This window comes from Rutidosis leptorrhynchoides, chromosome 3, assembly GCF_046630445.1.
Source record: "Rutidosis leptorrhynchoides isolate AG116_Rl617_1_P2 chromosome 3, CSIRO_AGI_Rlap_v1, whole genome shotgun sequence".
NCBI lineage: Eukaryota > Viridiplantae > Streptophyta > Magnoliopsida > Asterales > Asteraceae > Rutidosis > Rutidosis leptorrhynchoides.
Window position 1 is genome coordinate 602223114 of NC_092335.1, and position 72089 is coordinate 602295202.

Below are 72089 nucleotides of genomic sequence, written 5' to 3' on the forward strand. Positions count from 1 at the left end.
AAAAATGATGAATAATTATTTTCACTCTTATTACAAATCAATCACATAACTATTTTGGGTCATTCCTCGACAAAACGAAAAATAAAACCAAAAAATGATAATTAGTTACTTTCTCAATAATTAACTATGTAATTAATATTAATCAATGGTGAAGAACCGGCGCAAAGCCAGGTCGTCCAACTAGTTTATAATGAAACCGATATATATTTTTAATAATAACATGTACTTAAAAACATGTGCTTAAAAAGAAGGATTCAATTCAACATTTGATGACAACACAAACATCTTATTCGGATCTTGAAACCCAGATCCGAATTGGTATCCAGATCATGAAATCAATTTATCTGCGAACCCACCCCAACCCACCCTCTCCATCACACCCTACATCCCCATTCCCCTATAAAACCCTCACTCACCCCCTTGTTTTCAATTCATATCATATCATATTCACGAAGCATATACAAATTTCCCCTTCAATCGTGAATTCATCATCATCTCTCTCTCTCTATAGTTCCCTCACTCCTACTTTTGATCTACTTGATTTGAATCAGCAAACACGAACACACATAATCAAAATCAAATCAATTTAAAAGGTGCGTAACCTAAATACTGATACACCTAATTTAATTCATTAATTTAGTGACTAATTAGACGATTTGTGATTCACCGTACCTACATCTATTCTCGCTAATTTGATTTGACTTTAGAGATCTATAGTTTTTGTATGTTATATTAGGGTTGAATTGGACTAATCGATGGACTATTTATGCATTTTCATTGTTGTTACTGGATTCACAATGTTTGTTACTATAATTAGTATATGCGCTGGATGGATGTGATTGGTGGATCTTCAGAATCGGATCTTATTAGAAACTGTGATTGTTTGAGAATTTAGGTTAATTTATATTTATAATTTTATGCCTGTGAATTGTTAACTTAGGGATTAGGTTTAGAGATTTGTATAGTATCATTGTTGTGGTGAGTAATGAGTTGTTTGTATTCTTACGTAACGATTTCAGTATCGTCGAGGGTTTCATTTAATTGTATTGCTTTTCTTGTAGGATCTATCTTCCATTTCTGTGACTGTTGTTTATTTTGGCTTTTATAGGGTGAACATCTTGTGTATTGATTACCTCTATTCACTTTAATTTGTTTGCAGGACGTATAGTAACTGTATTTATTGAATCGGGTGGTAGTTTTGTGATGATTTTTTTTTATGAAATTGGCCGTGTGATGTGCGTTTGTTCGCTTTAAAAGGATTGAAATTAGAGGTGGATCGTTCACGGGACAGGTTAATATTTATATTTATGTATATGAGTAATAATGAGCTATAAAGGAAAGCTGTTATTTGATCTTAATGACCCGGCTACCGAGGAGGATGAAGAGAATGATGACGTCTTCTCCTTTCAACCGCAAAGGGCAGTTCCGTCAACTACACATACTTCAGACTTATTTAAAACGTCAAATAGTCCTCGTAGAATAATTAACAACCATGCATTTTCTCATGCATCCTCTGTTTCGGGCTTTCAGCCTTTTATTAGATCAAAAGTAGCACCATCGTCTGAAATTGAAGACCAAAAGAGGCCAATTGATGATGGCTCTGTAATTGAAAAAGAAGAAGGTGAATGGTCTGATGCAGAGGGCTCTAGCTTACCGGATAAGTCAACATCCGCACTCGATGATAAGTCAAATGTTAGACCAATTGAGGTTTCAATGGATCAAAGGGATTCTGGTGTAGCTACAGTTGTTGGTACCTCGTCCAATGTGGATGATGTAAAGGATGAGAATTCTAACCATGGTTCTTTAGGACTTGATGGTGATTCAAATGATAGGAAAAGTAGTGATAGCCAAGAAGATTCAATGGTGGTTCCAAGACAAAGAGAAGTTAAAGGCGTTGAAGCAATTCATGCTTTAAAGATTGCAAATAACCATGGTAAACGTCCTAAACTTGACCAACAAAAGGAAGCAATGTTGGGGAAAAAGCGTAGCAGGCAAACCATGTTTCTTAATTTGGAGGATGTTAAGCAAGCGGGAACCGTCAAAACCTCAACCCCTAAAAGGCCGTTTCCACCACCCGTTACAACCCGAATTGTCAAAGATAAGCAGATTCAGACATCAATAACAAAGGATGAGAGCAGCAGTTTTGTGGAGTCTGGTGACATAAAATCTGAATCTAATAATGGTGATACGAATTTAGGTCGTCCAAAAAGGTCAATTAGTAGTACAGATCTTGCTACAGAGGATAAACTGGTTACCAATCAGAGGCAGAGTATATCAAAGCTGACGAAGAATGCACAAGTTCCTGGTAGAAAGACTGTATTAATCAGCCAGAATTCTATAGATCCTAAAGCAGGAGGTAAAAAACTTCCTTCAAAGAAGCCATTGCCTGTCGCTACTCAATATCAGGATACATCAGTGGAACGTCTTCTTCGTGAGGTGACTAATGACAAGTTCTGGCAGCATCCAGGTCTGAAACGTTCTATAATATGTACACTTAAGTCTGACTATATCAATTCTGAAACTTTATTATCGATTTATATCTTAATCGCTGTTACTTTTGTTGTTATTATTGCTTACTATACTTACTATACGTGGAAAAATGGTTTTGAGTTAAGCATTTCATTTTTGATTTTTAATATTTCTGATTTGCGTCTCAATAGAAATGTATGCGTATGGCATGCTCTTAAGACCGCTCCTTGTGCAGCTACAACGAAACTACCTTTGTCTTATGTGGCAATCCCAACACCCATGTCCCGGCTTTATGGGGGCGTGGTTTTGCAAGATTTTTGGGGCGTGGTAGGGGCAAACCACGGGAAGAACAACACTCACGCATGACACAACCAATTACATAATTTATTATTTATTATTTATTATTATTTAAATACATTATATTATTTTGCTCAACTACCAATCATATCTAACCACATCCTACAAACAATCTCCATAACACTACCCACAACACTACCATAAAGAACCCCCTTCCACAATACTGCCACGTCATCGTAATCCCCCCTACAACGCCACGACACTACAACATCTGTGTTTACCACAACGAATGGTCTAAGACCTTAACATAAAAGCTGCTTCAATATGTAATATGTGAAGCTTGTTTGTAGTCCGGGTTTCATTCTTGGTAGTTTTAGAGATGTCGTGCTTAGTATAAGAAAACAGATAATGTATTAATAATGAAGAAGGCTCTTTTTAGTAAAAAATGAAAGATTGAGATACTTATATTTTAACCAGGGGAACTTTGGACTTTAAAATCACCTCTTCGTTTATCCCATTATTGAATATTTTCCTTTTTTCTTCAATAATAGAATGATAGATGGCAATTAAATAAATTTTCTTGATAAACAGAGGCTTGTTTAGACGTATGAAGTTAAACTATTGGGACTTCATGCCTTCTTTGATATCGTTTTTATTAGTACTTCTAAGATTAATAAAAACCTCCATTCTTATGGAGTGAAGGAAACCTAAATATCGAACTAGGCTGTCATTTATCACAAAATTCCATCAAATACCAAGATATTTGTTTTTTTTGTTGTTGTGTGGTTTACATAAGATTGAGAAAAAGGGATCATATAATTATGTGTAGAGATTTACAAAATTAAGTCTAGTTGTCCTGTATATAGTAGTATATGTTAGTCTGCTTGTTTGAAGACTGACGACACTTGATATGAAATGATAGGTGAGTGTAATGAGGATAAAATGCTTATACAGTTGTAAATAGGCGCCATGGATGCATTGGTCATCAAGGGCTAAAATAACAAGGAAATTCTGATTTTGACATTGAGATCAGGGTCAGTGGTTTCAAGTTCCATACAGACATTTGTTCAGAAAAAGAAGAAAACAGTTGTGGTCCACTATAGTTAGGCACCATGGTTACGAAATTAATAGGGCTGTTGTTAGTTGCTCTTTTAGCTTCCATTAATTAGATATCATTGATCATGCACTTGTTTGCTGTTTATGTAGAATCTTATACTATCATTCAGTATACATGGTTTAGGGATAATACATATTTCCATTTGCTTGTAAATGTGGTAATGTCTTGTTTGCATTGCGGGAAAAAGTTAGGAATCCCTTATATTTTCTTTTTAATTAAACTGCAATTGGGTTAACTGTCACAAGTAGAGTATAGTTTGAAGTTCATGTTGAACTTTGTATTTTTTATATTTCATGTATATAATGACTACAAATTTGGACATTCAGAGGAGGCAGAGCTTCAATGTGTTCCAGGAAGCTTTGATTCTGTAGAGGAATATGTTAACGTATTTGAGCCCTTGCTTTTTGAGGAATGTCGTGCGCAGCTCTACAGTACCTGGGAAGAATTAATCGAAACACCTTCTAGAGACTTGCACCCAATGGTTCGTATAAAAAGCGTTGAGAGACGAGAACGAGGTATTGCATCTCATATTGTCTTTGATACATATCGAATTAGATTTGTCTCACTGACTAAAGCTAGTCTAAACATCATTTTTATTCTATATACAATGTGAAAATATATAATTTTATTTGATTTCGTGTGTGTTCACAGGTTGGTATGATGTGATACTTCAACCTGCAAATGAGTGCCGATGGAATTTTAAGGAGGGTGACGTAGCAGTTCTTTCCACCCCAAGACCTGGATCAGGTCTGGTTAAAATAAATTAAATGTTTGCTAATTCTACATCAAATAAATTAAATATAAATATAAATGTAAATTACTCTAATCGTATTCCGTTAAATATGCAGTCATATCGAAGAGAAACAACAGTTCAACGACAGGTGAGGAGGCTGAGGTCACTGGACGTGTGGCAGGTACGGTGCGGCGACACATACCGATAGACACCCGTGATCCGACAGGCGCAATTCTTCACTTTTATGTTGGGGATTCATATGATTCTAGCAGGTTTGCTGATTCGTATGAGATTTGTGGATCTTTTTTTTTTGTTCTATTCTTTGATCGTTTGTATGCTGATAAAAATTTATCATGTAATTACAGCAAGGCTGATGACGATCATATTTTAAGGAAATTGCATCCGAAAGGGATCTGGTTTTTAACTGTTATCGGTGCTCTTGCTACAACTCAAAGAGAGTATATTGCGTTGCATGCATTCCGTAGACTTAATTCCCAGGTGGGTCTCACAAATTAACTCTCAAATTTGAATTTACAAATATTATTCGTTCAAAGATAATTTATTTTTATATTCTATACAGATGCAAACTGCGATTCTTCAACCTAGCCCAGAGCTATTCCCCAAATATGAAGAACAGGCGCCTGCAATGCCTGATTGTTTTACACCAAACTTTGTTGATTATCTACACAAGACCTTCAATGGTCCACAATTGTCAGCAATTCACTGGGCTGCAACCCATACTGCAGCTGGCACAAGTAACGGGTTAACCAAGAAGCAAGAACCATGGCCTTTCACTCTGGTCCAAGGTCCACCTGGAACCGGAAAGACTCATACAGTTTGGGGAATGCTAAATGTTATCCATCTTGTCCAATATCAGCATTATTATACTGCTTTGCTTAAAAAACTTGCACCTGAAAGCTACAAGCAGGCAACCGAGAGCCTATCTTCTGATGTCCCAAACGGGTCCATTGATGAAGTTCTACAAAGCATGGATCAAAATTTATTTCGAACTCTTCATAAACTCTGCCCAAAACCGAGAATGCTCGTATGTGCACCTTCGAATGCTGCCACGGATGAGCTGCTTACACGTGTTCTTGACCGTGGGTTTATTGATGGTGAGATGAAAATTTACCGACCAGATGTGGCTCGGGTTGGGGTTGATTCACAGACAAGAGCCGCTCAGGCGGTGTCAGTTGAACGTAGAACCGAGCAACTTTTGGTGAAGAGCCGGGATGAAGTTTATGGGTGGATGCATCAGTTAAGAGGTCGTGAAGCTCAGTTGTCTCAACAAATAGCATCCCTTCAGAGAGAACTTAGTGTTGCAGCTTTTACAGGTCGGTCCCAAGGTTCAGTCGGGGTGGACCCGGATGTTCTTGTGGCTCGTGACCAGAGTCGAGACTCGTTATTACAAAACCTTGCGGCTGTGGTTGAGAACCGGGATAAAGTTCTAGTCGAAATGTCTCGTCTTCTTATTTTAGAAGGACGCTTTCGTGGTGGAAACTTTAATCTTGAAGAAGCCCGTGCCAGTTTAGAAGCTAGTTTCGCTAACGAGGCTGAGGTCGTTTTCACGACAGTTTCAAGTAGTGGTCGAAAGCTTTTCTCAAGGCTAACCCATGGGTTTGACATGGTGGTTATTGATGAAGCGGCTCAAGCGAGTGAAGTAGGGGTGCTACCTCCTCTGGCTCTCGGTGCAGCTCGTTGCGTTCTTGTAGGGGACCCACAACAGCTTCCTGCAACCGTTATAAGTAAAGCTGCCGGGACTTTGTTATACAGTCGAAGTCTTTTCGAACGATTTCAACAAGCAGGTTGCCCTACAATGTTGCTTTCGGTTCAGTACCGTATGCATCCTCAAATTAGAGAGTTTCCGTCCCGATATTTCTACCAAGGTCGCCTTACCGATAGTGAAAGTATTGCTAATTTACCAGATGAGCTATATTACAAGGACCCGATGTTAAAACCTTACATGTTTTATGATATTATTCATGGGCGTGAGTCTCATCGGGGCGGGTCAGTTTCTTATCAGAATATACACGAAGCGCAGTTTTGTCTTCGGTTATATCAACATCTTCAAAAAAGTGTGAAGTCTCTGGGTATTGCGAAAGTGTCAGTGGGTATAATTACCCCTTATAAACTGCAATTGAAATGTATTCAACGGGAGTTTGATGAAATTTTGAAATCTGAAGAAGGGAAGGATCTTTATATAAATACAGTTGATGCTTTCCAAGGGCAAGAACGTGATGTCATCATTATGTCATGTGTTCGTGCTTCGAATCATGGTGTGGGTTTTGTTGCTGATATTCGCCGAATGAATGTTGCTCTTACGCGTGCAAGACGGGCACTTTGGGTATTTATCCCGTCCTTTCTCCTTTCCAGTTAACTTTTTTAGGTGGCAAAATAGGTAGGCTAAATGGATCGAATGATACCCCAAGGCCCAAGGGGTAGCTTGATGGTTGAGACTTCCGAATCTCTAGTAGAGACCCAAGTCCAATCCTCATGGGCTACAACATTGGGCCTTGCCTTTCAATAAAAAGTAGTATGTCACTTTATAATATATAACGACCTATTTATATTAAGCTTTTAATACACAATTATTTAGATTAAGAAAATTTAGTAGGTTTTCTGCACTATAACACACTTTGAGAAACTTTTTACTCATTTGACCAAAGCTGATTCTATTTCAAAAAAGCTATTTTTTCTGAAATTTCCACTCAAGTTTTTTTCTTTTCTATTAGCTAAACTTTTGCTATTTAATAGGTTATGGGAAATGCGAGTACATTGGTTCAGTCTGATGATTGGGCTGCTCTAATTGCTGATGCAAAGACCAGAGAATGTTATATGGACATGGATTCAGTTCCTAAAGATTTTATGGGACCAAAGGTGCCGCCACCAGCCTATGGTCCACCGCAGGCTAGGTTTTCTAACATGAGGGGTCTCAAAAGACCCGGGTTAAGACACAGATCGTATGACTACATGGACTCTAGGTCTGGAACACCATCAGAAGACGATGAAAAATATAACAACTCATCATTTGGTCCAAGAAATGGAAATTATCGCCCTTTTAATAAGCCACCAATGGAGCTTGACAGTTTTGATCAATCAGGTGATCATTCTAGAGATGCATGGCAACAGGGTATTCAAAAGAGACCAAATTCTACCCCGGTTGCAGGAAAACGAGACCCATAATTCCATTTTTTGATGGTGGCTTCTCATAAATTTGACCATAACCCAACCCTGGGTACGTCTCAAATCTCAAATGAGCCTGAGATGCCGAAATGGGCTCCAAATGTTAACGGCTCGATCTTCATAATGTGCGTATGGCCATGCAATCAACCCTTACTTTCATGACCCGAGGATTAATGAAGGTGAGCCGTTTATCTATATTCCATGGTTATGTCAAACATTCATGGGCTCTTAGGTATTGCATCATTCGTTGAAAATCGACTTGTGATCGTATTAGTGGGGTTTTAAATGAGTTTAAAAATATGGGGTATACAAAGGATTAATTCATACAAAGATTGTGGATGGATTCATATAATTAATCTTGAACAACTTCGGCAGTGTGGCATAGTGGCAAGATTTTGTATAGAAAGGGTGGTGATGATGATATTTAAGGTTAAAGTTCCTTTACTAATTTGTAGACTTTGAGGGTGATGGTGGCCTTTGTGTACATGTTTTTACTTAGAAATTAATTAATATGGTATAATATTATTTATAAAGTTTCAAAATCATTAATCTTGTGGGTGTTTTGTAATTTGGAAATCATGGGGTGCAGAAGTTACTGGTTGCGGTAACTAGTTTTAACGGACGGAAATTTGCTCGTAGGCCATGACATTAAGTTTGTCGAGACTACCTAGAGGTGTACTCACATGAACTTCATATCGGCTTTTCACCACGATCGGGATCACGATTTATCAGCCTTAATTAGTTCGATCATTTTTTAGGCTAAAAATACGAATACTCTATAGAAGTGAAAGACGTTTTCAAGAAAACGTCAGCAACCGAAACTTATCAAAGTTCAAGAAATAGTAAGCCGAAAGATAGGTAGATGTGAACTATAAAGTAGCTCAATTGTATGTTAGTCTTGTATAAAAGTATTGCATAATGTGTACATATAATTAAATAATACTCGGTATCAAAGTTCAAGAATTAGTAAGCCGAAAGATAGGTAGATGTGTACTATAAAATAGCTCAATTGAATGCTAGTCTTGTATAAAAGTATTGCATAATGGGTACATTTCATTAAATATATTATTTAATTAATAATTGTAGCATGTTTTTCATCTACAAAACACGATCATAAATGGACACATTAATTGTTTGAGATAAAATTGGGTACATGCATCCATCATCTAAACTTGTATCATATCATGTTAGGTAACCTTTATTTTAAAAACATGTTTCCCTGATCTTGGAATTAGCATTAAATAAGTAAGTTAATAAATAAGAAAGTTAATGATAGATTTGAGGTTGTAAGCTCTGGCTTTTGTTTCAACATAAGCGTAAAAGTTTCTTGAGGCCAAACAAATAAGATTTTTTTATATATAAAATTAATTACATACCTTATGCAAAATGTTGCAGCTTTCAATTAAAATCATAAACACACAACAAACACTCGATCAAAAGGATAAGTATTCGAAAATGATCATCCTTAATTTTTACTTTGAACTTAAACGATCAAATAATCAATACTTTCGAGCTTAACTGTATATAACTATATACAATTATCAAAAGTTAAACTTATAATCAATAATGTAAATTTGTATGGTAGACTTGATACTTATAAGTGCAGATTGCCCCAACTCGATTATACAGCTAAGAAAATATTTTGAGTCAATTTTCATAAAATTAAAAGATAATTGCATGGTAGTAATAATAACGTATGAATTTAGTATCAATTGTTTGTACACGTGGAATTTGACCATGTCTACAAATCCTCCATCTAAATATGAATATGAACTTTAATAATATCATCAAAATGAATAATCATCACCCTGTTTTTCTTGTACCCATTGCCACATGGCTTTCCTATATTCACCATCAACAATAAAAATCAAAAATATTCTTTGATGGTTACATCTTATTGAGATCTCTGTATACTCTGTTCTTCAATCACTCATCACAATCCTAAAAGAATAAAAGGTGACTTTTTATATTATAAAATCCTATTTTTTATTTTCATTTTTTTGTATGGATTCTTTCATGACAATCACTTTAATTGCATCCATTAACAAAATTTTATTAATTTGTGATTTGATTGTTGTGTTGTTACAAATCTGTATTTCATTGATCCCATTGCATATATGTGATAGAATTATTGTTGGAAATACTTTTTTCAATAGAGGCATGCATGTAGTAAGTACGCTTTTGTAGAATTAGTTTATGTATTAAATAATCTTGGATCTAATTTAACATAGATTAGTAAATCTCCACTTTTAATTTTTTTTAAGAAAATATATCTCGTTGTCATAATTGTTGTTGAAATGGTCATGTTTCATTGCTAATAAAGGTGTGGGGTTACCTGATGTTTTAAAATTAATTGCTCATATTGAATATATATTAATTTTGATTAATTTCGAGAACGAATGATGCATTTAGTTGCTTTATACTCATTTGGGTCATCTGAAATTGATGGTTGATAAGTTGAACTGTGTTCTTGATCATAAGGGCACGGGGAACGGTGTCAGATTAAATTCAGTGTCCATGTGAGCGTTCTTCGGGAACACTAAAGGTGAAAAGTGGAGGAGTTAGTGGCGGTGTTTAGAGTAAAAATGGTCCACAAATATAATTTTCAATCAATAAGAAAACGGGACAAGAAAAAAATTAATAAAAACAATGAAAATTCAACGTTTGTTGAATAACTTCGACATAGAACGTTGAGCTGAACGCCGTGGAATGCCATACCGGAGTGGGGGAACGCCAGTTCCTGACGTTCCCATAGCTGAACTATGAAAAGAACGGGTGGAACGTAGATCACTCTTATTGCTCCAAGTGTCTATGATTGTAGTGAACCTATAATGTGTGTTTGGTTAGTTATAGGAACTTTCATTGATTGCATAATTGCTCTTGAATAGTGTTGACTTATGTTACTAACTTCTGTAAGAATTCACAATGGGCTTGAAGGTGAAAATAATTTTGTTTGACTTTGACTCAATGGTGGTGATAAATTTACAGGTACAGAACCTCATATAAAGCTATGAATCCACAACTGAAGAAAAGTAATTCGAATCTTTCGGTTGGTCCGCAAGATCAACTAAAGTTGGTAGGTTTTAATTGCTTTGAAATTCATGATTTCATTTACTTAAAAAGTTCGTATATTGTTACATATATGATTATGTTGGTCGCTTTAGATTAATGAGGTGCGTAAGGCAATTGAGAAACACAATGAGATAGAAAAGATCAAACAACGCCTGGGAAACGAGTATTCTACTTTTCTTTCGGATCAATCGATCTCGAGATATCTAAGGGCACGAAATTGGAATGTCAAAAAGGCAGAAAAAATGCTCGAAGAATCGTTAATATGGAGAATGAATTACAAACCTGCAGAGATTCGTTGGGTAAACTCCCGTTTCTTTTCTGTTTATTTCTTGTTCTTTTTGTTCCCTTTCGTGCTCGAGTATGCGAATCTGTTTTGCGAGCAGACTAATCTCGAGTCGACAACCTACTATGCAAGCTGTCCGGAGTCGTGCATGGTGAACCTCCGTAGCCATTAGGGGTTTTTTTGATGCTTTATAGTTTCAAACTCCTTTCTACTTATTGGGAAAGCCAGACTCGCCGCTCGGCGTTTTCTATTTATTTATGTCTATATGAGTTGATTCTAACGTTTAAGCTGTGTTTTTGTTACAATTTATTTAGCGTTTTAGCATTTATTTGACGTAGGAACATGTTGCGGCTGAGGCAGAAACGGGAAAAATATATCGTTCGAGTTTTATGGACAAACAAGGGAGGAGTATACTTGTTATGAGACCTAGATGCCAGGTTGCATTTCTGACTTTTTTACCTTTTGACTTTAAAAGTCAAACATATTATATATATTAAACTTTTGCTTGAAACACTCTTTGTTATATCTTACTGCAGAACTCAAAGTCGACACGAGCACAGATAAAATACTTGGTATATTGTATGGAAAACGCGATATTTAATTTGCCACCTGATCAAGAACAAATGGTTTGGTTGATCGATTTTAATGGATTTAGTATGTCGAATATATCCATCAAGTCAACAAAAGAAACGGCTCATATCTTGCAAGATCATTACCCCGAGAGGCTTGGTCAAGCAATTCTTTATAATCCGCCCAAATTATTTGAACCGTTTTGGAAGGTATATACTTCGCGCTTATATTATTTAAAGACAAAATTACAGTCCATGTGGTTTGTGTGAAATTGCATTCTAAGTCCCTGAACTTTTTTGGTTTAGCACTCCGAGTCCTCTTGGTTTGACTTTTTTGTACGGATCATCCCTCCGGCTAATGATTGTTAGAACTTTGTTAATTTAGGTAATGTGCCAGATGTCGTGCCAGACATGTGAGGAGAATTCTAGCGATCGCTAAGATAGAAAATGAAAATTTATCCTCATGTGAGTGGCATATGACCTAACCTAACATAACAGAGAATTCTAACAATTCTTAGCCGCAGGGACGAGCCATGCAAAAAATGAAACCAAGAGGACTCGGAGTGCAAAAAAAAGGTTCAAGGACTCGGAATGCAATTTTACACAAACTACACCACCGGTGTAATTTTGTTTTATTTATATGTCAAAGTCAAACATATACTATCTTTCTGAAAATTTTATGAATCATGAGTTTAAAGTTTGACTTGAAGATTGTGTTATTGTAGGTTGTGAAGCCATTTCTAGAACCGAAAACCGCAAACAAAGTGAAATTTGTATACGCAGACGATCCAAACACAAAAAACATCATGGAAAGCTTGTTCTACATAGACAAACTCGAGTCTGCGTTTGGCGGGAAAAATATAGCAAAGTTTGACGTCAGTTTTTATGCTCATAGAATGAAAGAAGATGACGCAAAAAGATTAGCTTTCCGTAAAGTAGAAAGCGGTTCCAGCTCAGCATCAGGCCGGACCTCTACTGTCTCGGAAGCTAATCTCACAAATACGGACTCAGATTCTGATGACGAAAAAACAAAATCGCCAGAGATTAATGAGGAACAAGTATTGGCTGAGGCTCAAAAAATCGCAGCAACTGATGGAAAAGGTGACCGGTTTGAGCCATAGTAATGTTACCCGATTTTGGCTAGTTTTCTTGTTTTTTATATTTAAGACTTATGTTTATATTCTAACCAGATATCGTTTAAGAGTATTTATTTCATAACTTTTTGCCAATATTGCAGTTTGTTTTTGAATATACAAATTTAAGATCCAGTTTAGTTTTTTTTTTTTGTGTGTGTGTATAATTGTTTTTATTTTAAATTAGCCCTCAGCAGGAGAAAAAGTTAAACACTATGTTAGACCTTAAAATAGAAAATGTTATGCAATAAGCCTGATATGCCTCATAGTTTAGTTTTGTACCAGTTAGTGTGTTAGGTGTTGTTTTCATAAGAAGTTGTGTTGGTGTTGGTTTGAATGTCTGTTTTTGTGGGTGCTCTTAGAGCACTGGGTGTGGTGACGCGTCAGTTCAGTGTTAGTTCAGTGTCTTGCTGATGACTGGACGCTGACTGGACTGACACTGAAAACTGACACTGGTGAAAAAACAGGGTAATTGGGAAGAATGTCAGTTCAGTGTCAGTTCAGTGTCTTGGAAAGAGAAAATATTGTATTTTATTATTTTTTAATTATTTTATAAAATTAATTTAATTATTAGAAAATACAATATTAACACAAAATAAACTTCATTAATAATAAAAAAAAGTTACATAATTAAAAATTAAACTACAAAATAAAAATACAATGCATAATAAAGACGTTATTTGTAACTCGAATAGCCCAAAGATGTTCGATCAATTTCACTCTTCCCCCTCATCCTCCGCCTCCTCTTCCTCCTCCTGAGCTCGAATAGCCCAAACATGTTCGACTAAATCGCCTCGTAAACGTTCATGCACCTCCCGATCGTGTAATTCCTTCGTCCTGGCTTTATAGTTCAGTTTTGGTGTTGTGTTTTGCATGATATCCGGAAGACAAAGGGTGTGTTTTTTACCTCTTAATTGAATTGGTTTAGCAGTAAATGCTGAATCAATGAGCATTCGGCAGGTTTGTTTCTGACAACTGAATGACATATGATGTTGAATGGTTCAACATTCAGTGGTGAACTATTCAGAGTTGATACACGCTCTTAACCATTAAACACCTAATTTTTTTGTAATATATATATTCCTTAAAGTATATAAGAACACTCATCAAACAACCTTATTGAAATTTTATTATGTAAAAGGTTAATAACGTAATTTTACATTAGTCATATTGTTCATTCATAATAATTATCAAACATGTTATTGTCATGTAGAACCAAGTTTGTTCGAAAGTTTTGAATCATTAAGATTATGAACAATTAAACGCTTAATCATTATGTTTTATCAAATGCAGTACTTGGTGATTTAGATAACCATTTCAATTGCCTTATCTCAATGGCCATAGCTTGTTTTATCCGTAATGGCTTTTATTGGCTATATATAATTAGTTTGATATCACCTTTTAAGATGGTTGGAAAGGCGGCAAAACATCTATAATGAAATAATTAAATGCTGAATGATTCAAAATCGGAATGGTTTAAACACCTTTCATGAGCCAGTAAACACTCTTGAAACAAATAATCAAGAGGAGGGTTTCCTATTTCACTATCACTGATAGTGTATCCAAATGTTATGTTCTTCTTGGATTAATTAATCACTCAACCTGGAGGCTCAAATAAAGAACAGAGCTTCAAAACCGAATATTGACTTTTATTGTTTAGTCAAATGCTTATATAAATGATAAAAGAAATTGATATGACATCACATGAAAATCTAAACTGTCATTAAATGAACTATTCCTATTTATAGATCTAGCACTAACAAATTAGCTAACTACTTGTAACTAATTCGTTATTTTGTCATAACTACTTTAGATGAGTTGAAACTGCACGTGCGTCGCATACCTAAAATGATTGTTAGATGACACTAAAATCACCAACAAAAATCTAGGATCAAGTTTTAGTGTTCTTCCTAGATTAACGAATCACTCAACCTGGAGGGCTCAATCAAAGAGCTGTTAAAATAAATGCAAATTTTGGTATTATAAAATAATATGGAATTAGTAGATGTATATATGTAAAATATTTAGATATTAATATGTATAAGAAAATATCTAGATATTAGAATATGAGAGAAAAATCTAGAAATTGAAATGTAAAAGAAAAATCTAGATATTTGTAGGTTGTAGAAATATCTAGATATTTATATATCCATGGAAATATCTAGTTTCTAGAATGTTCCATGAAGTAGTATAAATATGGGTGGTGATTTCATTTGTGTAAGTTGTGAAAAGAGTGAGTTGAGAAGTAGAGAAGAAGTAAGAAGTGAGAAGAGTGTGAGTAGAGAAGAAAAGCTTCTAAGTAAGTAATATTGTAATTGTATTTTGTATTAATAAAAGTGTTCTTTGTTAAGTTTCCCGGTTAAGCCTTAATTTGTGTTTAAGTTCTTAGTGCACTTGTGTTGTTCTTCTTATATGGTCGGCTCTGCCGCCTAAGTGATACATGGTCGGTTATACCGCCTAAATGATATATGGTCGACACTGTCGCCTAAGTACTATTGTGCACTAAGAATTCATAATATTAAAGGCTAATCAACGTCAAAGTGTTGGTGTAGTGAGTCTAGTATAGTCTAGATCCTCTATAGTGGGTGTGTTGGGCTTGTCGAAGCTTCCAACAAGAGCAGAGCTTCAAAACCAAATCTTGACTTTTATTAGTTAGTCAAATGCTTACATAAGTTAGAAAGGAAATTGATATTGCTCCAAATGAAAATCTGAACTATCATTACATGAGTTATTCAAAGATCTACCACTAACAAAGTAGCTAACTACTTGTAACTAATTTGTTATTCTGTTATAACTACTTTATATGAGTTGAAACCGCATATGAGTTGCACACCTACTTATTTAAGCTCATGACACCAAATCCATTTCTGAATTATACAACTCAACATGATCAAATATAGAATACAAAGGGTTGGCAAAGTCAGGCATAATAATTGGTTTTACCTGTCATCGGAGCTATGAGTCTTGCTATGGAGTTATGGGGTAAGGTGCGTAGATGGGTTTGATTTAGACTTACCGAGTTTTGGTTCGTGGGTTGATTGGTACTAATGGTTTGATGCAGCTCGGATTTCTGGAAGCTAAATCATGCCTATACGCAATCATCGGAGCTCTTCTGTGGATTATTTGGAGATTTCGTAACTACATTTTTCATGGCCCAAGAATGAAGAAAGAACCCTTTTTGATTCCTTTAATTTTTTTTTTATATTGGATTGTTAGTAGAAGTAAATGTAATCCTAGATGGGACTCGTGGCAAATCAAGCCGTTGTAATTGTTGGCGTTGGGCCTCCTCTCTAGTGTCTTGGTGTCTTGCTAGAGGGGTGAGGCTTTTTTGTTTAATGATATTCTGCGGTTCCCAAAAAAAAAAAAAAATTTGGTTTTACCCGTTCAGGATCGAATTAATCCAAATCGTATGTGTTAACCATCTCATGTGACACTTTCGTCAACTAGGATCCTAGTGTTAAATTTTGGAAGGTACATGCTTCACAGTTGACTTTTAAGGTCAAACTTGTATCTGTATTGGTTTGTTTGGAAGTAATTGTTAGGGACTAAAGCGAAATATCAAGTATAAACCGCTTATAAGTCGAGTCACCATCCAACTTTCATGGGCTGACCTACTGCTAGGTTATTAATAACATAACAAGGTTTGAAAAGTCGCTAGACGGAGATAAGTCTCTCGGTAGGGACTTTGAAATGACTATTCGGTAATTCAGCCGAGTTGGACGTTAACTAACATTTACTGTTAGTAATTTAGATATTTAACACACACACACACACACACACACACACACACACATATATATATATATATATATATATATATATATATATATATATATATATATATATATATATATATATATATATATATATATATATATATAGTGGTAGGATCAAGAGGGAAGTAACCAATCGGGGGAAGCGGGGGGAAGCAAAAACTTTTTTTTTTTTTTCGTTTTTTGAAAAAACTTTGTTCACGAACATTATAGATGGGATGAAAATATGAACATTTAGTAGAGACACTTTGTGATAAATGTTTTTATTTTGGCGGAAAAACGCTCGAAAAAGTAATATATAACAATTATCGTGTTTTTCGAGCGTATGTTGAGGTTTTAGCTATTGGGGTTTAGATATTAGGGTTTATAGGGTTTAGATATTAGGGTTTAGAAATTTAGGGTTTAGGGTTTAGATTTAGAGTTTAGATTTAGAATTTAGATTGAGTTTTTAACACGAACGGTTTAGAGTTTAGGATTTAGGGTTTAGGGTTTGGTGTTTTGGGTTTATGGAATAAATCCAAAACACCAAACCCTAAACCCTAAACCCTAAATCGGGCTAAATTTTACTTCACAAAACATGAAAAAAAAAAACGTTTATATTCTTTACGAACAATATTATCTTGAATGTTATTTTTGTCGATCGTTTTCCCGCCTAAATAATAACATTCATCACGAAGTGTCTCTTCTAAATGTTCATATTTTCGTGTGATCTTGATGCCGGAAAAAAAAAATTCAAAAAAATCGAAAAAAAAAAAAAAAATTTCTTCCCCCCGATTGGTTACTTCCCCATTGATCCTGCCCCTATATATATATATATATATATATATATATATATATATATATATATATATATATATATATATGAGAGATGATTCTAACACACCCTTTTTTGATCCTCACAAACCTATTTTAACCTTTTACTATTCTAATAATACTCCATTTTTTTAAATTGGTGTGTGAGGATCAAAAAAGTGTGTGTGAGAATCATCCCCCTATATATATATATATATATATATATATATATATATATATATATATATATATATATATATATATATATATATCAATTAAAAATATTTCGAACATAAAGATATTAAAATTTTGACCCTTGACTTTGACCGGCCAAGACCGGTTTTGACCTGACTTTTTAGTATTGACCGACTAATTGGAGGTTTTTGGACAAAACGAAACGGGCTAGTCACCAAACCTACTAGTCAGCCTAGACAGCCGCCGTTTACAACACTAACATACAACAACATAATATATGATATCTTTAAGATCAATAATACACAATGCAATCTTTGTGAAAACAAAAAGTTAATGTGCAGACCAAGTTACCAACTAAAAAATAGCTTCAACAGAATAATAATATCACTCTATAATCTTGTACATGAATGTAGCATACACCGAAAGCAGTACAGGATATGTTTTTCAACTGCTTTACATTATGTTCATATATATTTCAAAATACTTATCTAACAACATTCTATTTCCTACTTCTAGATTTACTAAAACACAGTGACTTTTTTAATATCAATGAAGCATCTCATCTAGCTTCTGCCTATACTTGGCCAAATTCTGCAACAAGTATTAAAAAACACATAAATTCACTAAAGAACTCGAAATTGCTCGGCGAGTACTCGGTGGGTACTCGATTTTTGCAACTCGGAGAGTACTCGGCGAGGAATCGGGATTACTCGTAAAATCAGTCGAAACTCGGTTAGAATCACTCAAAGTCAAACTGGGTCAACATCCGAGCCCGACCGAGTACTCCCCGAGTAGCGAGATTTGCAACCTTAGTATTCATATAGTTTCATTTAGATGAACACGAATCCATAAGTTTTTCAATATTTATAACTCAATACGTGAATTAACGCTCACCTTAGTATAAGCATAGACGCCAGCCTCGGTGGGGGCCGCAGGGCTTCCCCTTCTGATGTATTTTTCATCTTTGGCAATGTAAAGCATAGGTATCCCCGTTGATAGTTCCAAACTTATAACCTAATAATATAAAACATAAGGTTTTCAAAATAATTAAATATATTGTAAATAATTCATTACAATTTGAAATTACAGATGCTATAAGATTATATTCTCTAACCTCTTGAGAAGTGAGTTTGTCGAGATACATTATGATGGACCTTAACGAATTCCCATGTGCCGCAATCATTACATTCTTTCCTGCTTGAAGTTGAGGTTCAATCTGAAACACTTTTCAACGTTAGTTTAATAATAAGATTTTTTCTAATAATAATAATAATAATAATAATAATAATAATAATAATAATAATAAAAAGACTTTTTATGAGTGTCATTAACACCTTACAGAGTGTGGTACATAGCGGTTAATTATTACTTTAGGGTGATAGTTATTCAGATGTACAACACTTTTAAGGACGTTAACGACAACCTGTTGTCAGAAAAATCCTAATAACGAAAACTGAAGTATGAAATACATAGGCAATCTTACTTGCTCTTTAAAGTACGCAACAGCTCTTTCAGCGCACATTTCCAAACTTTCGCCGTTTGGTGGAGGTATATCGTAACTACGTCGCCACACGTGAACTTGTTCTTTTCCATATTTATCAGCAGTTTCCTGTTTATTTAGGCCCTGTAGTTCACCATACCTAAGACGAAAAATGAAAAAGTATTAGTAGAGAAAAAGGTTGAAACTTGGAACGAAAATGATCGAGGAATCTACTTTAAAAATATATAAACATACATTCTTTCATTAAGTTGCCAAGCTGTAACAACAGGTATACACTGCTTTTTTGTTTCTTCACTGAAAATTTGACTCCAAGCCGTTGCTTGTTCATTTTCATCATGCATCACAATAGGCACCTACAAAAAAAGTCAACAAATCATGGTCAACACAACTTTTTAAAACTACCCCATGGGATTTAATACTATTGTAAAAGTCGGCTGACACGCCGGTTTGGGGAGTATAGCCCGTCCGGAGTCGTCCAAAAACGCCTCAAAAGTTGGTCAAAGGCTAGAATGTCGGGCTGAGTCGGTCAAAGTCAAAGTTACGTCAAAAAGTTATACTTTTTAAAATTAGAGTGTGTCATATATTTATGTTTGATAAATTTATGTATGATATATAGATGTATAATTTATTTATTGCTAAAAGTCAACGTTGGTCAACGCCGGACGCATCCCTCCAACGTTGGTCAACTTGGATTTCGGATAGTTAATATCAGAAAACTAAACGGACCTTAGTGATATACGAGTACCTTTTTGCGACGATGTTGAGTCATGGCGAGCATTGCAGTCATCTGCGCACGAATCAAAGCGGACGTATATATCATGTCGATCGGTATATTGCTTATACGTTTACCAGCTTCAATGGCTTCCTCAACACCCTTTTTTGTTAATGGCACATCAACGCAGCCTGTGAATAAGTTCTTCTCGTTCCAAAGAGACTCGCCATGTCTAATCAATATCAAAGCGGCTTCACCTAAAATACGAACGATTTTACGTATTCTAGTAAAATGCTTTTAATAACGATTTCCTAACTTTTAGGTGCTGTTTGTTTTCTAATATTTTTGTCTGGCGGACCATGTGGTCTAAAGATCTATATGCTGAATTGTATGCTGAATAGTGAGGACTGTTTGTTTTTATGTCTGTAAATTAACTTAATCATATTTGCAACACTTAGAAGCATATTTCTAAGTCTGCAGACAAAATAAGACATTATTTTATCTTATGTATTCAGAAAAACAAACAATCTGCACTAAAAACGCCTGCTGGCGCGCTACATAAGATATAAGATCTGCAGACTGAAAAACAAACAACACCTTAGCGTTCGACATAAAAAAAAATTTGGATTATCAAGTAAATAGTTTCTATAGAAAAATTGATTACGGTGATCAATGTAAAGTAGCCCAACTTTAGGCAATAATCACACTTGCACCATTTTTCAAGTGTGTGAGTGTGACGAGAAAAGGAGCATAGACAATCGTAAACATGAAAAGATGCAAGAAGTCATACTTGGTTTTTTAGTCGGATCTTTGGTGGTGCCATTTGACGATGATGCTCGAATTGATCCACAACTTGTCTTTTTAGATGAATAACGTTCTCTTTTCAATTGTCCAATCTCAAGTTTAAAACCTCTTGTAATCAACCTCATAGAAACGTTTCCACATTCTTGTGGAAGTGTAGAATTACCAATATACCCATGAGAATGTAAAGTACCAACGGCTTGGTGAAACATAGTTGTAGCCATTCTGAAAATAACAACCAAGTATCAGCTTAAAGTACATATATTACGAATAACCCATACTGTGTAATCATAATGTTATAATCAATATCAAGATTTAAGTAAATAACAGAACAGAAATCGTCACCAATGCAATATATTTCATTTTACAAAGTTCCACTAAATGTGACACACTTTTTTTATTATTATTAATAACTAATAAAATTAACCCATATGTTTCAAATTAACCTCAGAACTAAACGGGTCTACAAATTGAGAACAAGGAAACCAATTAAAACTAGACACCAAAGAAATGGTCCCCTTATCAAGAGCAGCTGATGTTTGACTTTGAAAGTCAAACATATACTCCCTACTCTTCAACTTCCAAAACGGTTTTAATCATTTACATGTTATATTTTGTCAGAACTAGATTAAACATTATATCATCCAGTACACAGATTAAATATGTAGTTGAAATCTGCAACCACAATCATAACAACTTTACATACAGTATTTCTTACATTTGACCAAAAAGGTCAACCCCCATAACATTAGCCAGATCTGATAATCATAATTAACATTAACATACACATCATAATGAAAATGTTCCACCTTTACAAATTCTAGCAAATGGGTATTACAATTGGGGGCACAAAACTTCAAAAAACAAATCAAAGATCAAATTTTTACGAGAAAATAGAAAACAAATAAGTGCAGAAAATAAGGTAATTAAGAAATAAGAGATCTTACATTATTGATACTGCAAAGAGATTGAACGATTAGGCGATACAATCGATGGAGAAAATGTAATCAATATGCACACCAAAGTAATTTAGGGGAGGTATTTGTAGCGTGTGTGTTTGTATGTGTTTGAGTTAGGTATGATTTAATGAAAATGTAAATGGGATACTTTTATGAAATATAAATTCGCGAAAAAGGGGTTTTGGAATCGTTGGAAACAAAGAAAGAAAAGGGCGGAAGAAAATAGAGAGACAGCTAAAATCAGGTACCTGCCAACTTGTATTAGTTTTGTTTTAGGGGTTGGTACGTTGGTAGGTACGGGTTATTATAGGATTCTAACTAGAGGATGTTACAGTTGCACAAAATTTATTAAATTATTTTTTATTAAACCACTTGTTAAAAGATCCGTGAATTTACAGATTTATTTAGCAAGTGGTATGAACACGTGGTTACCTAATTTGAAAGAACTGAAACCCAAAGGTTTTTTCAAACAGGTGTTGGAATGTTCCGGTTGCTTTGAATGAGATCCAAGTTAAAAGTTTTGAGTGGATTGCGAAGAGATGCAAGAATAAATCAATCGACTGGCATAATTGGTTACATAATTCGCAAATTTTTCTATCATAGTTAGGTTCATGAGTAATGTTGAGTTGCTAGCTTAGCACCTTGACATGTTGTAAATCTATTGAGAACTTCCTGTGAGTGTACTGATGCCCATAATGGGCTAATGTAACTATTCGTGTTTATATTAATGAAATAAAACAAATTGCATTTAAAAAAAAAAAAAAAAAAAAAAGTGCTAAACCATCAAACCATATGCTTAACATTATTGGCACAACCCTCACAATGCTTAACATCCTTGATACAATATTCATAGATATTGTGACGACCCGAGAATTTCCGACCAAATTTAAACTAAATCTTTATATGATTTCGACACGATAAGCAAAGTCTGTAAATTTGAGTCTCAAAACTTGTGAACTATTTTTATGAATTCAATTTGACTTTCGACTACTCCCGACGATTCACGAACCTATAAACGTAAATAGAAATGTACATATAATTAACCATACATATAAATAATCATATATTGTAAAATAAATATAGTAGAGAACTAATAAGTGATTTAATTATTATGGAAGATAAATTAAAATAACTAAAATTTGTTACTAAATGATTTCGAACATAAATTGTCCGAACCGCCAATCATCCCGGAGTAATCGAAGAAGTCAACGAGCTTCGCGTCTGAGTAATGATTTTGGAAAATATGGTGCAAAATTTACCAGCTTCAACAACAACATCCGCATCTCACACCTCAATATCATAATCACTACTCGAGCATCAACGCCATACGCACCATAGATAACAAGGAGTACTAATAAAAATTAACGATGAAGTATTGATTCATAACTTCATTGGAGAACTATTAGTTGGCGATTATGTAATCTCTAAAGTCTTAGAGATTATTTATTCTAGCTCAAACCGAAAAGCAAATGAGATTAATATCATATTAACTCATTAAATCCATGATTACATCTGAAGAAAATATATGAAATGTCCCGTTCTTATTGATTAAAAACGTTCCATATTAATTGATTTCGTTGCGAGGTTTTGACCTCTATATGAGACGTTTTTCAAAGACTGCATTAATTTTTAAAACAAACCATAACCTTTATTTCATAAATAAAGGTTTAAAAAGCTTTACGTAGATTATCAAATAATGATAATCTAAAATATCATGTTTACACACGACCATTACATAATGGTTTACAATACAAATATGTTACATCGAAATCAGTTTTTTGAATGCAGCTTTTACATAATATCATACAAACATGGACTCCAAATCTTGTCCTTATTTTAGTATGCAACATCGGAAGATCTTAGTATTCACCTGAGAATAAACATGTTTTAAACGTCAACAAAAATGTTGGTGAGTTATAGGTTTAAACTATATATATCAAATCGTAACAATAGACCACAAGATTTCATATTTCAATACACATCCCATACATAGAGATAAAAATCATTCATATGGTGAACACCTGTTAACCGACATTAACAAGATGCATATATAAGAATATCCCCATCATTCCGGGACACCCTTCGGATATGATATAAATTTCGAAGTACTAAAGCATCCGGTACTTTGGATGGGGTTTGTTAGGCCCAATAGATCTATCTTTAGGATTCGTGTCAATTAGGGTGTCTGTTCCCTAATTCTTAGATTACCAGACTTAATAAAAAGGGGCATATTCGATTTTGATAATTCAACCATAGAATGTAGTTTCACGTACTTGTGTCTATTTTGTAAATCATTTATAAAACCTGCATATATTCTCATCCTAAAAATATTAGATTTTAAAAGTGGGACTATAACTCACTTTCACAGATTTTTACTTCGTCGGGAAGTAAGACTTGGCCACTGGTTGATTCACGAACCTATAACAATATATACATATATATCAAAGTATGTTCAAAATATATTTACAACACTTTTAATATATTTTGATGTTTTAAGTTTATTAAGTCAGCTGTCCTCGTTAGTAACCTACAACTAGTTGTCCACAGTTAGATGTACAGAAATAAATCGATAAATATTATCTTGAATCAATCCACGACCCAGTGTATACGTATCTCAGTATTGATCACAACTCAAACTATATATATTTTGGAATCAACCTCAACCCTGTATAGTGTAAAGACCCGTCCTTATTCACCTGGACGAAGTCATCAACATTTGGTCCCATTGCGATGATCGACTCCAAGTAATGTCCTTAAAATGAGCTAATGCACAGCGGAAGACTTAATTCGTACCTGAGAATAAACATGCTTAAAAGTGTCAACCAAAAGGTTGGTGAGTTCATAGGTTTATCATAACAATCATTTCTATACCTTAATAGACCACAAGATTTCATTTTCATAAACATTTTAATATAAATATTCTAAGTTGTTGAGCACTTGGCAACCATACTTAACATTTAATCAACGTCGTATATTCCCTTTATTATGAAATCTCCCTACACCGTACCAAGTGTAGTCACCAAAACGAAGTACTGTGCAACCGTTGAATACTGGTCGTCCAGTCCGGTTGGGGTTGTCAGGCCCGATAGATCTATCAACAGGATTCGCGTTTACAATACCCATGTAAATAGTAGTTACCAAGCTACAGAGAAGTATGCCAGTGGTACAACTCAACGTAGAATGCATTTTTAAGTACTTGTGTCTATTTCGTAAACATTTATAAAAGCAGCGCGTGTATTCTCAGTCCAAAAATATATATTGCAAAAGCAATTAAAAAGGGAGCAAATGAAACTCACCTAATGTATTTTGTAGTAAAAATACATATGACGATATTGAACAAGTATAGGGTTGGCCTCGGATTCACGAACCTATATCATGTATATATATATTAACACATGTAATTGAAATAGAACAAATTTATTTATATTTCTATTAGTGATGTCAATTTTATATTATTAACCTATATGTTTCCTTAATAAATTAAGTATATTCATTTTATATATAAAAATATTAATATTGTTATGTATTAAGTCTAGTTTTTATATATCTAATATTTATTTGATAAAATAACGTTATTAATATTAACTAGAAAGTTGTATTATCAATAATAGTAAATGTCATTAATAATAATAATAATAATAATAATAATAATAATAATAATAATAATAATAATAATAATAATAAAAATAATTTTAAAATCGTGTTAATACTAATAATAATAATATTACTTACAATACTTAATACAATAATAGCAATAATATTTTATTTAGATCATGTCTTATTATTAGTTATACCAATATATACAATTATAATCTTTACAATATTTTATCATAATACTAATAATAATACTTTATAATTATATTAATAATAGCATAATAATAATAATAATGAAAATAAGGAAGTAATAATAATTTAAAGTATAATAACTACCTCAAAATCTTGTTTTAAAAAGAAAATGGCATGAACCGGTTCGAACCCATGACCACTTGCAACTCACTAACACCCTTAACCATCTTTCTAGCTCGTCTTTTCTGTTTTAAACAGAGGTTTATATCTATTTAACCTATGTTCTTCAGCCCAATTATATTTACAGCCCAACTACACAAAGAGGGATTTGGCCCTATTATGTTAACTGGCCTAGAATAAAACGTCCACTAAATTAATAATCTGTTTTCAATATACTTTAATAAGCCGGTTGTTTTCCTCCCCAATTAAAAAGGGTTTTGTTTGCATACCCTACCACAAGCCAATTTATAAATTGGAAGAAAATATTATTGATGCACGATAGGTTCATCAATTATTCGAGTAACATATCTTTCCCTATCAACTTTTGCTTTACTCACAATCATCCCGTCCCCATCGTTTTTGCCACTATCAACTTCATCTTCGTAATCATACCATTTTCGTAACAGGAAAAAGAAAAATTTTTTTTGGTAATATCGATCATCATCATCATCTATATCATCCTGATTTTTATCACACCTTTAGCTTGAACATAAACTCACGTTCGAACTAAATTAGGCAGTGGATCAGAAATAGAAATAGCAGCGAAAATATTGGAGTTGCAGGGGGTGTTTTCTCGATGATTGATTTAGAAAAATGAGGGTGTTAATGATGTTTGAGTGGTGTAATAGAAACTACAGCAGAAACTGCTGTAGCTACGAAAGAACAAAAAAATAAGAAGCAGGAACAAATTCATAAGTTCTTGGATTCGTTGGATATACTTCACACCATTCATGCAACACGACAGTAAACTCTCGGTCTAGAATAAGTGGTAAATGATCATGGTGGTTTTAAAAGATGGTGGCGGGTTGTCGAAGGTGAGTTGTGGTTTTATGGTGGTCTTTCGGTGATGCAAGGTTGGTGTGAAGGTGATGGGAGGTGGTGAGGTGAAAGGTGTCTCCGGATGATGTGTACCGAAGGAGAAAGGTGTCCACAATTGAGATATAAATCTCTGTGCAGGTGTGAATGTGTGTACATAGAATTAGATAGGTATAATATATTATATGAGTGGTAAGGGAAAGGAACTAGTAGCAGGTAAAATAAAATTGAATAATGGTACATATTTTTAAAGTTGATTGCAACATGTAACAAACTAGTAGAAAAATAACGAAAAGAACAGCTCATGTGAGAAAATATATGTGTCTGTTTGTCAACATTTTTCATGGATAAACAGTAAATCAAAACTAATGATTTGGACGTATAATAGATCTTTTAGGTGTAATTATATATATATATATATATATATATATATATATATATATATATATATATATATATATATATATATATATATATATATATATATATATATATATATATATATATATATATATATATATATATTATATTTTTAGTCATAATGCAGTAAGTGAATGTGAAAAAGAAATTCAATCATCCAATCAAACACAGAAACTTAAATAGGATAGCCATCAGTTAGTATTTAGTTGACATAAGTTTTAGGGTATTATTTCGTGCTCCGTTGATAAATTAGGGGCGGATAAAAGTACTCAGAAAAATCCTAAAATTTTAAATTAACTATATTTATTTATTTTGGTCAGTATGGTATAAAATTCGGTCAATAATTATTAAATAAAAATTACATTAATTATTCACTCCCAACCCTAAGTAAAATATAAAAAGTTTTAAAATTCAACAAATTGTTCCTAAACATATTTTTAATGAGCCTACCATTTATAGAACTCATTTTCGGATCACCGTTTATTTTAAAATCATATAATTTTGAATTAAACTTCTCTAAATAATAATCGAAACGTCCAACGAGTATTACAATCCTTACATAATTATATTTAATATACTCTATACATATATTTATATTTATTTTTATATGTATACACATTGATTTACAAATTATGGTTCGTGAATCGTCTAGAATGATCGAAGGTCAATTGAATATATGAAATAGTTCAAAATTTTTGAGACTCAACCTAACAGACTTTGCTTATCATGTCTAAATCAAATAAAGATTAAGTTTAAATTTGGTCGAAAATTCCCGGGTCGTCACAGTACCTACCCGTTAAAGAAATTTCGTCCCGAAATTTGATTGGAATGGTCATGGCTGACAATAAATATGTTTTCATGACGAAAATAAGTTGATAATCAGAGTTTTATCATCATTGAGTAATATGGATAAAACAATTCGATTATTCGAAGCGTATGAGTGAAGCTATCACAAAAGATTGAGATAAGGTAATAGATATTCTTCTTTACTTTTTGACGTAGTCATGGTTGAATTCCAGAATTTAAGGGATTTAAGAATTCTTGGAAATTTATAAGATCTGATTCTTCGGGATTTATGGAAATTAGGATCTCTTTAATTTAATGCGATGATCTGTCCCGATTACTACGTCTGATATTTCCAGTATAAATTTACCTTTTCTGTTCCATTAGTTTTCACCACTTCTATACTCAATCCTAAATTCAAAAGATTGTGAAAATGCTTAACCCAGTTCTGATTCTTGTCCTTATCCTCACTATCGCAACAATCATTCTACTTTTTCAATTACCACCGGAGGAATCTGTTTTCTTCTACTTCGCCCTTGGGGTTATAATGTTTTTAATTCTCCCGTGTCTTTATGTTGCGATAAACATTGATATACACGGTTTGTAATTCCTGTTTTTGTGATCGGATTTATATTTTCCTTAATTCTTCGGAGCTCCATGCTCTGGTTTTCTCTTCCCGACTCCAAGTCAAGCGAATAATGGTCCAGAATTCGTAGATATAGAGTTTCGAATGATTATAATGTTCTAAGCAGGGTGGAACGTGATAGCACGATTTGATTTTCAAATTGATCAACATCACGGAAGATAGAACCATCAAGAATACATTTTCTTGATATGTTCAGAAGTTAAGTAGAATGAAAGAGTTATGTAACATGGCACATGATGACGTTAGGATCTGTGAATCATCACGTTCCATTAGAAACTCAGCATGACTTACTGTAATATAATAACGTTGGCCAAGCGCCATTATATTATACTAACTCATGCTTCAATTCCCAACACTTCTCCGCAATTCATTCATAATATATACTTAGATTTTACAGAAGTTTTCAATATAATGGAATACAGAAAACACGAAGAGGTAGATAATTTCGGACAAGAATATTTATGAAAATATCCTCAGAAATATCGAAGATATTTATGATGATATTTTGAAATTTCTAAGTTCGAAGGTTGATGAAGAAAAATTTTCCGCAAGATTTTAACATGACTTCGGAGCATGGTATTCTCTAAAGATTTCATCGGACCCAGAATTGCCTGTATTCTTTGAATATAGAGTTTGGTCCTTGTATTTGTTCTTGGTCTCTTTCAGGGTTAGCTCAATCAGTTTTTCAGTACCAAATTTTCTATCGAGCGTTCCCAACACTCCATTCTTTATCATCAAACTCTTGACCATTTAGACCACTTACAATTTTTACTGTTTCCTCTGCATTTAATACAGCCATATCTGAATCGTCGGTTATCAATCCGAGATGTTTTCAGGAGAATTGTGTTTTTAGATGATTAAACGCTGATGGTATTATGGTGGAATATAAAAGGTTCCCCGGTAACAATAAAAGAGCACGCAGATATATTAAAATTATAATAAGACTGTTTCGAACGAAAAGTCGAAGTTGACTTGTTGGAGCTGTGACAAAATTCGCTACTTTGAAAAGGGATTATCAAGTTATTTTGGGTAATAATAACACTAAGGAATTAGCACAGCTACGGGTTAAATGTTTACTCAGTTGCCGAGAGTTTCTCAGGTGAATAGCTATATGCACCAATCTTTTCTTCCGTAGATTAAATGCGGTTGATTTATCCTCTCGCCTGAGGTGTTTTCAAGAATTATGAAAGGTTTGAACGCAGATTGTAATCGTCGAGATACAAATGAGGTTTAAGATGAAATCAAGTGGCAAACTTGAAGAATTGTTTAGTTTCATATGTTATAATCAATATTTTAATTCATTTTAATTGTCCAATGTTATTAGTCCACAGTCGATAGTCCACAGTTAACAGTCCAGTAATTCATATATATTTTATTATATTATATTCGAATTAATTAATACGTGTCGTGACCCGTATATGTCTCAGACTCGATCACAACTCAAAGTATATATATTATTATAGAATCAACCTCAACCCTGTATAGAGAACTCGATCATTACTGCATATAGAGTGTCTATGGTGATTCCAAATAATATATATATAGATATAGATGCGTCGATATGATATGTCAAAACCTTGTATACGTGTCCCGATATTTAAAGTGCGTAAAAGTAAATAACAGAAATTAAATGACGATAAATAAAATTGCGAGAATGTAAATTGCGAGAATGTAAATTGCGAGAATGTAAATTGCGATAATTAAATTGCGATAAATAAAATGTAACCAGTTAGCTAGGAACAGTTAGCTAGGAACAGTTAGCGTGGATTCTTAACAAAATTTCTTTATAGTTAATTTGTTTGTTCTAACAAGTTTTATTTTGTCCAATATTTTCTTCATTATGCCACTTGTTAGATTTTGATAAGTCAAAATCCAAATATGAAATTGAATGAAAAGGGTTATTATGCGGTGAACGGATACGTATATCGATGAATGTAAGTAGGATAGTAAATGACTATTGAATCAAATTCGAAGAATGTACAGTGTAACTTATTAATGTGAAATCTAAATATTCCTCGGGTATTACCTACCCGTTAAAATATTCTCATCATTAACAGTTTGTACAAAAGAATTTTTAATTACAATCTTTATGAAAATATACATACATATATATTTTCTTCAGATGTAATCATGGATTTAATGAGTTAATATGATATTCATCTCATTTAATTTACCGTTAGAATGAGAATATATAATCTCTAAAACATTAAAGATTACATAATCGTCATATAGAACGAAGGTAATTGATGTAGAACGATTCGTAGAATGATGATTATACTCGAGGTACAGAATGAGATGGTGAGGCATGGATTGTTGAAACTTGGGTTATTGGTGGTACTGGTGTTGATGTTGGTGGTACTTTTAATGCCGGTGATGTTGCCGGAGCTGGTAAATTTTGCACCATATTCTCCAAATTGATTACTCGAGCGCGAAGCTCGTTAACTTCTTCCATTACTCTGAGATGATTGTCGATCGGAACGAGCGGATGAATAAGATCAAAAATTTTAGATAGAATATAATCTTGGCGAGATATTCGGGAACTGAGAGAGGAAATAGCATTACGAACAGGTTCGCCGGTAAGTGCTTGAGGTTCATCGGCAAGAGGTAAATTCGGTTGGTGGAAGGGATTGCCTTCTTCTTGTCTCCATTGATTAAGTCGACTACGAACCCATCAGATGAATTGGGGACGGCTGCTTGATTGATTCATTCTGGTGACACTGCTTTCGGAGCTTAGGCGAAACTCCATATCGGAATAGCTGTCGAAATTCGAGAAATTCGAACTGGTTGAGGGATTCATCTCGTACAATCAGATGAAGGATTTTTCGATAAGAAATAGATTATAGGATGTAGATTAGTACCCTGCAATACATAATTTACATATGTATATATAATACTAAAATCTCATAAGTTACGGATGAATCTACGGAAGCAGTCAGACAAAAGTAACAATAACAGTTACGCTTGTAACATCCCGCGTTTTTCCGTTAAATTTAATTTTAACACCGTCTTTTTTTTAAAAACATAATCTTTCGTATTTAAATTAATAGTTTCCGTGAGTAACGTTCATTATATTCCCGCTATTTAATTTTGACATCACCCGTTTACTCGAGCGTTTTAAAAATATTCGTTTGGTTAATTCCCGCACCCGACTACAAACATGAGGGACTTAAGTTGACAAGTGGGCAAAGTGGTGACTAGGTCAACTAGTCAACCACTTCACCTCCTCCATCCATTTCCATCCATCTCCCTCATCTCCCTTTCTCTCTAGCAAGAACACACCCAATTTCCTTTCTCATTCATTCATCATCTAAATCCGGATTAGGGAGCTAGCAACCAAATAAATTACATATTCGTGATCCTCTCTTCATCCTCTTCATTTTGGTACCAACTTCATCTCATTTGGGTAACTTTCTAAAATCACTAGATTTTATGTTCTTGATGTTTTTAACTTATAAAAGTGTTAATTAGTGTCTATGGCTCAAGTCTAACATGAATATATGATTTATATGCTCGATCTCGTTGTTTTAGTGTAACTAGCATGAACTTGAATTTTGGTGTGTTGTTCTTGAATTTTGGATGATCATATGTTGTTAGATGTTGAAAGTTGATGTTTTAATTGTGTTACTAGCATCACTAGCTTCAATTTGATGTGTAGGTTGCCTTAGAAAACTTCAGGAGCTTGATTATTGATTTTTGGTGGAATTGAGTTAGGGTTTGGAGAACTTGAAGTGATTATTTGATGCATTGATTACCATGAATTGTTGTTAGTAAGTTGTTAGTTGTGATGTATGTTTCATTACCTTCAAGACGGCATATTATATGTGTGAATTGGTTTCCCGAAACTCAATTTGCATTTGAAGAACTTGAAACCTTAAAAATGAACGTTTAATGATCACTTGATGAGTTTTCGACTATTATAAATGATGTTTTTGTTTGGTGAAACATGTTTAGTTGTGTTCCTTGTCAAAAGAGCTTTCCAACGGTATAAGATACGTCTTCTAGTTGTTTACGGTTTGCGTTTTATGGTTGTTTGAAGTTTTGACCAAGACTTGAACTTTGAAACTGACCTGGTGCCAGACCACGTGTTATGTCGCGGCGCGACACCTCTGGCCGCGGCGCGGCATATGCCGTGGTCAGATTCTGACCTACTTTGTCAAATTTAGGAAAATGTTTGGCATACTACGGACCTCCGATTCACATGAAACTTGTTCTAACATGTTCATATATGATTAAAAACCTCAGAAAAATAGTTCGGAACCCGACCCGAACGTGTTGACTTTCGTTGACTTTGACCGACCAAAGTTTGACTTTTAATCAAACTTAACCAAATATTTGTGCAATCGTTCTAACATGTTTTTATACTTGTACTTTGCATGAAACATGACAATTTGCTTCACATGCTATATTAATCGAGTCGTATTGGGCCATAGGACTAATTGAACATCTTTGACCTATCGTGTTTACCGTTATTGATACAACCTATTGTTTAGGTCAAGACTAGCATTGTTCTTTGCACACGTTTACTTGTTGAAGTACTTTACTACTCGTGCACTCAAGGTGAGATCATAGTCCCACTTTTACTCTTTTTGAACTTATATTTGGGATGAGAAAACATAAACGATTCTTTTGAACTAAGTGAACACAAGAACGGGAAAACAAACATTCTACATACGAGTTTAGAACAAAATCCTCAATTCGATTATCATTAGTTACACTTGCCGGGTGTAAGCGAGAACTTATGTTATATGGCCATATGGGTTGACAACCCTCATCCTTGACGGTTCGCTACCGTCTACGGATGAAATATATTTTCGAGAATCAGTGTTTGTTCTAGCACTAAGTGATGGGGTATACAATGGAAGGAATGTTAAGCTTTGATAATTGGGTGCTCGTGAAACAAACTTTTGGAATGTATTACTATTATTTCATTGATGCAAATCTTGTGGTTCACTTGTACTTACTTACTTAAACCTATGATTTCACCAACGTTTTCGTTGACAGATTTCTATGTTTTTCTCAGGTCTTGCACGATATGTGAAACATGCTTCCGCTTACTATTTGATACTTGCATCCGATATCGAGTATACATGCATTTCATGGAGCGTCTTTTGACTTTACTTTAAACCGTGTCGCCTAGATTTCATTCGTATTATAACGTTGTAACTTAACTATTGGTTGAACAATTCTTGTAAACTTTGGGAACAATCTTTATTTTGAAATGAAGGCGACATATTTTGGTCAAACGTTATCTTAAAGACTTATAATCAGGTAATGGGACCCACGTAGCCGACGCCGTCACTTGACGATTTGTCGGGGTCGCTACAGTTGGTATCAGAGCCTTGGTTGTAGGGATTTAGAGTTCATTTGTGTTCACCCCGAGTCATAGGGTACATAGGTGAATCTAGACTACAACCGGCATATAGACTGAAGTAGGAATTATTTGACTAATTGTGCATTTATACTCGAACTCTTCTATCATATCTAACTCGTATTCGATCTTGATCTTACGTTGATAAATTTTGTTGATGCGCCACTTTGACTTTATGAAGTAATGTTAAATGCACATGAGAATCAGGGTAATATAATTTCCGGGATTATATTACGGTGATTCACATGGACGTTCCGACATTATGACGTAAAGAATTTAAGGCGAGTCAAGGAAAAATTTTCTCTCTATCCTTATTCCATACTGTGGTTAGTATTGTTGAAAATACTAACCAACGATATTCTTGTGTCATAAAGGAACAATGGCTCACCAAGGTCAACACAACACTCCTCTCGAAACTCTTGAACAAGCTCTTCAACGAATGATAACCACCGCCGTGGGTACGGCCGTGGCCGATCACTTTTCTAACAACAACAATCATGGGGTCGGTAATTCAAACGGGGGGTGCTCCTACAAAAACTTCATGAAGTACAATCCTCCCACTTTCAATGGAACCGAAGGACCGGTTGCTCTCACCCGATGGTTCGAACAAACAGAAGCCGTTTTTAGTATAAGCGGTTGTCGGGACCAAGATAAGGTCAAGTTTTCCACCCTCACTCTCACCGGTATTGCTCTCTCATGGTGGAACACGTATGTACAATCGGTGGGTATCGATGAAGCCCTTACACTCTCTTGGATCGAATTAAGAGAAAGAATGACCACCGAATACTTCCCGCGCGAAGAGACTCGAAGGCTCGAACAGGGGCCAAGAAATTTAAAAATAGCCCGAGATGACCTCGAAGCTTATAATCAACGGTTTGCCGAACTAACCTCCATTTGTCCAAACCTCCGGGCTCCCGGGCCCCAAGGAGTTGAGTTTTACATGGATGGCCTCCCTAAGAGCATTCCACACGGGGTAATGCCATTAAGACCCGCCGACCTACAAGAGGCTGTGATGATAGCCCGCCGATTTATAAAAACGGTGGATGAAATTGAAGCGCTGGCACCAACGGCCGAGGCCCAACCAGTTAACAACAAAAGAAAACAGGAAGCCTCTCCATCAAGCAACCACAACCACAACGACTCCACCAAGAAGCCTTTCACCCCCGGCGGCAGGAAAAATTATGCTGGAACACGACCTTTTTGCAACACGTGCCACAAACATCATTATGGAAAATGTGGCGGACCATTTTGCATCAAGTGTCAAAGAAGTGGCCATGTGGCCCATAGTTGTAAGGGTGCCGCCCCCGTCGCTAAAAAGGTGCCCAGTGCACGCAGAAGGGGTGCTTGTTTTGAATGTGGACAACTGGGTCATTTTAAGAATGCATGTCCCAAGAAGAACGCCCACCCTAATGTACGCGAACGAGCTTTCAACCTTAACACATAGGATTCCCGGAACGACAATTAGTTACGGGTACGTTCCTTCTCAACGACTCTTATGTTTCATGTTTATCCGATTCGGGTATCGATAAATGTTTTGTATCCAAGGCTTTGGAGCCTACTCTTTGCACTCCACCCCTCCCCCTAGATATTACTTACGCCATTCAAGTGACCAACGGGAAACCATTGCGTATCGATAAATTTTATCGGAGGGAGTACGTTAGACTTATTGGGTAGGTAATTTGAACTTTGATTTGACATCTATAGAACTAGGGAGCCCAAAACCTATACGTTAGGAAGGGAATGTTTTCCCCACATATATGTGATTCTAGTGAACTAAATGATTTCCGTTTAAGAACCGATATCCTCTTTCCCGTATCAACAACCTCTTGAACTGTTACACGGATCTCGCGTATATTCTAAAATCGACCTTCATTCTGGTTATCATCAATTGAGGGTTAAGGGAGAAGATGTCTCCTAAACCGCTTTCCGAACTCGCTACGATAGTTATAAATTTCTTTTAGTGCCGTTCAGTTTAACTAAGGCTCCGCCCGTATTCATAGACCTCCGGAACCACGTATGCAAACTTATCTAGACAAATCCGTTACCGTACTTATAATTGATGTTTTAAGCTATTCAAGCGGAAAGGAAAAACGGACAACGTCTCCGTCTTACGCTCGAACTCTTGAGAAAAGAGCAACTCTATGCCGAATTCTCCAAGTGAGAATTTTGGTTAAACAAAGTCCAAATTCTAAACCATGTTATTAGTGGTCAAGGTAAAAAAAAAAAAAAAAAAAAAAAAAAAAAAAAAAAAAAAAAAAAAAAAATTAATTAATTAATTAATTAATTTTGGAGAAACCCTCACGACTCCGACTTGTATTCGTAAAATTTTGGATCTCGCGATTATTACCAAAGATTAATTTCCAATTTTTCCCGTATCGCTCGTCCTTTAACCTCGTTAACGTACTAAGGGAAAGAATTAAACATTTTTCGTGTCCGGACTTTGAACGTGATTTATTTTTTTTTTTCACACCAACCTTACTAGATAAATTCGTGTGGCACAAAATGGAACTCAAATATAGAAATATTTCTACTTGAACGCCGAAAGGCATACTCTCTCGTCTCAAAAATCAACATAACTAAAATTCGTTATTTTGCACGAAGAATTCGAATACTAAATTGTGGATCCGATCAATTTTCTCGTCATCCCGTACCACACTACCTACCTCTGTTATTTCACCGTCACCGTCTGATATTACTGGGATTTAAGATAACACACAATCCAACGATACTTCACTCTTCTTTGACGTAACGCCCTTGTGTTTCTGATAATCGGTCAACTATTATTCAACCCCGAACTATGCAACTACGTGTACTACCTCGTTTCTCCTTCAGACTTCAACTTTTGACAACTAGAGGCACGTTATGGCAACCTCGAGATGTAAACTCATCCCATTCTAAGTCCTCATTTCACTACTATCTTTACCGTTCGCATTTCCGTTTATAGAAACTCCTTATAACATTTCTCCATGGATAGAGAAACTCTTCATATTACATAAGTATTCGCCACGAGGGTGAATAGTCCTAACGAACATTTTTTTTCGAACCCTAACTGACTCGTTCAAACATATCTTAAGAGATTCTATTCCAACACGGTGTATCTTTGTTAATTATCCCGTATCGAAATACTCGTTTCACTTCTAGTTTTACAAGAAGCCTCGGGACCGCGTTTAGACATGAGTACCGCGTACCATCCACAACCCGACGGACCGAACAAACATGTGATTTAAACCTTGGAAACCATAATACAAGTTTGTATTACCAACTTCAAATTTACTTGAGAAAAGTATTTTCCTTTAACCGAATCCTCGTACTACAATGATTTTCATTCAAGTTTTAACGTCACTCCTTTTGAAACCACATGTGACCGGAAACGTCATTCTCCCTTGTCGAACCAAGTAAACGATGATCAATTCACCGGGGCCGAGGTTGTTCATGAGCAACCGAGAAAATTTATTCATATTCAGGTAAAACCCTACGCGACTCGTAATCACCAAGAGCTACGCCGATGTTAGACGTAAACATTTCAAATTCCACGTGGGAAACCGCGTCACGTTAAGAGTCGCACCTTGGAAAGGTGCAATCCGTTTCGGGAAACGTAGGAAGCTAAATCCGCGATATTTTGATCCTTTAAATTCTTGGGGTGTTTTGGACCCGTCGCTAGCCGTTTAGACTTTTCCGACTCATTTTGGGTCTCCGTTTATCCTACATTCGATGTATCAACTCAAAGACGTGTTTTGCGAAACGAGAACTTGTTATCTCCTTTGATGAACTCACTATCGACGATAACCCTCACTTCCTAGGAGGACCGGTCGAAACCATAAATCGTGAAGCCAAACCTTAAAACATCGTATGATCCCGACCGTCAAAATTCGTTGAAATACCCTAGAACGTACTTCTCCCTCACTCGTAGAATTGGCAACGCAAGATCTCGAGGAAGATTCAACAACTACTACTTCCAACTAAATTTCGGGACGAAATTTCTTTTGAGTTGTGGATAATGTAACATCCCGCGTTTTTCCGTTAAATTTAATTTTAACACCGTCTTTTTTTTAAAAACATAATCTTTCGTATTTAAATTAATAGTTTCCGTGAGTAACGTTCATTATATTCCCGCTATTTAATTTTGACATCACCCGTTTACTCGAGCGTTTTAAAAATATTCGTTTGGTTAATTCCCGCACCCGACTACAAACATGAGGGACTTAAGTTGACAAGTGGGCAAAGTGGTGACTAGGTCAACTAGTCAACCACTTCACCTCCTCCATCCATTTCCATCCATCTCCCTCATCTCCCTTTCTCTCTAGCAAGAACACACCCAATTTCCTTTCTCATTCATTCATCATCTAAATCCGGATTAGGGAGCTAGCAACCAAATAAATTACATATTCGTGATCCTCTCTTCATCCTCTTCATTTTGGTACCAACTTCATCTCATTTGGGTAACTTTCTAAAATCACTAGATTTTATGTTCTTGATGTTTTTAACTTATAAAAGTGTTAATTAGTGTCTATGGCTCAAGTCTAACATGAATATATGATTTATATGCTCGATCTCGTTGTTTTAGTGTAACTAGCATGAACTTGAATTTTGGTGTGTTGTTCTTGAATTTTGGATGATCATATGTTGTTAGATGTTGAAAGTTGATGTTTTAATTGTGTTACTAGCATCACTAGCTTCAATTTGATGTGTAGGTTGCCTTAGAAAACTTCAGGAGCTTGATTATTGATTTTTGGTGGAATTGAGTTAGGGTTTGGAGAACTTGAAGTGATTATTTGATGCATTGATTACCATGAATTGTTGTTAGTAAGTTGTTAGTTGTGATGTATGTTTCATTACCTTCAAGACGGCATATTATATGTGTGAATTGGTTTCCCGAAACTCAATTTGCATTTGAAGAACTTGAAACCTTAAAAATGAACGTTTAATGATCACTTGATGAGTTTTCGACTATTATAAATGATGTTTTTGTTTGGTGAAACATGTTTAGTTGTGTTCCTTGTCAAAAGAGCTTTCCAACGGTATAAGATACGTCTTCTAGTTGTTTACGGTTTGCGTTTTATGGTTGTTTGAAGTTTTGACCAAGACTTGAACTTTGAAACTGACCTGGTGCCAGACCACGTGTTATGTCGCGGCGCGACACCTCTGGCCGCGGCGCGGCATATGCCGTGGTCAGATTCTGACCTACTTTGTCAAATTTAGGAAAATGTTTGGCATACTACGGACCTCCGATTCACATGAAACTTGTTCTAACATGTTCATATATGATTAAAAACCTCAGAAAAATAGTTCGGAACCCGACCCGAACGTGTTGACTTTCGTTGACTTTGACCGACCAAAGTTTGACTTTTAATCAAACTTAACCAAATATTTGTGCAATCGTTCTAACATGTTTTTATACTTGTACTTTGCATGAAACATGACAATTTGCTTCACATGCTATATTAATCGAGTCGTATTGGGCCATAGGACTAATTGAACATCTTTGACCTATCGTGTTTACCGTTATTGATACAACCTATTGTTTAGGTCAAGACTAGCATTGTTCTTTGCACACGTTTACTTGTTGAAGTACTTTACTACTCGTGCACTCAAGGTGAGATCATAGTCCCACTTTTACTCTTTTTGAACTTATATTTGGGATGAGAAAACATAAACGATTCTTTTGAACTAAGTGAACACAAGAACGGGAAAACAAACATTCTACATACGAGTTTAGAACAAAATCCTCAATTCGATTATCATTAGTTACACTTGCCGGGTGTAAGCGAGAACTTATGTTATATGGCCATATGGGTTGACAACCCTCATCCTTGACGGTTCGCTACCGTCTACGGATGAAATATATTTTCGAGAATCAGTGTTTGTTCTAGCACTAAGTGATGGGGTATACAATGGAAGGAATGTTAAGCTTTGATAATTGGGTGCTCGTGAAACAAACTTTTGGAATGTATTACTATTATTTCATTGATGCAAATCTTGTGGTTCACTTGTACTTACTTACTTAAACCTATGATTTCACCAACGTTTTCGTTGACAGATTTCTATGTTTTTCTCAGGTCTTGCACGATATGTGAAACATGCTTCCGCTTACTATTTGATACTTGCATCCGATATCGAGTATACATGCATTTCATGGAGCGTCTTTTGACTTTACTTTAAACCGTGTCGCCTAGATTTCATTCGTATTATAACGTTGTAACTTAACTATTGGTTGAACAATTCTTGTAAACTTTGGGAACAATCTTTATTTTGAAATGAAGGCGACATATTTTGGTCAAACGTTATCTTAAAGACTTATAATCAGGTAATGGGACCCACGTAGCCGACGCCGTCACTTGACGATTTGTCGGGGTCGCTACAACGCTAAGATATGAATTTTGTCTATACACTATCTGTAGCGACCCCGACAAATCGTCAAGTGACGGCGTCGGCTACGTGGGTCCCATTACCTGATTATAAGTCTTTAAGATAACGTTTGACCAAAATATGTCGCCTTCATTTCAAAATAAAGATTGTTTCAAAGTTTACAAGAATTGTTCAACCAAAAGTTAAGTTACAACGTTATAAGTACGATTGAAATCTAGGCGACACGGTTTAAAGTAAAGTCAAAAGACGCTCCATGAAAAGCATGTATACTCGACATCCAATGCAAGTATCAAATAATGAGCGGAAGCATGTATCACATATCGTGCAAGACCTGAGAAAAACATAGAAATCTGTCAACGAAAAACGTTGGTGAAATCATAGGTTTAGTAAGTAAATTGTATTGAACCACAAGGTTCTTTAAGAATTGCTCAACCAGAATCATTCACATTCCAAAATAGTATTTGTATCACGAGCACCCAATTATCAAGGCTTAACCGAATCTTCCCTCTGAATTTTGAATTTAGTGTTAGAACTTACACTATACATTGTTGAAATTATATTTCATTCACTAACGGTAGCGAACCGTCTGAATGAGGGTTTGTTAAACCCGTATGGCCACACAACATAATTACACGCTTACACTTACACCCTGCAAGTGGAACTAATGATAATTGGATTGAGGACTTTTGTTCAAACTCGTATGCATCTTTGTATTCGTATTTGTTCACAATGTAAAAGCATGAAAAGTAAATAAGTATGAAATGTATGTGTTTCTCAGCCCACGATGTAAAGAATAAAAGTGATTGAAAAAGTGGGACTATGATCTCACCTTGAGTGCAAGAGTATAAAAGTACTTCAACAAGTAAACGTGTGCATGAAAGTTGCTTAGCCTTGACCTAAACAAGTAAGTTATATCAATTAACCGGTTACGACACAAGGTCGGGTGAAATGTGTTCAATTAGTCCTATGGCTCGTTACGACTCGAATAGTATAGCATGTGAATCACGTTGTCAAGTTTCATGCAAGAATCAAGTATAAAAGCATGTTAGAACGATTGTAATAAAGTTTGAGTTGACATTTCAAAACCTTACCATTAGAAAGGAAATCTTATTACGTTTCCAACGATATTTGATTCATCGAAAACGGAGTTACGGTCAAAAAGTTATGGCCAAAACAAGTTTGCTGAAGTTCGGATGAAACAGGCAATTGTCACGGCGCGACAAATTGCTCCGCGGCGCGACAAATGCCTATGTTGAAGGTCAGAAAGCTTGAAAAACATGTTCTAAAATCACCCTTTGGGCCACGGCGCGACAAATTGCTCCGCGGCGCGACAATGGCCGTGGCCTGGTCCCTGGCCTGTTTCACTTGTTCAAGGCTTGGTAAAATTTCAAACAAACGCAAAACTCAAACCGTAAACAATTAGGAAGCGTATCTTATACCGTTGGAAAGCTCTTTTGACAAGGAACACAACTAAACATGTTTCATCAAACAAAAACAACATTTTCCATAACCGATTTCTCGTCAAGTGATCGTTTAAAAGTCCATTTTCAAAGTTTCAAGTTCATCAATTGCATTTTAAGTTTCGGGAATCCAATTTACACATACGATATGCCGTTTCGAAGGTAATTAAGCATACATTACAACTAATCACTAACAATTAACATTCCATGGCATTCAAGCATCAAAAGTTCATGTCAAGAACTATCAAACCCTAGTCAAACATCACAAAATCAATATTCATGTTTTTGAAGTTTTCTTAATCAACCTACGCATCAAAACGAAGCTAGTGATACTAGTAACACAATTAAAACATGCACTTTAACAATCTAACAACATTAACTCATCCAAAATCAAGGATTAAGCAAACCCATTTCAAGTTCATGCTAGTTACTCCAAAAACAACAAATCGAGCAAACCAAACATATATTCATGTTAGACTTGAGCCATAGACACTAACTAACACCATTTCAAATCAAAAACACGAATTTAGAGAAATCTAGAGTTTTAGAAATGTTACCCAAACGAGATGAAGTTGGTATCAAATTGTAGAGGATGAAGAGAGGATTCCAAATATGTAATTTGTTTTGTTGTAAGCCTCCTAAATCGAATTTAGATGATGAATGATTGAATTGGGTGTTGTGTGTGTGTGTTCTTGCTAGAGAGAAAGAGAGATGAGGGAGATGGATGGAAATGGATGGAGGAGGTGAAGTGGTTGACTAGTTGACCTAGTCACCACTTTGCCCACTTGTCAACTTAAGTCCCTCATGTTTGTAGTCGGGTGCGGGAATTAACCAAACGAATATTTTTAAAACGCTCGAGTAAACGGGTGATGTCAAAATTAAATAGCGGGAATATAATGAACGTTACTCACGGAAACTATTAATTTAAATACGAAAGATTATGTTTTAAAAAAAAAAGACGGTGTTAAAATTAAATTTAACGGAAAAACGCGGGATGTTACATTATCCACACCTCAAAAGAAATTTCGTCCCGAAATTTAGTTGGAAGTAGTAGTTGTTGAATCTTCCTCGAGATCTTGCGTTGCCAATTCTACGAGTGAGGGAGAAGTACGTTCTAGGGTATTTCAACGAATTTTGACGGTCGGGATCATACGATGTTTTAAGGTTTGGCTTCACGATTTATGGTTTCAACCGGTCCTCCTAGGAAGTGAGGGTTATCGTCGATAGTGAGTTCATCAAAGGAGATAACAAGTTCTCGTTTCGCAAAACACGTCTTTGAGTTGATACATCGAATGTAGGATAAACGGAGACCCAAAATGAGTTGGAAAAGTCTAAACGGCTAGCGACGGGTCCAAAACACCCCAAGAATTTAAAGGATCAAAATATCGCGGATTTAGCTTCCTACGTTTCCCGAAACGGATTGCACCTTTCCAAGGTGCGACTCTTAACGTGACGCGGTTTCCCACGTGGAATTTGAAATGTTTACGTCTAACATCGGCGTAGCTCTTGGTGATTACGAGTCGCGTAGGGTTTTACCTGAATATGAATAAATTTTCTCGGTTGCTCATGAACAACCTCGGCCCCGGTGAATTGATCATCGTTTACTTGGTTCGACAAGGGAGAATGACGTTTCCGGTCACATGTGGTTTCAAAAGGAGTGACGTTAAAACTTGAATGAAAATCATTGTAGTACGAGGATTCGGTTAAAGGAAAATACTTTTCTCAAGTAAATTTGAAGTTGGTAATACAAACTTGTATTATGGTTTCCAAGGTTTAAATCACATGTTTGTTCGGTCCGTCGGGTTGTGGATGGTACGCGGTACTCATGTCTAAACGCGGTCCCGAGGCTTCTTGTAAAACTAGAAGTGAAACGAGTATTTCGATACGGGATAATTAACAAAGATACACCGTGTTGGAATAGAATCTCTTAAGATATGTTTGAACGAGTCAGTTAGGGTTCGAAAAAAAATGTTCGTTAGGACTATTCACCCTCGTGGCGAATACTTATGTAATATGAGGAGTTTCTCTATCCATGGAGAAATGTTACAAGGAGTTTCTTTAAACGGAAATGCGAACGGTAAAGATAGTAGTGAAATGAGGACTTAGAATAGGATGAGTTTACATCTCGAGGTTGCCATAACGTGCCTCTAGTTGTCAAAAGTTGAAGTCTGAAAGAGAAACGAGGTAGTACACGTAGTTGTATAGTTCGGGGTTGAATAATAGTTGACCGATTATCAGAAACACAAGGGCGTTACGTCAAAGAAGAGTGAAGTATCGTTGGATTGTGTGTTATCTTAAATTCCAGTAATATCAGACGGTGACGTTGAAATAACAGAGGTAGGTAGTGTGGTACGGGATGACGAGAAAATTGATCGGATCCACAATTTAGTATTCGAATTCTTCGTGCAAAATAACGAATTTTAGTTACGTTAATTTTTGAGTCGAGAGAGTATGCCTTTCGGCGTTCATGTAGAAATATTTCCATGTTTGAGTTCCATCTGTTGCTATACGATTTTAACTAGAAATGTTGGTGTGAAGAATCACGCTCAAGGTTCGAACACGGAGAGGTTTAAAGTTTTCCCTTAGTGAGTTAACGAGTTTAAAAGTCGGGTAACACGAGAAAAGTCAGAAATGAATCTTCGGTGATAACAGGCGAGTTCTAAGATTTTACGAATACAAGTCTGAGTTGAGAGAGTTTCATGATCACGTGTGGCTTGATTTCGAGATTGATTGTAATGCCTTGACCATTAACATCATGGTCTAGAAAATTTGACTTCGTTTAACAGAAATTCTCACTCGGAGAATTTGGTATAGAGTTGCTCTTTTCTCAAAGTTCGAGCGTAAGATGATGATGTTGTTCGTTTGCCTTCTTTACTTGAATAAGTTAAGATGTCATCTATAAATGTGATAACAGATTTGTCTAGATAAGTTGCATACGTGGTTTAGGAGGTTCATGAATACGGACGAAGTCCTAAATAAATCAAACGGTACTAAGAGAGATTTACAACTAACGTTGCGAGTTCGGAAATGGCTTAGGAGACATCGTCTCACTTAACCCCCAATTGATGATAACCGGAACGGAGGTCGTTTTGGAATACACACGGGATTCATGCAAGAAATCATGAGGTCATGGATGCGAGGGAGAGGGTATCGGTTTCTAACCGAAAATTACTCAGTTCACAATAATCTATACACAATATTTCGAATTTTTTTTTTTTTTTTTTTTTTTTTTTTTTTTTTTTTTCGAATAGGTTTCGAGCTCCCTAGTTCTATAGGTGTCAAGTCAAAAGTCTTAACGTACATCCTCCAATAAAATTTATAGGCACACAATATTTCCCGTTGGTCACTTACATTGCCTAAGTAGCATCTAGGGGAAAAAGTGGAATGTAAAGAGCACGAGTCAAAGACTTGTTTATAAAACGTCTAACGGTAACCGAATCGAATAAACATGAAACGTGAGAATTTCGAGAAGAAACATACCCGTGACTAGTCCATCGTCGTCTCGGGCATCCTAGGCGTTGATGTTGAAAGTTTAACGGCGTGCGTTGGGGTTGATTTTTTTATTTGGGCACGCACTCCTAAAATGACCCGGTTGGCCACATTCAAAACAAACACCCGTCTTGGGTGCATTGGGCTCCTTTTGAGCGACGGGAGCGGTATTCCTACAATCGTGGGCTACATGGCCACTTCTTTGACACTTCAAGCAAAAAGGTTTGCCACATTCACCTAAATGATGTTTGTAGCACTCGTTACAATACGGTAGGTGTCCGGTATAACCTTTCTTGTCGTTGGGGATGAAGGGCTTCTTGGCGGGGTTGTTGTAATTGCTTGATTGGGGGGCTTCCCATTTTCTTTTGCTGTCACCCGACTTATCCTCGGCTTTAGGTGCCGGCACTTCAATTTCGTCCACTGTTTCAATCAATTGGCGGGCCATATTCAAAGCCTCTTGGTGGTTAGCGGGTTTGGATGACATTACTCCTTGTTTGATGCTCTTGGGGAGACCATCCATGTAAAGTTCAACCCTTAAAGATTCGGGGTTCACAAGATTTGGGCACATCAAAGCAAGTTCGGAGAATCGTTGATTATATGCCTTTAGGTCATTCCCGACCGCTTTTAAAGTTCTTAGTTCGTGTTCGAGCTTACGGGTCTCTTCGCGCGGGAAGTATTCGGTGATCATCTTTTTCTTTAAGTCGGCCCATGAGAGCGTGTGGGCTTCATCGATACCCACCGACAGCACATACGTATTCCACCATGTGAGGGCGATACCGGCAAAAGTGTGGGTGGAATATTTGACTTTGTCTTGGTCCCGACAACCGCTTATGCTAAAAACGGCTTCTGTTTGCTCAAACCATCGGGTGAGCACAACCGGTCCTCCGGTCCCATCGAAGGTGTGAGGTTTGCACCCCATGAAAGTTTTGTAGGAGCAACCCTCGTTTGAATTACCGGCTCCATGGTTGTTGTGGTTGTGGTTGTTATTGTTGTTGTTGGAGGAGTGACCGGCCATGGCCGCATCCACGGCAGTGGCTATCATACGTTGGAGGGCTTGTTCGGGAGTTTCGGGAGGAGCGCGTCGACGAGCCATTGTTCCTTCATGACACAAGAATATCGTTGGTTAGTATTTTCAACAATACTAACCGGAGTATGGAATAAGGATAGAGAGAAAATTTTCCTTGACTCGCCCTAAATTCTTTATGTCATAATGTCGGAACGTCCATGTGAATCACCGTAATATAATCCCGGAAATTATATTACCCTGATTCTCATGTGCATTTAACATTACTTCATAAAGTCAAGGTGGCGCGTCAACAAAATTTATCAACGTAAGATCAAGATCGAATACGAGTTAGATATGATAGAAGAGTTCGAGTATAAATGCACAAATAGTCAAGTAATTCCTACTGCAGTCTATATGCCGGTTGTAGTCTAGATTCACCTATGTACCCTATGACTCGGGGTGGACACAAATGAACTCTAAATCCCTACAACCAAGGCTCTGATACCAACTGTAGCGACCCCGACAAATCGTCAAGTGACGGCGTCGGCTACGTGGGTCCCATTACCTGATTATAAGTCTTTAAGATAACGTTTGACCAAAATATGTCGCCTTCATTTCAAAATAAAGATTGTTTCAAAGTTTACAAGAATTGTTCAACCAAAAGTTAAGTTACAACGTTATAAGTACGATTGAAATCTAGGCGACACGGTTTAAAGTAAAGTCAAAAGACGCTCCATGAAAAGCATGTATACTCGACATCCAATGCAAGTATCAAATAATGAGCGGAAGCATGTATCACATATCGTGCAAGACCTGAGAAAAACATAGAAATCTGTCAACGAAAAACGTTGGTGAAATCATAGGTTTAGTAAGTAAATTGTATTGAACCACAAGGTTCTTTAAGAATTGCTCAACCAGAATCATTCACATTCCAAAATAGTATTTGTATCACGAGCACCCAATTATCAAGGCTTAACCGAATCTTCCCTCTGAATTTTGAATTTAGTGTTAGAACTTACACTATACATTGTTGAAATTATATTTCATTCACTAACGGTAGCGAACCGTCTGAATGAGGGTTTGTTAAACCCGTATGGCCACACAACATAATTACACGCTTACACTTACACCCTGCAAGTGGAACTAATGATAATTGGATTGAGGACTTTTGTTCAAACTCGTATGCATCTTTGTATTCGTATTTGTTCACAATGTAAAAGCATGAAAAGTAAATAAGTATGAAATGTATGTGTTTCTCAGCCCACGATGTAAAGAATAAAAGTGATTGAAAAAGTGGGACTATGATCTCACCTTGAGTGCAAGAGTATAAAAGTACTTCAACAAGTAAACGTGTGCATGAAAGTTGCTTAGCCTTGACCTAAACAAGTAAGTTATATCAATTAACCGGTTACGACACAAGGTCGGGTGAAATGTGTTCAATTAGTCCTATGGCTCGTTACGACTCGAATAGTATAGCATGTGAATCACGTTGTCAAGTTTCATGCAAGAATCAAGTATAAAAGCATGTTAGAACGATTGTAATAAAGTTTGAGTTGACATTTCAAAACCTTACCATTAGAAAGGAAATCTTATTACGTTTCCAACGATATTTGATTCATCGAAAACGGAGTTACGGTCAAAAAGTTATGGCCAAAACAAGTTTGCTGAAGTTCGGATGAAACAGGCAATTGTCACGGCGCGACAAATTGCTCCGCGGCGCGACAAATGCCTATGTTGAAGGTCAGAAAGCTTGAAAAACATGTTCTAAAATCACCCTTTGGGCCACGGCGCGACAAATTGCTCCGCGGCGCGACAATGGCCGTGGCCTGGTCCCTGGCCTGTTTCACTTGTTCAAGGCTTGGTAAAATTTCAAACAAACGCAAAACTCAAACCGTAAACAATTAGGAAGCGTATCTTATACCGTTGGAAAGCTCTTTTGACAAGGAACACAACTAAACATGTTTCATCAAACAAAAACAACATTTTCCATAACCGATTTCTCGTCAAGTGATCGTTTAAAAGTCCATTTTCAAAGTTTCAAGTTCATCAATTGCATTTTAAGTTTCGGGAATCCAATTTACACATACGATATGCCGTTTCGAAGGTAATTAAGCATACATTACAACTAATCACTAACAATTAACATTCCATGGCATTCAAGCATCAAAAGTTCATGTCAAGAACTATCAAACCCTAGTCAAACATCACAAAATCAATATTCATGTTTTTGAAGTTTTCTTAATCAACCTACGCATCAAAACGAAGCTAGTGATACTAGTAACACAATTAAAACATGCACTTTAACAATCTAACAACATTAACTCATCCAAAATCAAGGATTAAGCAAACCCATTTCAAGTTCATGCTAGTTACTCCAAAAACAACAAATCGAGCAAACCAAACATATATTCATGTTAGACTTGAGCCATAGACACTAACTAACACCATTTCAAATCAAAAACACGAATTTAGAGAAATCTAGAGTTTTAGAAATGTTACCCAAACGAGATGAAGTTGGTATCAAATTGTAGAGGATGAAGAGAGGATTCCAAATATGTAATTTGTTTTGTTGTAAGCCTCCTAAATCGAATTTAGATGATGAATGATTGAATTGGGTGTTGTGTGTGTGTGTTCTTGCTAGAGAGAAAGAGAGATGAGGGAGATGGATGGAAATGGATGGAGGAGGTGAAGTGGTTGACTAGTTGACCTAGTCACCACTTTGCCCACTTGTCAACTTAAGTCCCTCATGTTTGTAGTCGGGTGCGGGAATTAACCAAACGAATATTTTTAAAACGCTCGAGTAAACGGGTGATGTCAAAATTAAATAGCGGGAATATAATGAACGTTACTCACGGAAACTATTAATTTAAATACGAAAGATTATGTTTTAAAAAAAAAAGACGGTGTTAAAATTAAATTTAACGGAAAAACGCGGGATGTTACACTATCGATGCACTAAATGCAGTAAGACGTGTCTAGACTTAAGAATGATAAGCAAATAATTTTCGACACTAAATGATAAGCAAAACTTTTGACATGCAGATACGGTCAAAGTCCAGACCCACTAATGCATCTAAACAACTATCAGTTAGACACACTAATGCAAGACCTGATTCGCTATGACCACCGCTCTGATACCACCTGTAAAGACCCGTCCTTATCCACCTGGACGAAGTCATCAACATTTGGTCCCATTGCGATGATCGACTCCAAGTAATGTCCTTAAAATGAGCTAATGCACAGCGGAAGACTTAATTCGTACATGAGAATAAACATGCTTAAAAGTGTCAACCAAAAGGTTGGTGAGTTCATAGGTTTATCATAACAATCATTTCTATACCTTAATAGACCACAAGATTTCATTTTCATAAACATTTTAATATAAATATTCTAAGTTGTTGAGCACTTGGCAACCATACTTAACATTTAATCAACGTCGCATATTCCCTTTATTATGAAATCTCCCTACACCGTACCAAGTGTAGTCACCAAAACGAAGTACTGTGCAACCATTGAATACTGGTCGTCCAGTCCGGTTGGGGTTGTCAGGCCCGATAGATCTATCAACAGGATTCGCGTTTACAATACCCATGTAAATAGTAGTTACCAAGCTACAGGGAAGTATGCCAGTGGTACAACTCAACGTAGAATGCATTTTTAAGTACTTGTGTCTATTTCGTAAACATTTATAAAAGCAGCGCGTGTATTCTCAGCCCAAAAATATATATTGCAAAAGCAATTAAAAAGGGAGCAAATGAAACTCACCTAATGTATTTTGTAGTAAAAATACATATGACGATATTGAACAAGTATAGGGTTGGCCTCGGATTCACGAACCTATATCATGTATATATATATTAACACATGTAATTGAAATAGAACAAATTTATTTATATTTCTATTAGTGATGTCAATTTTATATTATTAACCTATATGTTTCCTTAATAAATTAAGTATATTCATTTTATATATAAAAATATTAATATTGTTATGCATTAAGTCTAGTTTTTATATATCTAATATTTATTTGATAAAATAACGTTATTAATATTAACTAGAAAGTTGTATTATCAATAATAGTAAATGTCATTAATAATAATAATAATAATAATAATAATAATAATAATAATAATAATAAAAATAATTTTAAAATCGTGTTAATACTAATAATAATAATATTACTTACAATACTTAATACAATAATAGCAATAATATTTTATTTAGATCATGTCTTATTATTAGTTATACCAATATATACAATTATAATCTTTACAATATTTTATCATAATACTAATAATAATACTTTATAATTATATTAATAATAGCATAATAATAATAATAATGAAAATAAGGAAGTAATAATAATTTAAAGTATAATAACTACCTCAAAATCTTGTTTTAAAAAGAAAATGGCATAAACCGGTTCGAACCCATGACCACTTGCAACTCACTAACACCCTTAACCATCTTTCTAGCTCGTCTTTTCTATTTTAAACAGAGGTTTATATCTATTTAACCTATGTTCTTCAGCCCAATTATATTTACAGCCCAACTACACAAAGAGGGATTTGGCCCTATTATGTTAACTGGCCTAGAATAAAACGTCCACTAAATTAATAATCTGTTTTCAATATACTTTAATAAGCCGGTTGTTTTCCTCCCCAATTAAAAAGGGTTTTGTTTGCATACCCTACCACAAGCCAATTTATAAATTGGAAGAAAATATTATTGATGCACGATAGGTTCATCAATTATTCGAGTAACATATCTTTCCCTATCAACTTTTGCTTTACTCACAATCATCCCGTCCCCATCGTTTTTGCCACTATCAACTTCATCTTCGTAATCATACCATTTTCGTAACAGGAAAAAGAAAAAAAAAATTGGTAATATCGATCATCATCATCATCTATATCATCCTGATTTTTATCACACCTTTAGCTTGAACATAAACTCACGTTCGAACTAAATTAGGCAGTGGATCAGAAATAGAAATAGCAGCAAAAATATTGGAGTTGCAGGGGGTGTTTGCTCGATGATTGATTTAGAAAAATGAGGGTGTTAATGATGTTTGAGTGGTGTAATAGAAACTACAGCAGAAACTGCTGTAGCTACGAAAGAACAAAAAAATAAGAAGCAGGAACAAATTCATAAGTTCTTGGATTCGTTGGATATACTTCACACCATTCATGCAACACGACAGTAAACTCTCGATCTAGAATAAGTGGTAAATGATCATGGTGGTTTTAAAAGATGGTGGCGGGTTGTCGAAGGTGAGTTGTGGTTTTATGGTGGTCTTTCGGTGATGCAAGGTTGGTGTGAAGGTGATGGGAGGTGGTGAGGTGAAAGGTGTCTCCGGATGATGTGTACCGAAGGAGAAAGGTGTCCACAATTGAGATATAAATCTCTGTGCAGGTGTGAATGTGTGTACATAGAATTAGATAGGTATAATATATTATATGAGTGGTAAGGGAAAGGAACTAGTAGCAGGTAAAATGAAATTGAATTATGGTACATATTTTTAAAGTTGATTGCAACATGTAACAAACTAGTAGAAAAATAACGAAAAGAACAGCTCATGTGAGAAAATATATGTGTCTGTTTGTCAACATTTTTCATGGATAAACAGTAAATCAAAACTAATGATTTGGACGTATAATAGATCTTTTAGGTGTAATTATATATATATATATATATATATATATATATATATATATATATATATATATATATATATATATATATATATATATATTATTTTTAGTCATAATGCAGTAAGTGAATGTGAAAAAGAAATTCAATCATCCAATCAAACACAGAAACTTAAATAGGATAGCCATCAGTTAGTATTTAGTTGACATAAGTTTTAGGGTATTATTTCGTGCTCCGTTGATAAATTAGGGGCGGATAAAAGTACTCAGAAAAATCCTAAAATTTTAAATTAACTATATTTATTTATTTTGGTCAGTATGGTATAAAATTCGGTCAATAATTATTAAATAAAAATTACATTAATTATTCACTCCCAACCCTAAGTAAAATATAAAAAGTTTTAAAATTCAACAAATTGTTCCTAAACATATTTTTAATGAGCCTACCATTTATAGAACTCATTTTCGGATCACCGTTTATTTTAAAATCATATAATTTTGAATTAAACTTCTCTAAATAATAATCGAAACGTCCAACGAGTATTACAATCCTTACATAATTATATTTAATATACTCTATACATATATTTATATTTATTTTTATATGTATACACATTGATTTACAAATAATGGTTCGTGAATCGTCTAGAATGATCGAAGGTCAATTGAATATATGAAATAGTTCAAAATTTTTGAGACTCAACCTAACAGACTTTGCTTATCGTGTCTAAATCAAATAAAGATTAAGTTTAAATTTGGTCGAAAATTCCCGGGTCGTCACATATAGCTAACTCCAACATTCACATATAGAGTGTCTATGGTTGTTCCGAAATATATATAGATGTGTCGACATGATAGGTAGAAACATTGTTTACGAGTCTATGGTATCTCAAGATTACATAATATACAATACAAGTTGATTAAGTTATGGTTGGAATAGATTTGTTACCAATTTTCACGTAGCTAAAATGAGAAAAATTATCCAATCTTGTTTTACCCATAACTTCTTCATTTTAAATCCGTTTTGAGTGAATCAAATTGCTATGGTTTCATATTGAACTCTATTTTATGAATCTAAACAGAAAAAGTATAGGTTTATAGTCGGAAAAATAAGTTACAAGTCGTTTTTGTAAAGGTAGTCATTTCAATCGAAAGAACGACGTCTAGATGACCATTTTAGAAAACATACTTCCACTTTGAGTTTAACCATAATTTTTGGATATTGTTTCATGTTCATAATAAAAATCATTTTCCCAGAATAACAAATTTTAAATCAAATTTTATCATAGTTTTTAATTAACTAACCCAAAACAGCCCGCGGTGTTACTACGACGGCGTAAATCCGGTTTTACGGTGTTTTTCGTGTTTCCAGGTTTTAAATCATTAAGTTAGCATATCATATAGATATAGAACATGTGTTTAGTTGATTTTAAAAGTCAAGTTAGAAGGATTAACTTTTATTTGCGAACTAGTTTAGAATTAACTAAACTATGTTCTAGTGATTACAAGTTTAAACCTTCGAATAAGATAGCTTTATATGTATGAATCGAATGATGTTATGAACATCATTACTACCTCAAGTTCCTTGGATAAACCTACTGGAAATGAGACAAATAGATCTAGTTGCCAATATGTAATTTTGTTTTCATGTAAATAAGTCATGAATGATTACTCATATTTTTGTAATTTTATGAGATATTTCATGCTAGTTGCCAAATGATGGTTCCCAAATGTGTTAGGTGACTCACATGGGCTGCTAAGAGCTGATCATTGGAGTGTATATACCAATAGTACATACATCTAAAAGCTGTGTATTGTACGAGTACGAATACGGGTGCATACGAGTAGAATTGTTGATGAAACTGAACGAGGATGTAATTGTAAGCATTTTTGTTAAGTAGAAGTATTTTGATAAGTGTATTGAAGTCTTTCAAAAGTGTATGAATACATATTAAAACACTACATGTATATACATTTTAACTGAGTCGTTAAGTTATCGTTAGTCGTTACATGTAAACGTTGTTTTGAAACCTTTAGGTTAACGATCTTGTTGAATGTTGTTAACCCATTGTTTATTATAACAAATGAGATGTTAAATTGTTATATTATCATGATATTATGATATATAATATATCTTAGTATGATATATATACAGTTAAATGTTATTACAACGATAATCGTTACATATATGTCTCGTTTCGAAATCATTAAGTTAGTAGTCTTATTTTTACATATGTATTTCATTGTTAATACACTTAATAATATATTTACTTATCTTTTAACATAATTAACCAAGTGTATCAATATCTTAATATGATTCATATGTACCTAGTAAGACGTTGTTATAACGATAATCGTTATATATATCGTTTTCGAGTTTCTTAAATTAATAGTCTCATTTTTATGTATATAACTCATTGTTAAAATACCTAATGAGATACATAATTATAATAAAATCATGTTAACTATATATATAACCATATATATGTCATCATATAGTTTTTACAAGTTTTAACGTTCGTGAATCACCGGTCAACTTGGGTGGTCAATTGTCTATATGAAACCTATTTCAATTAATCAAGTCTTAACAAGTTTGATTACTTAACATGTTGAAAACACTTAATCATGTAAATAACAATTTCATTTAATATATATATAAACATGGTAAAGTTCGGGTCACTACAGTACCTACCCTTTAAATAAATTTCGTCTCGAAATTTTAAGCAGTTGGAGGTGTTGACGTATCTTCTGGAAATAAATGTGGGTATCTCTTCTTCATCTGATCTTCACGCTCCCAGGTGAACTCGGGTCCTCTACGAGCATTCCATCGAACCTTAACAATCGGTATCTTGTTTTGTTTAAGTCTCTTAACCTCACGATCCATTATTTCGACGAGTTCTTCAATGAATTGAAGTTTTTCATTGATTTGGATTTCGTCCAACGAAATAGTGAGATCTTCTTTAGCAAAACATTTCTTCAAATTTGAGACGTGGAAAGTGTTATGTACAGCCGCGAGTTGTTGAGGTAGCTCCAGTTGGTAAGCTACTGGTCCGACACGATCTATAATCTTGAATGGTCCAATGTACCTTGGATTTAGTTTCCCCCGTTTACCAAATCGAACAACGCCTTTCCAAGGTGAAACCTTAAGCATGACCATTTCTCCAATTTCAAACTCTATATCTTTTCTTTTACTGTCCGCGTAGCTCTTTTGTCGACTCTGGGCGATTTTCAATCTTTGTTGAATTTGGATGATTTTCTCGGTAGTTTCTTGTATTATCTCCGGACCCGTAATCTGTCTATCCCCCACTTCACTCCAACAAATCGGAGACCTGCACTTTCTACCATAAAGTGCTTCAAACGGCGCCATCTCAATGCTTGAATGGTAGCTGTTGTTGTAGGAAAATTCTGCTAACGGTAGATGTCGATCCCAACCGTTTCCGAAATCAATAACACAAGCTCGTAGCATGTCTTCAAGTGTTTGTATCGTCCTTTCGCTCTGCCCATCAGTTTGTGGATGATAGGCAGTACTCATGTCTAGACGAGTTCCCAATGCTTGCTGTAATGTCTGCCAGAATCTTGAAATAAATCTGTCATCCCTATCAGAGATAATAGAGATTGGTATTCCATGTCTGGAGACGACTGAAATGTCCCGTTCTTATTGATTAAAAACGTTCCATATTAATTGATTTCGTTGCGAGGTTTTGACCTCTATATGAGACGTTTTTCAAAGACTGCATTCATTTTTAAAACAAACCATAACCTTTATTTCATAAATAAAGGTTTAAAAGCTTTACGTAGATTATCAAATAATGATAATCTAAAATATCCTGTTTACACACGATCATTACATAATGGTTTACAATACAAATATGTTATATCGAAATCAGTTTCTTGAATGTAGTTTTTACACAATATCATACAAACATGGACTCCAAATCTTGTCCTTATTTTAGTATGCAACAGCGGAAGCTCTTAGCATTCACCTGAGAATAAACATGCTTTAAACGTCAACAAAAATGTTGGTGAGTTATAGGTTTAACCTATATGTATCAAATCGTAACAATAGACCACAAGATTTCATATTTCAATACACATCCCATATATATATATTAAAGTATGTTCAAAATATATTTACAATACTTTTAATATATTTTGATGTTTTAAGTTTATTAAGTCAGCTGTCCTCGTTAGTAACCTACAACTAGTTGTCCACAGTTAGATGTACAGAATTAAATCGATAAATATTATCTTGAATTAATCCATGACCCAGTGTATACGTATCTCAGTATTGATCACAACTCAAACTATATATATTTTGGAATCAACCTCAACCCTGTATAGCTAACTCCAACATTCACATATAGAGTGTCTATGGTTGTTCCGAAATATATATAGATGTGTCGACATGATAGGTCGAAACATTGTATACGTGTCTATGGTATCTCAAGATTACATAATATACAATACAAGTTGATTAAGTTATGGTTGGAATAGATTTGTTACCAATTTTCACGTAGCTAAAATGAGAAAAATTATCCAATCTTGTTTTACCCATAACTTCTTCATTTTAAATCCGTTTTGAGTGAATCAAATTGCTATGGTTTCATATTGAACTCTATTTTATGAATCTAAACAGAAAAATTATAGGTTTATAGTCGGAAAAATAAGTTACAAGTCGTTTTTGTAAAGGTAGTCATTTTAGTCGAAAGAACGACGTCTAGATGACCATTTTAGAAAACATACTTCCACTTTGAGTTTAACCATAATTTTTGGATATAGTTTCATGTTCATAATAATAATCATTTTCTCAGAATAACAACTTTTAAATCAAAGTTTATCATAGTTTTTAATTAACTAACCCAAAACAGCCCGCGGTGTTACTACGACGGCGTAAATCCAGTTTTACGGTGTTTTTTGTGTTTCCAGGTTTTAAATCATTAAGTTAGCATATCATATAGATATAGAACATGTGTTTAGTTAATTTTAAAAGTCAAGTTAGAAGGATTAACTTTTGTTTGCGAACAAGTTTAGAATTAACTAAACTATGTTCTAGTGATTACGAGTTTAAACCTTCGAATAAGATAGTTTTATATGTATGAATTGAATGATGTTATGAACATCATTACTACCTCAAGTTTAGTAGGTAAACCTACTGGAAGTGACAAGAAATGATCTAGCTTCAAAGGATCTTGGATGGCTTGAAAGTTCTTGAAGTAGGATCATGACACAAAAACAAGTTCAAGTAAGATTTTTACTCGAATTAAGATAGTTTATAGTTATAGAAATTGAATCAAAGTTTGAATATGAATTTTACCTTGAATAAGAAAGATAACCTACTGTATATAACAAAGGTTTCTTGATCTTAGATGATTACTTGGAATGGATTAGAAAGCTTGGAAGTAAATTAGTAAACTTGAAGGGATTTTTGAAGTGTTCTTGAAGTGTTCTTCCTAAGATGATTATAGCTTGATTCTTGAAGTGATTTTTGATGAAGATGATGATTAACTACTGGAAAAATACGTTCATAATAGTATGTGTGTGTTGAGAGAGAATTAGAAAGAGAATTGGAAGTGAAATGGAGTGAATGATGTGTGGTAATTGGTGAGTGGTGAGTGGGGTTAAAAGGAGTTCTAGTTAGTTGACTAGCTCATGGTAGAAGTTAAAATTGATTAGTCATACATGAAATAATCAAGAGTGGAATCCCATGCTAGTTCCTATTGGTATATACTCATAGTAAGTACGTTTTGAAGCTGTGTATAATACGGGTAAGAATACGACTAGAATTCTTGATGAAAGAAAAGAATGGGAAAGTAACTGTAACCATTTTCGTTAAGTATGAGTGTTTTGATATATGTCTTGAAGTCTTCCAAAAGTATTTTAATACATCTTAAATACACTACATGTATATACATTTTAACTGAGTCGTTAAGTCATCGTTAGTCGTTACATGTAAGTGTTGTTTTGAAACCTTTAAGTTAACGATCTCAATTAATGTTGTTAACCCATTGTTTATTATATCTAATGAGATGTTAAATTATTATATTATCATGATATTATGATATATTAATATATCTTAATATGATATATATACATTTAAATGTCGTTACAACGATAATCGTTACATATATGTCTCGTTTCGAAATCCTTAAGTTAGTAGTCTTGTTTATATGTATATAACTCATTGTTAATATACTTATGGAGATACTTACTTATCATGATCTCATGTTAACCATATGTATATCCATATATATATCGTCATGTCGTTTTTACAAGTTTTAACGTTCGTGAATCGCCGGTCAACTTGGGTGGTCAATTGTCTATATGAAACATATTTTAATTAATCAAGTCTTAACAAGTTTGATTGCTTAACATGTTGGAAACATTTAATCATGTAAATATCAATCTCAATTAATATATATAAACATGGAAAAGTTCGGGTCACTACAGTACCTACCCGTTAAATAAATTTCGTCCCGAAATTTTAAGCTGTTGAAGGTGTTGACGAATCTTCTGGAAATAGATGCGGGTATTTCTTCTTCATCTGATCTTCACACTCCCAGGTGAACTCGGGTCCTCTACGAGCATTCCATCTAACCTTAACAATTGGTATCTTGTTTTGCTTAAGTCTTTTAACCTCACGATCCATTATTTCGACGGGTTCTTCGATGAATTGGAGTTTTTCGTTGATTTGGATTTCATCTAACGGAAGAGTGAGATCTTCTTTAGCAAAACATTTCTTCAAATTCGAGACGTGGAAAGTGTTATGTACAGCCGCGAGTTGTTGAGGTAACTCAAGTCGGTAAGCTACTGGTCCGACACGATCAATAATCTTGAATGGTCCAATATACCTTGGATTTAATTTCCCTCGTTTACCAAATCGAACAACGCCTTTCCAAGGTGCAACTTTAAGCATGACCATCTCTCCAATTTCAAATTCTATATCTTTTCTTTTAATGTTAGCGTAGCTCTTTTGTCGACTTTGGGCGGTTTGCAACCGTTGTTGAATTTGGATGATCTTCTCGGTAGTTTCTTGTATAATCTCCGGACCCGTAATCTGTCTATCCCCCACTTCACTCCAACAAATCGGAGACCTGCACTTTCTACCATAAAGTGCTTCAAACGGTGCCATCTCAATGCTTGAATGGTAGCTGTTGTTGTAGGAAAATTCTGCTAACGGTAGATGTCGATCCCAACTGTTTCCGAAATCAATAACACATGCTCGTAGCATGTCTTCAAGCGTTTGTATCGTCCTTTCGCTCTGCCCATCAGTTTGTGGATGATAGGCAGTACTCATGTCTAGACGAGTTCCTAATGCTTGCTGTAATGTCTGCCAGAATCTTGAAATAAATCTGCCATCCCTATCAGAGATAATAGAGATTGGTATTCCATGTCTGGAGACGACTTCCTTCAAATACAGTCGTGCTAACTTCTCCATCTTGTCATCTTCTCTTATTGGCAGGAAGTGTGCTGATTTGGTGAGACGATCAACTATTACCCAAATAGTATCAAAACCACTTGCAGTCCTTGGCAATTTAGTGATGAAATCCATGGTAATGTTTTCCCATTTCCATTCCGGGATTTCTGGTTGTTGAAGTAGACCTGATGGTTTCTGATGCTCAGCTTTGACCTTAGAACACGTCAAACATTCTCCTACGTATTTAGCAACATCGGCTTTCATACCCGGCCACCAAAAATGTTTCTTGAAATCCTTGTACATCTTCCCCGTTCCAGGATGTATTGAGTATCTGGTTTTATGAGCTTCTCTAAGTACCATTTCTCTCATATCTCCAAATTTTGGTACCCAAATCCTTTCAGCCCTATACCGGGTTCCGTCTTCCCGAATATTAAGATGCTTCTCCGATCCTTTGGGTATTTCATCCTTTAAATTTCCCTCTTTTAAAACTCCTTGTTGCGCCTCCTTTATTTGAGTAGTAAGGTTAGTGTGAATCATTATATTCATAGATTTTACTCGAATGGGTTCTCTGTCCTTTCTGCTCAAGGCGTCGGCTACCACATTTGCCTTCCCTGGGTGGTAACGAATCTCAAAGTCGTAATCATTCAACAATTCAATCCACCTACACTGCCTCATATTAAGTTGTTTCTGATTAAATATGTGTTGAAGACTTTTGCATTAATACACAACTGAGACCTTGCTTTGATGCGTCACAATAAATCACAAAATCATCATTCCCTTCAGGCAATGACAATATAGGTGCCGTAGTTAGCTTTTTCTTCAATAATTGAAACGCCTTCTCTTGTTCATCCTTCCATTCAAATTTCTTCCCTTTAAGCGTTAATGCAGTCAAGGGTTTTGCTATTTTGGAAAAATCTTGGATGAATCTTCTGTAGTAACCAGCCAATCCTAAAAATTGACGTATATGCTTCGGAGTTTTTGGGGTTTCCCACTTTTCAACGGTTTCGATCTTTGCCGGGTCCACCTGGATACCTTCTTTGTTCACTATGTGACCGAGGAATTGAACTTCTTCCAACCAAAATGCACACTTTGAAAACTTAGCGTACAGTTTTTCTTTCCTCAATACTTCAGGCACTTTTCTCAAATGTTCTTCGTGCTCTTGATCATTCTTTGAGTAAATAAGTATGTCATCGATGAAAACAATGACAAACTTGTCAAGATATGGCCCACACACTCGGTTCATAAGGTCCATGAACACAGCTAGTGCGTTAGTCAATCCAAACGGCATAACCATAAACTCGTAATGACCATAACGCGTCCTAAAAGCAGTTTTTGAAATATCATCCTCCTTTACTCGCATTTGATGATATCCAGAACGTAAATCGATCTTCGAATAAACCGACGAGCCTTGTAGTTGATCAAATAAGTCGTCAATTCTCGGCAGTGGATAACGGTTTTTGATGGTAAGTTTGTTCAACTCTCTGTAGTCAATACACAACCTAAATGTACCATCCTTCTTCTTGACAAACAAAACAGGAGCTCCCCATGGTGATGTGCTTGGTCAAATGAAACCACGTTCTAATAGTTCTTGCAGTTGGCTTTGCAGTTCTTTCATCTCGCTGGGTGCGAGTCTATAAGGAGCACGAGCTATTTGTGCAGCTCCTGGTACAAGATCTATTTGAAATTCAACATATCGATGTGGAGGTAGTCCCGGTAATTCTTTCGGAAATACATCGGGAAATTCTTTTGCGACGGGAACATCATTGATGCTCTTTTCTTCAGTTTGTACTTTCTCGATGTGTGCTAGAACAGCATAGCAACCTTTTCTTATTAGTTTTTGTGCCTTCAAATTACTAATAAGATGTAGCTTCATGTTGCCCTTTTCTCCGTACACCATTAAGGGTTCTCCTTCTTCTCGTACAATGCGAATTGCATTTTTATAACATACGATCTCTGCTTTCACCTTCTTCAGCCAGTCCATGCCAACTATTACATCAAAACTCCCTAACTCTACTGGTATCAAATCAATCTTAAATATTTCGCTACCCAGTTTAATTTCTCGATTCCGGCATATATTATCTGCTGAAATTAATTTACCGTTTGCTAATTCGAGTAAAAATTTACTATCCAACGGCGTCAATGGACAACTTAATTTAGCACAAAAATCTCTACTCATATAGCTTCTATCCGCACCCGAATCAAATAAAACGTAAGCAGATTTATTGTCAATAAGAAACGTACCCATAACAAGCTCCGGGTCTTCCTGTGCCTCTGCCGCATTAATATTGAAAACTCTTCCGCGGCCTTGTCCATTCGTGTTCTCCTGGTTCGGGCAATTTCTAATAATGTGGCCCAGTTTTCCACATTTATAACAAACTACATTGGCATAACTTGCTCCGACACTACTTGCTCCGCCATTACTCGTTCCGACACCATTTGTTCCTTTCATTCTGTTAACCCCTGGTCCATAGACCTCACACTTCGCCGCGCTATGACCATTTCTTTTACACTTGTTGCAAAATTTGGTGCAGAACCCCGAGTGATACTTTTCACACCTTTGGCATAGCTGCTTCTGATTGTTGTTGTTGTTGTTGCAGTTGTTATTGTTGTTGGGATGATTGTTGTAGTTGCTGCTGCTGTTGTTGTTGTTGTTGTTGTTGTTGTTGTTGTTGTTGTTGTTGTTGTTGTTGTTGTTGGGCCGTTTGTTGTAGTTGCGATTGATGTTGCGATTGTTGGGATAATTGTTGCGATTATTATTGTAATTGTTGTTGTTGTTGTATTGGTGATTCTTATCACCGTTTTCCTCCCACTTTCTTTTGACTTGCTTCACATTGGCCTCTTCAGCCGTATGTTCTTTAATTCTTTCCTCAATCTGGTTCACTAGTTTGTGAGCCATTCTACATGCCTGTTGTATGGAGGTGGGCTCGTGTGAACTTATATCTTCTTGGATTCTTTCCGGTAATCCTTTCACAAACTCGTCGATCTTCTCTTCCTCATCTTCGAACGCTCCCGGACACAATAGGCACAATTCTGTGAATCGTCTTTCGTACGTGGTAATATCAAATCCTTGGGTTCGTAACCCTCTAAGTTCTGTCTTGAGCTTATTGACCTCGATTCTGGGACGGTACTTCTCGTTCATCAAGTGCTTGAATGCTGACCACGGTAGTGCGTACGCATCATCTTGTCCCACTTGCTCTAGATAGGTATTCCACCATGTTAACGCAGAACCTGTGAAGGTATGCGTAGCGTACTTCACTTTGTCCTCTTCAGTACACTTACTTATGGCAAACACCGATTCGACCTTCTCGGTCCACCGTTTCAATCCGATCGGTCCTTCGGTTCCATCAAATTCCAAAGGTTTGCAGGTAGTGAATTCTTTATAGGTGCATCCTACACGATTTCCTGTACTGCTAGATCCAAGGTTATTGTTGGTATGTAGCGCAGCCTGTACTGCGGCTATGTTTGAAGCTAGAAAAGTACAGAATTCCTCTTCATTCATATTCACGGTGTGTCGAGTAGTCGGTGCCATTTCCTTCAAAATAGTCAAATGGAACAAGTTAATCATGCAGAATATTAAGAGTAGTTAATAGTATTTCGTAGCATAATATGAACTCATTTATAAAAGCTTTTTCTTCATATTAGCGTTTTATAAGTTTAAATTCAGGTAGTACCTACCCGTTAAGTTCATACTTAGTAGCTAATATACAATTCAACTACTACAATTCTATATGAAAAACTGATTATAATAATATTTCGCGTTCAAACTTTTACACAATATTTTACAAACTTACAATACCGCTTATTTTACATATAGCATGAAATATAGCACACAATAAATTTGATACAAGATGGTTGTGAAGATAATTCTAGCTAGTACACAAGTCGTTCAGCAAAGGCAATAAAGACATGTAATTCATACGTCCAGAAACAAGTCATGCATTCTAGTTTTACTAGGACTACTTCCCATCCTTGGTCTTGTGGAACATAACTGTTATGGCCGTTGATAAGACAGCGTGTTGTAACGTCGTCAAAGGGACGAGGGTTACGTAATGACCAACAGTCTCGTAATAACCTAAAAACCTCATTTCTTACCCCAATTACCGACTCCGTCAATTGTGGGAACGTTTTGTTTAATAGTTGTAGCCCGATGTTCTTGTTCTCACTTTGGTGAGAAGCGAACATTACTAACCCGTAACCATAACATGCTTCTTTATGTTGCATGTTAGCCGCTTTTTCTAAATCACGAAGTCCTATATTCGGATATACTGAGTCAAAATAATTTCTTAACCCGTTGCGTAAAATAGCATTTGGGTTCCCCGCAATATATGCGTCAAAGTAAACACATCGTAACTTATGGATTTCCCAATGTGATATCCCCCATCTTTCGAACGAAAGCCTTTTATAAACCAAGGCATTCTTGGAACGTTCTTCGAATGTCTTACAAACTGATCTCGCCTTAAATAGTTGTGCCGAGGAATTCTGACCGACTCTAGACAAGATTTCATCAATCATGTCTCCGGGTAGGTCTCTTAAAATATTGGGTTGTCTATCCATTTTGTGTTTTTATACTGTAAAATAGACAAGAGTTAGATTCATAAAAAAATACTTATTAATACAAGCATTTTTTACATATATCATAAAGCATAAGCACACTATATTACATATATTACACCACACGAATACAACTATCTTATTCCGACTCGCTCGTTTCTTCTTGTTCGGTTTTGGTTCATTTTACCAAGTTTCTAGGGATATATGATGTTCCCCTAATACGAGCCGTCGTTGTCCACATTGGTTTAGAAAAACCTGGTGGTTTAGAGGTTCCCGGGTCATTGTTACAACTTAAGGACTTCGGGGGTTGACGATACATATAAAGTTCATCGGGGTTGGAATTAGATTTCTCTATTTTTATGCCCTTTCCTTTATTATTTTCTTTTGCCTTTTTAAATTCAGTTGGGGTAATTTATATAACATCATCGGAATTCTCGTCGGAATCCGATTCATCGGAGAATTGGTAATCCTCCCAATATTTTGCTTCCTTGGCGGAAACACCATTGACCATAATTAACCTTGGTCGGTTGGTTGAGGATTCTCTTTTACTTAACCGTTTTATTATTTCCCCAACCGGTTCTATTTCCTCATCCGGTTCCGATTCGTCTTCCGGTTCCGATTCTTCTTCTGGTTCCGACTCTTCTTCCGGTTCCTCTTCGGGAACTTGTGAATCAGTCGACGAATCATTCCAATTTACATTTGACTCTTCATTATTATTAGGTGAGTCAATGGTACTTGTTCTAGAGGTAGACATCTATCACATAATATCAAACGCGTTAAGAGATTAATATATCACATAATATTCACATGTTAAAAATATATAGTTTCCAACAAAATTTGTTAAGCAATCTTTTTTCAAGTAAACACGGTCGAAGTCTAGACTCACTAATGCATCCTAACAAACTCGATAAGACACACTAATGCAAAATTCTGGTTCTCTAAGACCAACGCTCGGATACCAACTGAAATATCCCGTTCTTATTGATTAAAAACGTTTCATATTAATTGATTTCGTTGCGAGGTTTTGACCTCTATATGAGACGTTTTTCAAAGACTGCATTCATTTTTAAAACAAACCATAACCTTTATTTCATAAATAAAGGTTTAAAAGCTTTACGTAGATTATCAAATAATGATAATCTAAAATATCCTGTTTACACACGACCATTACATAATAGTTTACAATACAAATATGTTACATCGAAATCAGTTTCTTAAATGCAGTTTTTACACAATATCATACAAACATGGACTCCAAATCTTGTCCTTATTTTAGTATGCAACAGCGGAAGCTCTTAGTATTCACCTGAGAATAAACATGCTTTAAACGTCAACAAAAATGTTGGTGAGTTATAGGTTTAACCTATATGTATCAAATCTTAACAATAGACCACAAGATTTCATATTTCAATACACATCCCATACATAGAGATAAAAATCATTCATATGGTGAACACCTGGAAACCGACATTAACAAGATGCATATATAAGAATATCCCCATCATTCCGGGACACCCTTCGGATATGATATAAATTTCGAAGTACTAAAGCATCCGGTATTTTGGATGGGGTTTGTTAGGCTCAATAGATCTATCTTTAGGATTCGCGTCAATTAGGGTGTCTGTTCCCTAATTCTTAGATTACCAGACTTAATAAAAAGGGGCATATTCGATTTCGATAATTCAACCATAGAATGTAGTTTCACGTACTTGTGTCTATTTTGTAAATCATCTATAAAACCTGCATGTATTCTCATTCCAAAAATATTAGATTTTAAAAGTGGGATTACAACTCACTTTCACAGATTTTTACTTCGTCGAGAAGTAAGACTTGGCCACTGTTGATTCACGAACCTATAACAATATATACATATATATCAAAGTATGTTCAAAATATATTTACAACACTTTTAAGTCAGCTGTCCTCGTTAGTAACCTACAACTAGTTGTCCACAGTAAGATGTACAGAAATAAATCGATAAATATTATCTTGAATCAATCCACGACCCAGTGTATACGTATCTCAGTATTGATCACAACTCAAACTATATATATTTTGGAATCAACCTCAACCCTATATAGCTAACTCCAACATTCACATATAGAGTGTCTATGGTTGTTCCGAAATATATATATATATATATATATATATATATATATATATATATATATATATATATATATATATATATATATATATATATATATATATATATATATATATATATATATATATATATATATATGTCGACATGATAGGTCGAAACATTGTATACGAGTCTATGGTATCTCAAGATTACATAATATACAATACAAGTTGATTAAGTTATGGTTGGAATAGATTTGTTACCAATTTTCACGTAGCTAAAATGAGAAAAATTATCCAATCTTGTTTTACCCATAACTTCTTCATTTTAAATCCGTTTTGAGTGAATCAAATTGCTATAGTTTCATATTGAACTCTATTTTATGAATCTAAACAGAAAAATTATAGGTTTATAGTCGGAAAAATAAGTTACAAGTCATTTTTGTAAAGGTAGTCATTTAAGTCGAAAGAACGACGTCTAGATGACCATTTTAGAAAACATACTTCCACTTTGAGTTTAACCATAATTTTTGGATATAGTTTCATGTTCATAATAAAAATCATTTTCCCAGAATAACAAATTTTAAATCAAAGTTTATCATAGTTTTTAATTAACTAACCCAAAACAGCCCGCGGTGTTACTACGACGGCGTAAATCCGGTTTTACGGTGTTTTTCGTGTTTCCAGGTTTTAAATCATTAAGTTAGCATATCATATAGATATAGAATATGTGTTTAGTTGATTTTAAAAGTCAAGTTAGAAGGATTAACTTTTATTTGCGAACTAGTTTAGAATTAACTAAACTATGTTCTAGTGATTACAAGTTTAAACCTTCGAATAAGATAGCTTTATATGTATGAATCGAATGATGTTATGAACATCATTACTACCTCAATTTCCTTGGATAAACCTACTGGAAATGAGACAAATAGATCTAGCTTCAAAGGATCCTTAGATGGCTTGAAAGTTCTTGAAGCAGAATCATGACACGAAAACAATTTCAAGTAAGATTTCCTCTCGAAATAAGATTGTTATAGTTATAGAAATTGAATTAAAGTTTGAATATGATTATTACCTTGTATTAGAAAGATAACCTACTGTAAGTAACAAAGGTTTCTTGATCTTGGATGATTACTTGGAATGGATTTAGAAAACTTGGAAGTAAACTTGCAATCTTGGAAGTATTCTTGATTTTATGAAACTATAACTTTTGGAATTTATGAAGAACACTTAGAACTTGAAGATAGAACTTGAGAGAGATCAATTAGATGAAGAAAATTGAAGAATGAAAGTGTTTGTAGGTGTTTTTGGTCGTTGGTGTATGGATTAGATATAAAGGATATGTAATTTTGTTTTCATGTAAATAAGTCATGAATGATTACTCATATTTTTGTAATTTTATGAGATATTTCATGCTAGTTTCCAAATGATGGTTCCCAAATGTGTTAGGTGACTCACATGGGCTACTAAGAGCTGATCATTGGAGTGTATATACCAATAGTACATACATCTAAAAGCTGTGTATTGTACGAGTACGAATACGGGTGCATACGAGTAGAATTGTAGATGAAACTGAATGAGGATGTAATTGTAAGAATTTTTGTTAAGTAGAAGTATTTTGATAAGTGTATTGAAGTCTTTCAAAAGTGTATGAATACATATTAAAACACTACATGTATATACATTTTAACTGAGTCGTTAAGTCATCGTTAGTCGTTACATGTAAACGTTGTTTTGAAACCTTTAGGTTAACGATCTTGTTGAATGTTGTTAACCCATTGTTTATTATAACAAATGAGATGTTAAATTGTTATATTATCATGATATTATGATATATAATATATCTTAGTATGATATATATACAGTTAAATGTCATTACAACGATAATCGTTACATATATGTCTCGTTTCGAAATCATTAAGTTAATAGTCTTATTTTTACATATGTATTTCATTGTTAATACACTTAATAATATATTTACTTATCTTTTAACATAATTAACCAAGTGTATCAATATCTTAATATGATTCATATGTACCTAGTAAGACGTTGTTATAACGATAATCGTTATATATATCGTTTTCGAGTTTCTTAAATTAATAGTCTCATTTTTATGTATATAACTCATTGTTAAAATACCTAATGAGATACATACTTATAATAAAATCATGTTAAATATATATATAACCATATATATGTCATCATATAGTTTTTACAAGTTTTAACGTTTGTGAATCACCGGTCAATTTGGGTGGTCAATTGTCTATATGAAACCTATTTCAATTAATCAAGTCTTAACAAGTTTGATTGCTTAACATGTTGGAAATACTTAATCATGTAAATAACAATTTCATTTAATATATATATAAACATGGTAAAGTTCGGGTCACTACAATATATATGTATATATGTTTTCATAAAGATTGTAATTAAAAAAAATTCTTTTGTACAAACTGTTAATGGTGAAAATATTTTAACGGGTAGATAATACCCGAGGAATATTGAGATTTCACAGTAATAAGTTACTCTATACATTCTTCAAATCTGATTCAACAATCATTTACTATCCTACTTACATCCACAGATATACGTATCCGTTCACCGCAGAATAACCATTTTCATTCAATTTCATATTTGGATTTTGAACTTATCAGAATCCAACAAGTGGCATAATGAAGAAAACATTGGACAAAATAAAATTTGTTAGAAACAAACAAATTAACTATGAGAAAAATCTTGTTAAGAATCCACGCTAACAAAATCCTAGCTAACTGTTCCTAATTCCCTGTTACATTTTAATTATCGCAATTAAATTATCGCAATTTTAATTCTCGCAATTTTATTTATCGTCATTTAATTTCTGTTATTTAATTTACGCACTTTAAATATCGGGACACGTATACAATGTTTTGACATATCATATCGACGTCATCTATATATATTATTTGGAATAATCATAGACACTCTATATGCTGTAATGCTCGAGTTCGCTATACAGGGTTGATGTTGATTCTATAATAATATATATACTTTGAGTTGTGATCGAGTCTGAGACATGTATACAATGGGTCACGATACGTATTAATTAATTCGAATATTATATATTAAACTATACATGAATTATTGATTTACTAACTGTGGACTAGTAATTGTGGACTACCAACATTAAACAATTAAAATGAATTAAAATATTGATAATAACATATGAAACTAAACATTTCTTCAAGTTTGCCACTTGATTTCATCTTAAACCTCATTTGTATCTTGACGATTACAATCTGCGTTCAAACCTTTCATGATTCTGGAAAACACCTCAATCGAGAGGATGAACCAACCGCACCTCATCTACGAAAAGAAAGATTTATGCATATAGTTGTGCACCTGAAAGCACTCGGAACCTGAGTAAACATTTAACACGTATCTGTGCTAGCTCCTTTGGCATTGCTATTACCGAAAATAACATTGTTTTTTTTTTCAAATTAGCCAATTTTGTCACAGCTCTAGCAAGACAACTTCGACACTTTATTCGAATCAACCTTATTATAACCTTGATATATACGTTGTCTTTTCGCCTTCGTTACTAGGGAATCGTTTATATCCCACCGCATTAGTAGTAAACTTACCAACAACTTTATTGATCTTGACTTTTTGAAAAATCATTATTTTTATCGAAACCCTATCCTATTACTCATCCGCATCTTGTAACAAGAATTGCTATACCAGCTACCGAGAATCTGCAATCAGTATTTTGAATCTCGTAAGCGTCCTACATCAATAGTTGTATGTGTACATATAACATTTATCTCTTAGAATTATGATCTTTCATTCTGAAATTCTGAACAGCACATTAGTCTACCAATCAGTTCTTTGAATTTTGAGAAAGCTGATAAAGCAGCGAAAAACTGTTGATGACTTTAACAGTCAAAAGTATGATGATAAAGAATGGAGTGTTGGAAACGCTCAATAGAAAATTTAGTACCGAAAAGCGAATTATGCGAAACCATGAAGGAGACTCTGCGCAAATCACAAGGACTAAACTTGTACATAAAGAATCCTGATGATTCTGTTTCCGATGAACCCTTTAGAGAATATCCTGCTCCGAAGTCATGTTAAAATCTTGCAAAAAAAATTTTCCTTATCAACCTTCGAACTTAGAAATTCCAAAATATCATCATAAATATCTTCGATATTTCTGAAGATATTTTCATAAATATTCTCATCCGAAATTATATACGTCTTCGTGCTATCTGTAATACATTATGTTGGAAATTTCTGTAAAATCTAAGAATAAACCGTGAATGAATTCTGAAGTAGTGTTGGGAACTGAAGTATGAATTAGTATAATATAATGACACTTGATCAACGTGATTATATTACAGTAAGTCATGCTGAGTTTTTTTAATGGAATGTGATGATTCACATACTCTACCATCATCATATGACATGTTACATGACTCTTACAGTCTATCTAATCTCTAAAATCATCAAGAACATACATTCTTGATAATTCTATTTTTTATCTTGAATTCTGGTAATTTAACCAATCAATATCGTGCTATTACAATTTCTATCTTAGAACATTAGTCATGTTCATTCGAACTTCATACTTACGAAATTCTGAACCATTATTCGCTTGACTTAAAGTCGAGAAGAGGAAAACAAAAGGATGGGACTCCAAAATATAGAGGAAACAAAGGAAGTGGATTTATAGTGAAAAAAAAAAATCTGGCAGGTAATCGAAACAGATTATCGCATTTAACCAAAGAGGATCATAATTCTCTTAATTGCCGAAGAATCAAATCTTATTTCAAAAATTATCTCTAAATTCCTTGAATTTCGGAAATCAACCGTGACTACGTCACTGGTTAGGACAAACCTGTATTTACTCATTTCACTCTTTTTGCGATAGCTTCATTTATACTCTTCGCATAATTGAATTATTACTAAATGATGGTAAAACTCTATTTATCAACCTATATTCGTCATGAAAATATATTTATTGTTAGCCATGACCATCTCAATCAAATTTCGGGACGAAATTTCTTTAACGGGTAGGTACTGTGACGACCCGGGAATTTCTGACCAAATTTAAACTAAATCTTTATATGATTTCGACACGATAAGGAAAGTCTGTAAAGTTGAGTCTCAAAACTTGTGAACTATTTTTATGAATTCAATTTGACTTTCGACTACTCCCGACGATTCACGAACCTATAAATGTAAATAGAAATATACATATAATTAACCATACATATAAATAATCATATATTGTAAAATAAATATAGTAGAGAACTAATAAGTGATTTAATTATTATGGAAGATAAATTAAAATAACTAAAATTTGTTACTAAATGATTTCGAACATAAATTGTCAACGATTAATAAAGTATTAAGCGTATAATGTTATACTTTGAGTTTAGATTGTTTTGATGTATATAACTAATACATTTATCTAAGAAATGAATCTGGATATGTAAAACATAATTATACATAGTAATTTGAATATATATATATATATATATATATATATATATATATATATATGATACATAAAAATGATTATTACTACATGTATATTGATAAAATGTATAATTATTAAATAAATGTTATTACATAAGTATTAAATAATACATAATTAATTAATATGTAATGTATATGTATTAAATTTATTTGGAAATAAAATATAAATGTTATACTAATATTACTTGCATTATTATCAGTAAATATTAACATTAACGTCTGTACTGTTATTATTACATATATTATATATAATATATTGATATAAAAATTTAAAACATGTAACTTGTTATATATTAATTATTACTTTCATCATTATTATTAATACTAATACTAATATTAATAATTAATATCAGTATTAGTTATACTATTATAGATAACATATATATATAAAGTTTGATGCATTTAATTTTTGTTATCATTATTAGTACCATTGTTATTAGTAAAATTATAATTTTAATTATTATTATGATTGATAAAAGTATTAATATTAATTTGATTATTAAAAATATCATTTTGTTTAAAGTTATTATTATCATCATTCTTATTAATATTATTATGATATTAATATTATTATCTTTATTATTATTATTATTATTATTATTATTATTATTATTATTATTAGTTTCATTATTATTATTAATATTAATTAATATTAAATATTAATGGTTGTATTATTAAAATTAATATAAAAATATATATACATATATATGAAAAATTGATACAAGTATGGTTTTAAGACATAATTTATTATTATTATATTTATTAACAGAATTATAATTATAATATATATAATCAGATATATAAAATTTGTATCGCATATAATCTGTTTAACTTCAACATCAGTTATATTCTATCGTCCTTTCTGTCTAAAATTTGTCTCACAATCGATTCCAATCCATATATATACGCGAAAATCAGTT

General features: G+C 34.5%; 3 protein-coding genes across 3 annotated transcripts; 2 read left to right on the forward strand and 1 right to left on the reverse strand.

The window, feature by feature from the left end:
* Positions 1–455: 455 nt before the first annotated feature.
* LOC139902940 (probable helicase MAGATAMA 3) lies at positions 456–8183 on the forward strand. The gene is made up of 8 exons (XM_071885655.1): positions 456–593; positions 1160–2467; positions 4210–4398; positions 4535–4630; positions 4732–4888; positions 4982–5114; positions 5197–6960; positions 7371–8183. The coding sequence occupies exons 2-8, from the start codon at positions 1324–1326 to the stop codon at positions 7797–7799; spliced, it is 3912 nt and encodes a 1303-aa protein (XP_071741756.1). The 5' UTR covers positions 456–593; positions 1160–1323; the 3' UTR covers positions 7800–8183.
* Positions 8184–9634: 1451 nt separating this feature from the next.
* LOC139898833 (uncharacterized) lies at positions 9635–12907 on the forward strand. The gene is made up of 6 exons (XM_071881631.1): positions 9635–9755; positions 10788–10875; positions 10964–11170; positions 11493–11591; positions 11691–11933; positions 12449–12907. Exons 2-6 carry the CDS (start codon positions 10810–10812, stop codon positions 12842–12844), a joined length of 1011 nt encoding a protein of 336 aa, XP_071737732.1. The 5' UTR covers positions 9635–9755; positions 10788–10809; the 3' UTR covers positions 12845–12907.
* Positions 12908–18002: 5095 nt separating this feature from the next.
* On the reverse strand, positions 18003–21584 carry LOC139898834 (2,3-bisphosphoglycerate-dependent phosphoglycerate mutase 1-like). Its single transcript, XM_071881632.1, has 8 exons — positions 21578–21584; positions 20620–20855; positions 19863–20086; positions 19352–19470; positions 19100–19256; positions 18731–18832; positions 18511–18630; positions 18003–18207 (listed from the first exon to the last, which is right to left on the reverse strand). Exons 2-8 carry the CDS (start codon positions 20852–20854, stop codon positions 18163–18165), a joined length of 1002 nt encoding a protein of 333 aa, XP_071737733.1. The 5' UTR covers position 20855; positions 21578–21584; the 3' UTR covers positions 18003–18162.
* Positions 21585–72089: the final 50505 nt, after the last annotated feature.

Bases quoted from the DNA above. Each gene is read 5' to 3' on its own strand.
- LOC139898833 (XM_071881631.1), top strand. From the start codon at position 10,810: ATGAATCCACAACTGAAGAAAAGTAATTCGAATCTTTCGGTTGGTCCG. The intron at 11,592-11,690 runs GTTGCATTTCTG...ATCTTACTGCAG, and splicing joins TTATGAGACCTAGATGCCAG to AACTCAAAGTCGACACGAGC. The intron at 11,934-12,448 runs GTATATACTTCG...GTGTTATTGTAG, and splicing joins TATTTGAACCGTTTTGGAAG to GTTGTGAAGCCATTTCTAGA.
- LOC139902940 (XM_071885655.1), top strand. From the start codon at position 1,324: ATGAGCTATAAAGGAAAGCTGTTATTTGATCTTAATGACCCGGCTACC. The intron at 2,468-4,209 runs GTCTGAAACGTT...TTGGACATTCAG, and splicing joins CAAGTTCTGGCAGCATCCAG to AGGAGGCAGAGCTTCAATGT. The intron at 6,961-7,370 runs GTATTTATCCCG...GCTATTTAATAG, and splicing joins GTGCAAGACGGGCACTTTGG to GTTATGGGAAATGCGAGTAC.
- LOC139898834 (XM_071881632.1), bottom strand. From the start codon at position 20,854: ATGGCTACAACTATGTTTCACCAAGCCGTTGGTACTTTACATTCTCAT. The intron at 19,257-19,351 runs GTATGTTTATAT...TTTTCGTCTTAG, and splicing joins TGGCAACTTAATGAAAGAAT to GTATGGTGAACTACAGGGCC. The intron at 18,631-18,730 runs GTTAGAGAATAT...TTATATTATTAG, and splicing joins ACAAACTCACTTCTCAAGAG to GTTATAAGTTTGGAACTATC.